This window comes from Phragmites australis, chromosome 12 (assembly GCF_958298935.1).
Source record: "Phragmites australis chromosome 12, lpPhrAust1.1, whole genome shotgun sequence".
Lineage (NCBI taxonomy): Eukaryota > Viridiplantae > Streptophyta > Magnoliopsida > Poales > Poaceae > Phragmites > Phragmites australis.
Genome location: NC_084932.1, coordinates 2,379,347 through 2,451,435, shown reverse-complemented (window position 1 = coordinate 2,451,435; position 72,089 = coordinate 2,379,347). Strand labels below are relative to the sequence as shown.

The 72,089-nt window shown below is 42.2% G+C and overlaps 2 protein-coding genes across 4 annotated transcripts; both read right to left on the bottom strand.

Annotated features, from left to right (window-relative positions):
* Nucleotides 1–12,263: 12,263 nt before the first annotated feature.
* Nucleotides 12,264–14,329, bottom strand: LOC133886163 (B3 domain-containing protein Os11g0156000-like). The gene is made up of 2 exons (XM_062325899.1): nucleotides 13,260–14,329; nucleotides 12,264–13,181 (listed from the first exon to the last, which is right to left on the bottom strand). Exons 1-2 carry the CDS (start codon nucleotides 13,873–13,875, stop codon nucleotides 12,997–12,999), a joined length of 801 nt encoding a protein of 266 aa, XP_062181883.1. The 5' UTR covers nucleotides 13,876–14,329; the 3' UTR covers nucleotides 12,264–12,996.
* A 31,161-nt stretch (nucleotides 14,330–45,490) lies between these two features.
* Nucleotides 45,491–63,175, bottom strand: LOC133887025 (MADS-box transcription factor 23-like). 3 transcript variants are annotated; one of them, XM_062326932.1, is made up of 8 exons: nucleotides 62,802–63,175; nucleotides 62,093–62,168; nucleotides 47,099–47,160; nucleotides 46,320–46,419; nucleotides 46,208–46,249; nucleotides 46,051–46,134; nucleotides 45,825–45,976; nucleotides 45,491–45,717 (listed from the first exon to the last, which is right to left on the bottom strand). In XM_062326932.1, the coding sequence occupies exons 1-8, from the start codon at nucleotides 62,981–62,983 to the stop codon at nucleotides 45,516–45,518; spliced, it is 900 nt and encodes a 299-aa protein (XP_062182916.1). In that variant the 5' UTR covers nucleotides 62,984–63,175; the 3' UTR covers nucleotides 45,491–45,515. The 3 variants fall into 3 exon arrangements, with proteins under 3 accessions (XP_062182916.1, XP_062182918.1, XP_062182917.1); XM_062326934.1 differs by lacking the exons at nucleotides 62,093–62,168; nucleotides 62,802–63,175 and adding an exon at nucleotides 51,504–51,660; XM_062326933.1 differs by having other exon boundaries at nucleotides 45,508–45,976.
* Between the last annotated feature and the right edge of the window lie 8,914 nt (nucleotides 63,176–72,089).

Here is a 72,089-nt window from a genome sequence, read left to right as displayed (position 1 = left end):
AGGCATTTTGATGTGTTGATTTCATTTGGGAAGAGATTCACCTCACCTCCATTGATCCGAAGCGTGGCTATGGATATGCTCCATATATCATGTTTATGATTGAGAAGGTTACCAACCTCACCTTTCACAAGGAAGTGAAGCACACTGGGCTGCAAGTGAGGTTAATTAAGCGTGTCCCTTCCTCAGGAGTGAGGAGTCTCCACCAGCTGACATCTCTTCTTCTTCCACCCTACGGATCTTAAAATCCATCTTTTGCCTGTGTAAGAGCACCTTAGTGAGGGTTCAGAAAGAGAGGGTAGCAAGGAAGAAGCTCACCAGCAAAATCAAAGAGATTCATAGGCACCTTGATATTTAGCCTTCGTGCTCTCCTAACGGCTTTGAGGTTGAGGACAACAAGGAGGACTTCATTGAGGATCATTTCATGAAAATCTCGCTTCTGGGTCCGATGCAGAAGAAGAGGACAGCGACGAGTAGTTGGTTCTCTCAGCTTCTTTCTTCCTTTTTGGTGTCTTGATGCCAAAAGGGGAGAGAAAATCTTAGTCTCATATCTTCGGATATCTTTGTTTCCTTTCTATCATGATCAGTTGGATGTTGGACTTGTTTTATTTGGTTTTTAATTTTTGAACCTTGTTTAATTATTGTAAGAACTCTATTTGTGCTAGTGTAATGTAATGTGCTACCTTTATGTCTTGTGGATGATATGCCATATGTTTATTTACGCTTCATAATGTGTACTGCCATGTCATATGCAATTTTATTTCATATATGTGAGATGACATGCTTTTATGATTCCATATTCATTTATGCCACAATATCGCACATGTTCACACACTTGCAACCTACGAATGTCAAGATATAAAGGGAGCTCTCTCAAAATCTTAATTTCTCACAATGCACACTTTTAGGAGGAGCTCACTATATCTCTTATAAGCATTAATCGTGTTGTCATCAATCACTAAAAAGGGAGAGATTGAAAGTGCATATATGCCTCTAAGTGGGTTTTGATGATTGACGATAAGCGATTAAGGGACTAATATATTCACTGAGTATTTGAATTGGTAAAAGTCCCAATGATGAAAGCTATACGATGTTGGTGACCCCCAAAATTGAAGAAAGAAGACCATGTTTGGTTATTCCTAAAGTTATAGCATTTTATTTTGATTTGAGTGTAGGAATGTTGTACTATTAAGATGGATGCAACGTTGAAAGCTTTGCTATGAACTTAGTACTCAAAAGGTTATCCTTGGAAATGAGAGACACCACTCATAACACGAACACCGGGTTGGAAAAAGTTAGTCGGGTCGAAGTTCCAGTCCAGATATTGGAAGTTCCGATTGGGTCGGAAAGTCTGATATTCCCAATTATGGGGTTCTTGGATTTAATGGGATCGGAAGTTCCGGTCGAGAGGTCGAAAGTTCTGATATAGTTTAGAATGTCCGACTTTCTCATCTATAGAGTTCTTGGGTTCTCTGATTTCCTTTGGATCGGAAGTTCCAATGTTAGTCGGAATGTCCGATTTTCTGATATGTTGGGTTCTAGTGTTGGAGTTATTTTTATCGATAAAAAATTCCGATTGTGAGGTCAGAAGTTCCAATGTGTTGTTTACTTGCAGAGATGAGAACCATGAAAAGCAAGATTTTCAGTTTTGGTTTGGGTGAAGTGGGTCGACGCTATTATTTTACACTAATCGGAAGTTCCAATATAAGCTAAAAAAGGCACATAATAGCTAGTTTTTGGAGGTTCCCTATAAATATCCCTCCACCTTCTCCCAAGCTGGCTGCTGCTTCCATACTCATGTGAAACACATCTTGAGCAACTTTTCACCTCTCCTCTCTCCATTCTTAGTGATTCAATCATAGGTGAGAGATTTGAGAGGAAGATTTGAGTCATAGTGAGAAGCTTTGAAATATTTGAGCACTAGGGTTCATCTCTAAGTATTCTTTGTGTGCATTTGTTACTTTTGAAGATTGAGGTCTCCTAGACGGCTAGGAGTCACTCACGAGCCACCGATTCACTCGTGGTGTGTCGTGAGATGTTTGTGAAGGCCAGATTTTGTCTTTGCAAGAAAAGATATACCAAAGGATGCCGATGAGTTCTTTGTGTAACCTCAAGAGGAAAAGAGTTAAAAGAGACTTTACTCAAGTGTGACCGAGCCTCTTAATGGAGATGTAGGATCCCCTCAAGGATTCTAAACTTCGGGAATAAATTTGGCATGTCTCCACTTTCGGTTATTTCTCCCCTTTATGTGTTTTTGAGCAATTACCTTTCTATCTTGAGTTATACTTTGTGCTAGCTTGTTCTACCTTATATTCAGTAACATCATACCCTCATTCATCTAGCATTTTGCAGTTTAACTCATCATTTCTAGTAGATCTAGCTAAGGTTCAAGTTCAGCAAGATCGGAAGTTCCGATCGTATCCATCGAAATTTTCGGACTCATCGGAATATCCGGCCACCTAGATCGGAACATCCGACCAACTTGTGCAGTTCTGTTTTAATCTTGAAAAACGTATATTCACCCCCTCTATGTTGCTATCTCGATCCTTTAGGGCACTACCATGCAAATGAGTGGAGCCGAACAAGCGCAACCGAAGGACAGGAAGAGGAAGTCACTAGAGTGGAGCTCAAAAAGAAGATAAGCCTAGGGAGAGCAACCGTCGCCGCCATCCTCTATAGAAGCCTCCCGTGAGGGGATAAGGGGTGTCCGAGCCTGGTGGGCTGCTCGGCCACTTGGGCCTTAATGCGGTTCACCGGTCCGAGATCAACCTCTTTTTCTCTTTTTTGCCCCTTTTTCTTCAATTACTGGAATTTTCTTAAATTCAAATTTGACTTCAATTCAAATTCGAATTTTAAAGAGAAACCCCTAAAACTCCAATAGAAACTTCAGATACCTGTCATGACACGCAGTGAGTGTGATGTCCAAAATTGAAAACTGCACGCTTTCTTTTACATCTCTGCAGTGAAGGCTAATTACGCTAAAATGTTGATTAATTCTCGAAGATATTACTTGAGATGTTCACATTTAATTTCTTCGTTACGCATGACAGTTTCTGTAATCAGAAACAGCCAAACAGATACTCGTACGTGTTTGCATCTTCAATGTCAGACAAGCGTCAAGAAAGATCGCCTGAGTGCTCGATCAAACCGAACTCAACATGTCTGTAATCTGCAGATTGCATGCATCGCAAGCAATGGCGTCTGAAGAATGCTGCAGATTACGTACATGCCTAACTCGGTGACCTGCGCTTCAGATCAGTAGATCATCCATCGGCAACATGACCTAACCATGCCGTAGATCAGGTGTTCACGTCGCTGTCAGATGAAAGCGAAGAGCTACGCGTGGATGTACAGCTCTGTGTTTCAGCTCGGTGGCAGCGGCAAAAACCAGAGGCTTCAGCAGCACCCAGGAACGCTGCAACTCCCAAATGGCCATCTCTTTCTGAAAAAGCGCGGCGTGGAAACTGAAAACGCACGCGGGAATCCAAAAGCCGATCGTCTTCGCGGAGTCGAGATGAGCATGAAACGATGCAAGAAAAGGTACTATGATCTTTTCCTAGGGCCGGTTTACATATGAAAATGAAACAAAGAATGAAAGGCACACGCGGAGAAGATGAAGCGAAAAGAGGGGAGCATAGCCATGCATCGGAGCAGGCAGGATTCTCGGCTAACCTTTCTTGGATTTCGATGTGACAGAGGAGCCGGCGGACGACGTGTGCGTATGCGCAGCCGACCGTCGATCCTCACCATCGCGCTGTGGCTCGTCCGGCGTCGTGGTCTTCCGGCGAGTTCCTGGGAAGATCGCAAGCGTGCGAGGGATGGAAGGAGTTGAAGATAGGGCAGCTATGGGAATCTGAGAATGTGAAGGCTACCTGTGTTGTGTTGCTGTCTACTCCTTTTTCAACGAGGAAAAGGGTGTCGAGAAATTTGTCCTGGTGAAGAGAGGATCAGAATGTGAGGACGGCAGGACAACGAGGTCGTATTGGTGGAGATTCCGGGGTTCCGATTGACTCGTGTTTGAAGATTTTATATTCGGCCTGTCATTGTCTTTTCTGTACTCCTAATGCACATACTCCCTGTCTAATAGGGTTTAGAAAAAAATATGTACATTTTAAAAAATAGCATATATATACATATATTAGAAAATAGTATATACATATTAAAAAATAGTGCATACTTAAAAGATAGTATATATTTCAGTTATAATTGGACCAACTATAATCAAACTGGAGTATATACTTACGAAAGTACAAATTAGTTTTCCTATATATATATATATATATATATATAGGAAAACTAGTATGTACTCCTGGGTGTATGTACTCCCACCTCTCATATACCACTTTTACACGTGTGTTATACTTCTTTATCACTTTAAATATACTTCATTAGTAATTATAAGATACCACAATACAAATCCCACGAAATTTTTTATGAAATTCTATGATTTTTATCATAATTTGCGTGTATACTTCTTTTATGTATAAAAAAGAGTATATAGCAAAAATGAAAGGCTAACATTGATTTTTTTTCATACAACTCATATTGGAGTATCTTAGAATTAGTATTAGAGTATACTAAAAATGATAAAAGAGTATAAAGTGTTTGTTTAGGTGGTATATTGCATGTGGGAGTACATACTCCTAGGAGTATAGAAATATATATATATATATATCTTATATCTTATTTGCTGAAAACTTGCATGAACAGTTGATAACGAAAGGTTAGATTGACTGGGTGTACCTGAGTGGAATCTTTCATGTATAATTTTCTTGGAAAAATGATTTAGTCTCAAACTCTTCATGAACTGTCAGTGGAAAATTATGCACGGGGATGCTACCGATAATTAATTTGGGTCCATGATCTATTTTGTTTCATCACTTTCTTAGTCGAAGCATCGTTTTCAACAGGAAAATGGAGTAGTGCCCAAGTGATGCAACGAGTGAGATGAGTATACCCCTAGTCATAAATACATGCTATTTTGAAAAATGTCAAGTCAAACTTTTAAAACTTTGGCTAACAATATATTTCAGAATATTTAGTTTGGAAATCTTAAAATCATGTGTAGATTTGTCTTAAAAATTCTTTAATAATATTATAAATTCAATTGATTATTCTAAATAACTTCTATAGAAAATAGTACTCAAAACTCTGCATTGGTGACCATATCTTATCCAAAACAACATGTATTTATCATTAGAGGAAATATTTTGTATGCGAGTTTTATTTTCCATTTTTATGAGAGAGGAAGTCATGTAACTACTGGGCCTCTGATTTTTCTCAGAGTAGTATTTTGTAGGTGTGTTTTCTTTTCCATTTCTATGTGAAGTATTTTCCTGGATAGAAAATACAGAATCTCGGCCACATCTTAGTCTGACCTAAAGGCCTAAATTCTAGCTGGCCAAGGCCCAAGCTAACCCGCGATCGTCTGTTTCCTCCTCCACGGACTGTAGATGTCGTCCAGCGGGTTCTCACGATGCTGTTGCTTTCTCTAGCTAGAATTCTGAAAATTTGGGAGATTGTAAGTGTAAGGTGAGGATTCGGGCGAGGTAGAAGGAATTTTTTACCTGACAATGGACTGAATTTGGGTTGTAAGGCAACAGGGGTGCTGTCAAAGGAGGGTTCTTCGTGGGGAAGTATTGGTATGAATTTGCTAAATTTTCGTCTCGCTGTGTGTGTATGACTTGTGCTGTGGTGCCTCAACGGCAAGTGAGATGTCTGTGCAGGTGTTGTTTCATCAGTTGGTGCACTGGTGTGTGGCAAATTGTTAAGTGGATGTCTATATGGGTCCAAGCCATCGATGCCTAATAAATCGGAGGAAATTTACTTTGAGCCAAGAAAATTTGCTCACAGGATTAACGCAGATGTGATTTGCAGGATGTAGATGATTGCCTAAAGAAGTATACTTCAGCAGCACAGTGAAAAGTTGGCCCCTTGCTTTTGGTTTAGTCAGCTTGCCTCCTAAGTCCTCATATACCAAGAATCTCATGATCTGTGTAGAATCCATTGCTTCCTGAAGATTGCAACCTAGATTACTGTACACGTGGGGACTTCTGCTGAATGAGGACTGAATGAGGAACAGCAATCACCTTCCAGTGGTACTCTCATCATGTAGCAAATTATTGTCACGTGAGTAGTGACACTGCTGCTCTAAAGATGTATGTCAGGACCTATACTGACAGGTTCGTCATCCAAGTCAATAATGCCATGCTACTGATCCCATTTGGTGTAATATCAGCACTATCATCCGAATTGTGCGTAGCAGATGGAAGCACAGGTGTGGGTCTTAGGGTTTGTTTATTTCAGCTGTAAATTATGAAAAACAGCTTATAAATTATAGATCGTAAAAAACTGAATTATAAAAGTTGAATTGTAAAAGTTTGATTGTACAATCTGCAAAAGCTGATGGAAGATAGATTATTGGATTATTATAATATAAGGATTGAATTATGCAATTCAACTTTTATAATTTTAGCTTGCAGATTGTGATCACGATCTGTAATTTGCAAGTTGAAACAAATTGCCCTTAATCATCTGAATTCTGAACTGATCTCCATAATGTACAGTAGTTGTGTTATTATCATAAGCCTGTGTTTTCTTAGCTATGCAAATTTTGGTTTTGTGGAAGTGCATGTCGAAGTTGGATTTATTTTTTTGGAAAAAAATGCAAAAACCCTCCCAAAAGTCACTTGGATTTTGATTTCCCCCCAGAAGTTGTTTTATTGTAAAAAAAACCGCCAAAAGTTTGACTTTATTGCAAAAAACCCTCCAAAAATTCAAAAAAATAAAAAAAAATCACAAACAAATTCTAAAAGAACTAGTGACAATTCTAAGACCTTCTGAGAAGTTTTTTTGAAAAAAATATCCTTTGCATCATATTTCATGGAGAGGAAGTTTGGAAAAAAGAAAAAGAAAAATGTGCAGCTCATTTATTAACTCATGTTATTTTAACTTTTTCATGTCTACCATTATTTTTCCTACACAAATAATTATTTAAATAAACTAATAAAAGTGGTTTCACTAATTTTGGAGGTGTTATGGATTAGTTATGAATTAATCTATCTGCAACACATTTACTCAATCTTGCACGTTACAATAACTATTTCAAGATTTCATGTATTTTTAGAAGATAGAGGATCATGTAAGAAGAGTAAAAAATTGGTTTCATGATTTTTGGATTAATAAATAATTAACTATACATTTAACTCGAATTAATAAATGAGCTGCATGTTTTTCTTTTTTTTCAAACTTCCTCTCCATTGAATATGATGCAAAGGATATTGTTTTTGAATTTTTTTTTACAAAAGCCTTATAGTTTTTTTAGATCTTTTGTGATTTTTTATTTTTTTTTTGAATTTTTAGGAGTGTTTTTGCAATAAAATCAAACATTTGAAGAGTTTTTTTGCAACAAAACAACTTTTGGGAGGAAAAGTCAAAATAAAAGTGACTTTTGCCCGGGGGGGGGGGGGATTTGCATTTTCCCTTATTTTTTCCCTCTGCTTTTGTTTATTTGAGAGCCTCAAGAGGGATTCAATGCGACTCACTGGATACTGTTACTGAACTGCACCAATCGATGCACACATTGGATATATAGCTCCCTTGTGATTTTATCCTCCTCATTTTTGTTTCTACTCCAAAAATGACGAGCTTTGGAAATTGCTGTTACGTTCTCCTTTGCTCAGGTGCATGCTCTTCCTTTTTATTTAAATTTTATGTGAGCAAAATTTATGTCCTCCACAGTTCCTTAAATTTAGAACTTAATTAAATTTTTATATTGCGCTTCGTTATCTTTGTTGGACATCATTTTTATTGGGAAAGTGTTGCATTGGCACTAAACATGCTCATCTAGGTTTTATATCCGTATTGCCTTTAGCTTGATTTCTGGCTTAAGCTATTGTCAACGAAGTGTCCCTGAAACTCTTATCTTATGGACTGTACATTTTTTTTATTTAACTTCAATTTTGCATCAATAATTGTCTACCTTTCTGTGGCTTAGCGCCAGCATGGTAAGGAGTAAAGAATATACTGGAAATAATGCCAAACACTTTTAGCTCTGCTTTCCATTATCTAGTAACATGTAGCTGTTTCCATTTTCCAAACACACGTTTTTTTTAAAAAAAAAAGAACTATGTCATTCAATACGCCTTTTTTCCTTTTGGAAAACCTTGTCATACTTTCATTGCTCACAATTAAATATGATTGTGATTTCCTTACTGCCATATCCTCTCTGTCATGATTACCAATTAGTCTATTTTGAGGGCTTGAGGCATTTCTTATTAAAAAAAAATCAAAGATCTGTTGACGTTCTTGTTCATGACGCTGATGAAGGTAGTGGTGTTAGGGTAAACATTAGCCGGGAAGATAGCTAGGTAACGTCGGCTGTTAAAATAGGAATTAGACTATAGATTTTAAAGACTTAGAATATTAGAGTAGACATAGGACAAGAGGACTAAGAACTAAATTGATTCATCTTTGTTTCTTGATTTCTTAATCACGGCTGGTGCCGTGTACAAATAGTCGCCCTACAAAGTTCTAATTTAAATTCAATTCTAATTTATCTCTAACTGAATCTAATTTAAAATACTAACTTATCTCTAATTAATCTAAAATGATGTGTGCTACAGTAACACCACAGCTACAATGCTAATAGTTCTTATCTATTCCATCCGCCCATAACATTACTCCCTCCCTCGGCAAACAACTCATCCTCGAGCTGAAACACAGGGTAGGCAAGCTTGAATTCCATCGTCAGCCAACGTCATATGGCTCACCGTCGTTGTTGTAGTTAGTCGTCCTCATGGTGGCGTTGTCGGTGACTTGTAGCTTCTCAAACTCCTGGAACTGACGCTTGAACTTGGTGGGGACGTTCACCCTCACCGTTGGAGGATCGCCCGTTGGGTCCTTAACCTTCACTGCTGGGGAAGACACGAAGCCATTATCGAGGTCAAGTCAGTAGTCGGGGCCCATCAGCGCAAGCACCATTGGAGGCTGAGGCATTGGAGCTTGCATCATTGCCGATGGTGGCTGTTGTTGCACAAACACCATCTCTTGCTTCGCCAGCAACAACTGATGCACAAAACTACCTCACGCGTCTATTGCAGCTGTGATTGTTGCACGGATGATGTGTTGTTGTATAGCGCAACCACCTGATTAGCAGTTACCAACGAGCGCTTCTCCACCTCCGCGAGCCTCTTGTCAACCACGACCTGATGCGAAGACATGGCGCCCTACTGTGAAGATATGGCAGCCACCTACTACGCCAATTTGCAAATTTGTTGTTGCACGCTCTTCCGCAGATTAGCCACTACCTTGGCCAGGACGTCCATGACTTGATAGCTAGCACTCTCGTCGAATTCGAAATCTAGTATCTCTGATACCAAATGTTAGGATCAACACCTATCGGGAGGACAACCGGTTGGCTGCTAGGATAGAGATTAGACTATGGATTTGGGAGATTAAGAATATTAGGGGAGGCATAGGAGAAGATGATTGGAAACTAAATGATTTCTCTTTGTTGATTGATTTCTTAATCATGGATGGCAAGAACTGAGCCTAGCTCAGCTCAGTTGGTTGAAGGTTTAGATGTACGCCTAGATCACTCATATTCGAGTTCTCTTCAACGTAAATTTAAGTTCTTATTTATTTTTATTTATAATGCTACCTAATTCCTCTTAGGTTTGTCAAAAAAAAATTATAATCATAACTGGTGCCATGTATATATAGTCAGACAACCAGTATAGAGAGTCCTAATTCAAATCCAACTTAACTTATTTTTAATGTTATCTCTAACTAAATATAATTACACTACTAACTTATCTCTAACTAATAGTTCTTATCTATTCCAACCGCCCAAAACACTGGCTTCTTAGAAAACAAGGAAATTGATGGTTGATGCCCGATGGATGTATCATGGCTAGCATTTTGTTGGTCCAGTCTGAGTTGGCCCCCTATGCCCAAGTTTGTGGATCGGGCCTCTGCTACCCATTTGCTCATGGGGACCATCTCTTATATCTCTGATGCATCCTTATCTTGGGTGGCTGTTAAATCTTGTGATGGTTACTTCTAGTGCCCCACCATCATGGTAGTGCATATGTATTCTTTCTTTGGTAGGCCCATGTTTTGCATCTAAGGCAGTGAGTATGCAATGAAACTGCTAGGTTGAAAATCAAAATGTAAATGTTGAAGATTTCTAAGCATATTTTACATGGATGACGTGGTTAGATTGTACTTTATAGTTGCACCCCTCTCATATTTTTTCTTTTCCTCGGCATGTGTTAAGTAGGGTGAATCTACTTTGTCGTTATGGCACATGCCCCATTTGCGCGCAAATGTTAAGATAAACTATTTGGTGTTCAAAAGTCTTAATCATGTAACCCTAGGATAAGGTTCATCTTCTGCCACTAAGGAAAGCTAACCCCTGCACATGGCTTGTGCTCTAGACTTCTTAGTAAGGAGACAGGAAATCTTGTTGTCAATACGGTTGTTAACCTACTTGTTTAACCATCATTACCACAGTTGCTGCAACTCCTATTCAGATGAATCTGAAACCTGAATAGTCACTGTTCCATTAATCAATTCAATTCTCTAGGGCTTTGTTTAGTAGTTATGTCTCTGTTTCTGTATCCATATATAGCAAATACTGACCTCTCAGGCTACTTGCAGTATTGCAAGGAAGGTCTTTACACAAGAACTAAGTGCCACCGAATTTTGTGACCTATTTATTAGTTTTGTAATCTAGATTCTACATGTATTTGTTTTTAGCTTTGATCTGTTTCACAAGCAGACACTACAGTAAATTTTATATAGCTAACTGCAGCTCGCCCTCGGTTAAGAGTAGCTAGGTAGGCAGTTTAGTTAGGTCGTACGTCTCTAGGTATCTACTTTGTTCTATTGACTGCCCTAAATAATAACATGTTGTTAGCCTCGTAAAGCCTTTTTTTTTTCCTTCTCTTTACATAGGCAATAAAAGCAGGAGACAGTTCTCTGTTTTTCTTTTGATACAGGCTGTAAGGAATCTTGATGCTTATTGGAGTTTTGTGTTATTTTATGTCTAAACTTTGCCTCTTAAAAAAACTCGATTAGGAGAGAGACGCCCACTCTAGCATTAATATGTTAAAGGTGAGAATCAAATTTTGATTGACTGTGTGATAACCACCTCCACTAGCCAAGGTATCTCGGAGAGATTCTCAAACTTTGCCTCTTAGACCGTCAACTTAGCTGGTCTTTTCTTAAGGCCTGTTTATTCGAGTTTCTACAAGATGCTGCTTCTTCAGAAACTTGCTGCTAGTAGAAGTCAGCAAAAGATTGCTTCTAACTTTTATAGTTTTTGTAGTAGTAAAGACTGATTTTGTTTTTCAGAAACTATAGCTAGAAAAAAAAACTATTTATTTGAACTTTAGACTTATAAAAAACAAATACCCAAACAAACTACCCTTATTATGCAAATTGAACCAACTTGCACGCTTAAACTTTTGTTGAGCCTTTCCTTCCCGAGGGAACAAAAAGGTGGAGACCGGACTTAAAAATTAGGACATGGAAATCCCCAGGTGTCGGCATCGCTTATGCCCCATCATTTCTTTAACATCGGAGGTTTGCAATTTTTTCTTCGTAATTACCACTATGGATCCCATATTTGCCACTATTTTGAGTGTCATTCGCTTGTCTATCATCAATTCTGCTCATCTTCTCTCTCTGAGCTACTAGAAATTTACATGAGTCTGTTTAGTAGGGTTCTTCCTGATTCAAATCTTTAAAGAAAATAATTCTCTGGGAAAAGTAATTCTGTAGCTGAAAATGATTCTTTAGAGTGAACTCTATAGAGAAAATGATTCTCTGAGTGAAATGAATAATTTTTTTAGCTTCTAATATCTAATTCATTTTATAGATCACTCTCGTATAATCATCCTGAGAGCTAAAAATTGTAAACTATTATTTAATAAAATTTCTCTGATTCCACTCTAGAAGTTAGTCTGTAAGCTCTGCCAAGCAATTCCTCTTATTCCACTTTAAAAACTAGTCTGTAAGCTCTGCCAAACAGTTCGTAAAACCTGCCTTCCATGCAATTCTGTTACGTCCATTAGCCAAACTAACCATTGACTGTTACTTTGTTGTTTGACCTATTTATTTTTCTAATAAATGGGCCAAAGTACCCTTCGAGAACTGTTAGATTCAAGAGAAAGCCCACTTGAACAGTTCAACTCCTCGAGTCTCATGTCGCCAACAACACAAATTTCTGCATGCTTGCAACAACAATTGCAATTGTGGGTGAGGAAACAACACAAATTTGGGCATAACTCTGAAAGGGCAAATTTCTCCTATAACATTTTCCAAAGCAACATTCCTACACTAATGTTGTTTCTTAAGAAAAGGTGGAATACATTGCTTTCGCACTCCCTGCTTACCCTTTTATGTGAAGCTATGGATTGCGTGAAGTGAAAGCAGTGCACCACCAATCGATTGCTTGAACTCTAGAACAGTAGAAGAGAGGAGAAGGGGGAGAGAGCAAAATCCCCATGGGGATATTGCTTTGTTTCTTCAAGAGGCAGGTCTGGATACATCAACTTCACAGTTTGTTCTTGGACCCACGCAGGTACAGATGACACATACATACACATCTCTGCCTGTCTCCCCCTCCTCTCCTTTTCAACTTGATGCTTCCTGAAACCTCCCACGCATGTCTGCTGCCAGATCCCGCACAGTAAGTAGGGTTTCTGAAGCCAAGGAAAAAGAGAAATAAAACAGCAAAAGGAGTCTGGGGATGGAAGGAAGATTGCCCAGGAAACAAGAAATCTCTCCACTTCCTTCCTTTTCCTCCACAGGTCAATTCAGACCTGTCACTTAGTGCAAGTAATACCAGGCTGCTAGCAACCACTTGGCTGTTTGGATTCTTCAAGCATGACCTCAGATCTCCTCATCATGTTATGGACTGCCTCTGTCATATCGAGTTCTAACTCGTTATTAGCTAGAGGAATGTTTATGATGCGTTGTTTTGCAGTACTATCAGTTATTGGGCAGTGGAGATGTTGCAGCGTAGGCTCTCTGGTGCATGTAGCTGTACATTGCCGTTGCTGTCTCCAGCTCTGGCTCCGGTCCGCAGTCGAGGTTCACGCCAAACAGCCGGAGCTGCCTCGACGGTGCTGATGCCGCACTGCAACTCCTGTTGTCTCTGTCCCACTGGGATTCTCCTGCGATCGTTCAACAGAAACGGTGTAAGAGGGCAGTGCTTTTTTCTTTCCTTTACTTTTCAGTTTTCATTCTTTTACCTGCATGGTGCATGTTGCTGCGATCATGGTCCACTGAGTGACGGTAGTAGGCATAGGAATTGGCCGGGCTGGTTGGGTACGAGCCTGATGTGCTGTAGCACATTGGGCTCCATGGCTGCTGCTCTCCGGCGCTCTGCGCGGCCGCCGCTATGCGCACAGCGGGTGGTGATGCCGCTGCCGCCGTTGCACTCTCACCGCGGCGCCTGTAACCAATGAACAGACGGTCGCCCATGCCAAGAACACGCATCCCCTCAAAGTGCACAACGTCGCCGGCATCAAGGCGCTTCTCCTTGACGTACCGGCTCCAGCCCTTGGTGAGCACGTAGCTCTGGCTGCTCGTCCAGTACGAGTACCGGAACCGCCATGGCTTGCCAGCCTCATCCTCGAAAGACAGGATCAGGCCCTTGTCGCCAGAGTCGCCGCCGAGGGGGAAGTACCTCTCGGCATGCTGCTTGGGGATCACCAGCCTGTTGAGCTTCCCCACATCACTTGGTGTGAGGAGCTTCTCGAACAGGTGCTCCCTCTCGTAGCAGCAGTGGTAGTGTAGGTTCGTGTACATGGCTACGCCCCAGGGCCAGGCCTGGGGGTGCTCCTGGGAGAGATGATTCACGGCCATTCTGCTGGAGGAAAGCGAGAGTTAGAGCGAGCAAGTGTGTTAGGTTCTTGACTGCAGCAGAAGTTTGCCGGTGGAGAGGAGTAGCAGCGATGGTGTGTCGTGTAGAGAAACCATGCAGGTGCCATGGCCAGGCATTTATAGCCTACCGAGGAGAAGAACTTTGGCGGCTGGGTGTCTGTGTGATGTATATTAACATTTCCCTGGTACATGAGGACTTGGTGTATTTGATCTTGGAGAGGGCAGGGTTTGTAATCTTGGGTAGACAGGAAGAATCAAAGTGAAGGGCATCAGAGAGCGAGGTGCTAAGGTTAGAATACGTAGTCTGAGTGTAGCTGATGAGGAACGATCAGGTAGTGGTACTTCAAAGTTGGTGCCTGGCCATTGTGGCCTAACCACAGCCATCCAGGGAGGTGGAGAGGAGCAGGCCCTACCATTGCTTTCCATGTGCTTTGGTGGTTGGAGCCTATGTGAGACCATTGTCACCAGCTCCCCATTTTAACCTGCAGAGGCCAGGGTCCTCTGGTGTTGCATTGGGGTTCAGTTGTATTTGCCTCTAGGCCGGTGAATGGAAGTGCTGGTTAGGAACTGAAGCTTGAGTGCCCTGGGATAGATTAGGTGAAAAGATGTATCGATAGATTTGTAGCAGTTTATACCTGTGGTCCGTTTGGCATAGCTGGTAGGCAATTACTTGTTCAGGGTACTGATCTCGCAGGATGCGACGCTTGGGGTGTATGGACTGCGTGCTCTAACTATCACGCGCTATTATTATGCACTAGTACCAGTCATTTTCTGATCTCAGATTCAATACTATCAAGGGTTATGTCAGGCCTGTCTCATTGGATTGGTGGCTGACCACCTAATAGGGCAGCAAGAGTTACAGGTAACAAGCTGGTTCTGGTTGGATTCATACACAATTGATTGAATTGTCTGTAAGATATTATTTTTCATTCAAACCATCGTTGTAGACAACCTGCCTCTGTTGAGGACACTGGGGGTAGTGAAGAGAGAAAAGCCATCGGGTATTAATCTATTTCCTGTGCTAGCTGACCTTTTTGTGGATTGGTGCTCTCTGAACATGCATTGGGCATTTGGAGATCGGAGTACCTCTTGTTGCTGGAGGATTGCGATGCTGAACATTATTTGATCTGTTCATTACAATTTTTAATGACATATCTGTATCAAACAATGTAAAATATTAAGGAAAAATCAGCGATGTCGCTATGCTTGGTACTTTGGAGACAAGTATTCCATCACATGGTAATGAACGGAGTAGTACATGGTTAGATACGTTGTATGCTGACTAATATAATATATGCTTTTGATAAGTGTTTTTATTCAGTTTGTCAACATTTGGGAAACCAGACAGGCCATTAGGGCCTGTTGTACTGTTAGTAGGTATGGTCCAGGGTCCAGCCATATCAGTGACGGACTGGACGGATCTTCAAAGATAATCGCTCCATTATTCCTTTGATTGGTTCTTTCTAACATTTGGATCACGTACCCATATACGTGAAAATCACAAATATATTTTCGTGTGACCTAGCTTTTCCTTTAATCTAACAGGACCAGAAATGGGAATATGATTATTATCTCACGGTAGCATTAGCCTAATCTGTCCTGCTTTCTGTTCCTGGGGCTTCAAGTTCTCAAGCGCCAAAATATTTTTACATTGGAATGGGAGATAGGACCGAGATTGGACCTGCACAAAGATCTGCCTTCTCCAATTTCCAATAGCTTTATGAATCAGATGGTAAGATTTTTGTCTCCTTTTGCTTTCTCCATTTATGCGTGTACAGCTCGTAGCCCTCACAGTTCCTCCTGTTTGATGCAAATCCCCATAAGTTACTCTTTGTTGACGCGAAAAAGCGTCGTACCAAATACTGAGCACCTTGTGTGCAAAACGAATCAAAACTTCCAACCCAAACCGGATCTTCTGATTAGGAAGATCGGAAGTTCCAATCAACCGCACCTAGCGAGCAGCGTCTGGATTGTCCTTGGTCATTAAGATCAAGAACGGAGAGTAATGAAAATTGGAAAAGATAACTAGTGCAAAAAGTAAATTGTATTTGTTTGATTGGATGTTGAATGATCTCAATCGGTCATGGCCCTTTATATTTAAAGAGAGGATTGGTCTTGCCCTATTTTGAATCAAAATCCATCAAAAAACATCTTCAAATCTGACTCTATATCTTTCTAAATATCCTGATCTGATTCGAATTGGAAGTTTCAATTCCCCCGATCGGAAGTTCTGATCATGTCAGAATATTTGATTTTCCTAAACATGGGGTTCTCGGTTTGGATGAAAAATATTTAATTGAAAGTTCCGACCCTCTGATCGGATGTTCCGATCTAATCGGAAGGTCCGATTTTTCAAAGTATGGACCTCTTAGTTTGGGCTAAAATATTTAACCAGATGTTCTGATGATAGCATTAGATGTTCCGATATGGTCAGAAGGTCCAATTTTTCTAGGTACAAGGCTCTCATTTGGCCAAAAATATTTAATCGGATATTCCAATCCAAATATCAGATGTTCTGATCCGTTAGGTGAGAACAAAACTCTAAACAACTGAACATCTAACCGGATTCCATTCCAAACATAGGATTTTTCGATATGTTAAAACTTCCGGCTCCGAGACTAAACACCGGATGATCCGACGAAAATATAACTCTGAACACCGAACATCCAGTGAGTTCAACCATACTGAAACCCAAAATTCTTTGTAAGGCTCGACTTAAACTCGCCGGATGATCCGGCGATGACCCGACATAAATATCAGAACATCCAGCGTTCATAAAAAAATCTTAGCCATACCATTTTCTGTTATCAACGCTCTTTTATTGTTTTATGTGTGCATGAACATAGAGATATGCAGCAAGGGGAACTGAGAATCTCTTGCCCCATGTGCAAATGCACCGGACTGAGTACTATACTTGATGGCATAAATAAACCTGATTAAACTGTAAGTCTATGACTCTATGTTTGGCATCTCTTGGAGTATGAGACATGGACGATTAAGTTCAGTTTGTTTGCGGAATCTTTTCAATAAAAGTCGTGAAGGGTACTCCATTGCAGCTCCATGCAAATGATGAGCTCTTGTTTGCAAAAGTTGGATTGGTTTATAGAGGTGCACATATCTGTTTTCTGTTGGGATGATAGATTTATAAAAATAAGTTCCAATTATGTAGTTTTATATGATCATATTGAACTTAATGAAAGGACTTCGTGGAAATTTTAAAACATAGACAAACACAATCTAAACGCGGTCACGTTTGCCGCCCATGCGAATGTCGCAGTCGTCCGATTCGCTTCGAGGGAAAGGAGTAGAAAAATGATTTGAACAGATGGTTTAAAAATCTGTATGGGACATTTTTTTAATCGTATATAGAAAAAAGTTATTAAAAATCAGATTTATATAGATAATTTTTGAATTATCTGTACAAATTATTTATACAAACGATTTATTATTGAAACTATTTGTACTAAGTTTTCTAAAACTAAAAAATCAAAAAATATATTTTTCCTACCAACACCAATCCCCTATATTATTATGTAGACGTGGTTGTAAGTCACATAATTTTTCATGCGAAATATCACGAATGTGTTTTTTAAGTCGAACCCGCAACCTCTAATCTCGCACGAACTTTCCTTACTGTCTCACCTATCGTACCTATCGTTTATTGCTAACCATTATATAAAAATAATATATATAATATATACACTCAAAACGAGTAGGATGCTAACAGTACAGACGGTTCTAGTTTAGAATCATTTATACTAAAAATATTCTACTCGTTTTAACGCATATTTTATATAGATTATTTTAATATAATGATTAGCAAATGGACGGATCTAGTTCAGAACTATATGTTAGAATAATTTGTATTGTTTCTTTTTTATAGACAGATTTAGTAAATAGTATAAATAATTTTAAATTAGAACCGTCTATAAAAAAAATAATACAGATGATTTAAAATAGAAACATTCTATAATCGTCTGTAATATAGCGTATCGCTTTGTTGCAATTACTTACTATTATTTTTAAAACATTTCTAATTTGTTACTGTCTATGATACATTAATATAAAAGATTCTATAAATCTATCTATACGTGAACGTGCTCCGTAACAATACGGTGGCTCCTCCCCACCTCAATTCTCCGCGACGCGCTGTCTTCTGGATCCCCGTTCTCGATCCTCCACGAGCGCTCTCATCACCGATTCGGATCCCAGTACTTTGACCACCACTAGCCGCCCTCGTGGTGATCGCCGCCACCACTTGGGTACTCAGTACTCACTTTGCAACATTGGAATAGTGCAAGCACCGGCTATGAATTTTGATCAAGTACATACTATTTAAACATGACCATGAGTACTATTACCTTATTCTTTTTTAATATCATTTTAGCTTTGATATACAAAAAAAGGTTGTAATAATTTTTTTTATAAATGATTTATTTACTCCTCTCAATCTCTCTCGTATTCAATTAATGACACAAAAGCCACCAAACCACAATACTTATTGAATTGAAATTTCGCTTTCTAATAACCTTTAAGATGAGCTAAAACATCATGTTGAAAACGTAAAATAACATCTATTTGAGGACACAATTAAATTTTAAAATGATATCTATTTGAGATCGGAGGTGTTAGTAGGGAACCACAGGCAGCATGCCCTTTTCTTAATTCAATCATGCAGCTCACCTGCCCAAGCTTTTGATAATGTAGGTATGGTTTTCCCATGCACAAGAATGAGTTGGTATCTTATGCAATTGAGCACAAGTTCACTCAAGATAAGGGCACACATGCTATTGCTCCTGGTTTTGTTTATTCTCATGACATCAGTTCCTCTTCGTACGGTCATGTTTGTTTTGCCAAGTTCATGCAGATACTGGACTAAAACCTTGAGTGCCATGTTACTCTCCTCTGTTCACAAATACTGCTATGGAAATGTGCAATTATGCTTTTCAAATTTTGACCTTTCATATATCAAATTATCAGAAAATTATATGTATTAGCTTTATGGAAATGATACAGGTAGATGTGTAGTTGAAAATAAATGTTGTCGCAACATTTGGCATATTATCACAGAACTGATGAGCAAAGTGCTTATTAATTAATGACATCTATTTTTGAACTTTGTTAGGATGTACTTCATCTGATTGTAAATATAGGTCGTTTTAGCCTCCTCAACCATTCTTTAAATATAAATCATCCTCAAACTTCTATGCATTTTTTCTCTTTTGTTTCCTTCTTGTCTTTTTTATTAAATGCTATCACTCTCACAAATAAATGAGTTATCTTTTCCAATACAGAATAAATAAAGAGCAATACGGTCATTTAATCTACTTTCTTAATCCTGGTGTATAAGTCTAAAACGACCTATATTTACATTCGAATGGAGTATACTCTAAGATGCATGAACTTCAAAGCGTTATTAATTTTTAATGGTTCCTGTATGCATCGAGAATGGTCGGTATTATATGTCTATCCTGACAAATGCTCACATGCCAATGTGCCATGAAAGGTCTAAACTGCTACAGTGATATATGCTTGTTCCAGTGTTTCTTGTAATTATATGAAAAAAAAACTCACTATGGATTCTCTTGCATAATTGTCATGCTTTGCTTGTCTTTTGGAATGCTAGGGAGCTCATTCTGTGATATTTCGCTGGTTAAACTTTCTGGTAGCTGGGACCATTTGTCCATTGTCCAACTTGTGTCATTTCTGCGGTTGCTGTGGCATGCGAGGTGCCTAAATTTTTGTACCAAGTGCAAGGCCGCAAGTGTGCATCTCCATCTGCTATCTCTTGAACGTATATTTTGTGCGTGCTGTTGGAATCCGTAAAGCAGAGGTGCAGATGATCCTGCGCAGTACTGAAGACTGACGTGATAGAGAAGAAGGTGAGGAGGAGATGATGGGTGAGGAACTGGTATGTTTCTCAGGCGCCTTTTTACCATCGCAGGGCCTGAATGCCGTACGGCTACCCTATTTTCTGACGTGATAAAGTGCATGCAGTGAGAAATTAGTGAAGAATCATAGTTAACTTATCATTACTAATGACTTATTAATGATAAGCCATGCTATGCCAGTTATAGGTAACAAGTTACGGTTATAATCTATTATCTATGATAACTTGTTAATAACGGGTCAACCTAACTAATTATTAGTGACGGATTAAGTTGTGATCCGTCATTAATAGATTAGCTATATATGACGGATTAAATTGTGACGAGTTACTATTGATGATATTTTTTTTTCTCGTGCAACACCAATGATTTGGGTGATAAACCAGTATTATGATCCGTCACTAATGACTTATGATATAAATATTTTTTATTTTTCTCTTATTTATTCTCACTTTAGCAGCATTAGAATAGAATTGTTATACATTTTTGCTCAATTGTCATGTAAGGGGCAATGACTATGAACACAAACACGCGTTCCGAAAACGGTACAGAAACTTCAGAGGGCCAGAACTCAATCTTCCAAGTCAAATTTGGTCTAAAAAAATTACCGGAACCAACAACATTCGTTAGCAACGGATGTAACTTTTTCTATAGATGTCCATAGAGTCAAAAAAAATATTAAAATCAGAGTCTGTATGCAAAAATTATACTCATTTTACTGAAGACACTTCGGTTCACCTATCAAATTACGATAGTTGTTATGAGATATTCAGAAATTTATAAAATATTTATACAACTTTGGATAAAAAAGTTATATGTAAATCAACAATTCACTGAAATCAGTATCAAACAATTCAGTACTCAACAATTCAGAAAAAAATATTTTTTTGACTTTTTTATATTAAAAATACAGAAAAACATTCATCAGTCATAAATGGCAGATCACTGTTAAGATCAGTCGTTGATGTTTATTTATAGTTAATGAGTCACTGTTACAACCAGTCACCTAAGACCTTTATCAGTGACAGATCAAGTTGTGATCTGTCACCTCTAACCTCATGGCCTGTTACTAATGATGACTCATCAGTGACGTGTTTAGATGACAGATATAAAATTTATTACTAATAACGATTATCACCTATTACCTATGATTTTTTCAAGTAGTGCAGATATTTTTGATAAGCGTTAGTGACAGTGTGAATATTGTCCATATGCATCAATGCAAGACACTGTAATGGCTGTTGGAAAGTGATCCCGAAGCCAAAGGGTTTCACTATACGCAAAGGGTTGGCTGGTACCGTATTGGCTCTGATCTGAGCTTTCATACGGTTAGTGCTAGTTATTAGTAAATTTTGGATTCATATCGGTTTTCTTGGCACATATGCTTACCTTGTTTCCCTATTCATCAGTTTATAACTGGTTTATCGTTGCGATGTTGTGCAGATAACAAACAGTTGGTGCCTATCAGCACATCAAAGCTCAGGGCCCCGTGCGTGACTGTAGCAGGCCAGGGAGAGTCACCCGGTCTCCAGAGAACCTGGTGAAGAGGCCGGACATTTGTTGAGATCACACTTCACAGCTGAGCGCCCGCAGTACAGTTTATCATCACCATCTCGCAGACACAGGAGCGATTCCATCCGGCAGTGACCAAGCCAGGCGTAACCGGTAACGTGCGGCAGGTGCCATGCCATGCTATGCCAGCCCGGTGCATCTGCTGTTGATCTGCATGCTGCACGCCATGATCAGCGTCCAGCACCACCAGCAGCAGCAGCAGGAACAGGAGCGAGCTGGTCCTTCCTTGTCCCCCACAGCCACTCGGCTAGCTCGGCGCAGCTCTTGCCCATCCTAGCCTGGCCCCCCACGGACGCGCGCTGCCATTGTTAGGCGCTGTTCCTGCTGCCGCCGGTGAAGGACGTGTCCTTGCGCCCCGGGGGCAGGGGCAGGGTCCCCCTCCTCCCCCCCCCCCTCCCCTCCCCCCCTCCGGGGCCGATGGTCCATGCATGGGACGTTGATGGCCGATTAACACGTGAGCCCGGCTCTGTGACTGATCATCATCAGTTCACTCGCTGGCCCCTCCATGCCGATGAGTCAGTCGATCACAGGAATAGAAAGACGCCATGAAGTTAATCTCGGACGTAGAATCACAGAGATGAACAGTGCCTGGCAAAAAAGGGAACATCAGCGCAGGGACCGGAATGGTGAGTGAGGGTAGCATAGTTGTGCAAGCCTGAAGTTGCAAGCAAGGTGAATCGGAGATTGCTTGCGACTGTGTGCAGTATGCCTGTGTTTGCTACTTGTGTGAGGGACTTTATATATTTCGTTAATATTTTCTATCCAATATTTATTTATTTATTTATATTTTATAATTTTTTTACATATCTATCTAACGTAAATAAATGGTACTAATAAATCATGTATCCGTATTCCTATGATTGATAACTGGTGTGGGTCTCTGATACATCCTTGGAACTTTGCTATAGAATGTGGAGACGCACCGAGACATAGCAGTTTTTCTGACGGAGTGGTTGCAAAGCTACATTCATTTCTCAGCTACTTGGACGAGTTTTTTTTATCAGGACGTGCTGCGTGATGTGTATCATCTCTCAGCAACTTGGGACGGTATAGTACTGTGTGTGACGGGCCTATCTGAACTGATCTGATCTGGGGCAGTGAGACGTGACTGCGGGATCAACCATCGGCTCTTCTCCATCGGTGGAGTGATCAGGGAGGGGGTGACGCAGACGGTGTGCCACATGCATGCATGCCTGCCATGCTGATGATTTCTCCCACTTGTTGGGGCTGCTCCAATCAGGTGAAACCCTGAACCTCGTGTGCCATGCGATGATGCGAGCCGAGCCCTGGTGGCAGCGGTGTCGTCAGAGGGTTTCCGGCGGCTTGGGCTCGCATGCCATGGCCCATGGTACCTCCCTGACCCATTCCATGCTCTCTCTCTCTCTCTCTCTCTCTCATAGACATACACGTCATGCGTGCGTGTACGCATGCATGTCTAGAAAGCAGACGCAATTGGACAGACGAAAAGGAACATTGAAACCAACCTTGTTAGATCCGGTGATGATTGATTCAAGAGCTAGTGGACCTAGTTATTGCGTTGCATCTGCTGGAGGATCGATATTCGATAACGTGCGCTGGTTGTGGTTGTGAGAAAAATGCAAAGTTTCATGCATAGGCGTACTGTTGCTGTATTGGAAATGCTGTGGAGGATTGAAGAACGCTTTTCATCTTCTTTTCCTCGTGAAATCACTCCCATGCGCCGCCACTTGTTTCACATGATAAGGCCACTTTCAATATTTTATTTCTGAGATGACATTTAAGAGGAGAGAAACTAAAAAAATTAATAGTAAGAAATAAATTTTTAATGTATGCATATCTGTTGCTTGTTTTTTAATATTCTAAAGTAATTTATTAACTCACAATCATCTTAGATTGTGTAAAGAGCTAGTTTATTATATATCCTTTTCTCTTTAAATAGCTTATGACATCATATTTTTTTAGGCGAACACCTAATTAATATAAAAAAACTAACCTTGCAAGTAGCCTAAAAGGTCTAGACTTTTTTTCTTCCCATCTTCATTGCAGTTGCAGATCTCCACGACGAAGTGATTGCTTTCCGCAAAATATGGTTGGTGCTCGCACGTTTCAAAACAGGACATCCTCCGTTTTTGTTTTGGCGTATTTTCAGAATACAAATGAAGCTGATCATGCGAGAGGCATCAGATGTACTATTTGCTTCGTCTACTGCCAGTTTGCCACTATCTTTCCTTCTTCTTTTTCTATATTTCGGTACCCAAGTTACCCCTGTTGGATCAAAGCACAGTGGGTATGGACCACGATATCTCTTTTTTTCTTCTTTTTGAAACAACGGTTGGATCCGCTATCTATTATTTATGAGAAATACTAGGTGCTTAAAAGTCACAGTAGTTGTTCGTTTGTTCAGATCTAATGGTCCAAAATAAAAGATACCTATTGGAAGGTATTTTTAAGTTGTGGACCGCGTACTTCAAAATGGTGGCTAGTACTAATATAAAATGATAGATTAGTAATTTTCTTTCCTCCATCAAATTAGAGAGGAGGGTAATCTAGTACATTCAGATCTGTGGTCAACGGTACATCTTTTCTTTTTCCTTTTCTTTTTGTTGATGGGAACGTTCATCCTTCTCTGCCATAGATGCCGGTGGTTAAGTTCGATGTTCGTCCATCAAATTAGACCCAACGTTCATCCATCAAATTGAATCCATTTGGTGTTTCTGCTCCTATTGAACCAGAGTTGATCTCTCGATCATTCTCTACACTCTGTCGATGCCTCTCATGAAGTTGTAAACCAAATGTTAATCCAATCCCTAACCCTAGCCTAGCAAGGGAGGCTGCCGCCGAAGCGCCATGGCAGCGAGTAGTGGCTAATGATTCCATTTTGTCCGCATGTACTCCAAACTCTTACCACTCTCTGGTTTCGATCGCAGCATTGTCCACTGAGCATCGAAGCCAAGGGAGGAAGAAGGAGCCCGTAGCATTATTTGGGCCATGGGCCAATTCATTTTGCGAAGGCCGTAGTGGTAACATGCATCCGAGCGAGCCCATCATATCAGCTCAGGTGCCTAACATGTCATGAGATCGAAGACCAACAATAGCTCCCTCTCTTAAAAACAAAAAGAAAAGTAGGTAGGAGTGAACGTAATGAGTAGCAGCGGTGGGCAGAGCAACGTCGCGGGCTAGCCAACCAGATGAGTGATGAGCTCACTCCGGTAGCAAGCAGTTTGTTGGGCAGCGAGAGCTTAATCTAGGTAGCAGGGAGCTAGATTTAGGCAGTGGGGAGCTCGATGGCGGCAGCAGGGAGCTCGATCGAACATGATGCGGGATTGATTTTCAAAGTGATTAAGGCATTATAGATGAGAGGCCCAGTCCAACAGATCATAACAGAGCAACATACGTGAATAGACCAGGTCTTCTCGTCCCCATCGTGACTTCAGCAAGTTGGTGCTTTCGAACAAGGAAGATAGGAGGAAGACATATCGGTTTGGGCAACTTTGGAGGTGCGCTTTGGGATAAGAGGTGAGATGACTCCAACCACCTCCTCCCCTCTCAATTGGATCCACGCTATGTCACTGCATAGCAGTACGGCTTGAGTTCTTGATCTCGCACCCTTTATCTGATATGTAATGGGATTTGGGGCGAGTTTACCATGACGCAATTAGTGGGTTGATTTTCATGAGTATATACACGTAAATGACAATTTAGGTCTTAGCTAATGGTAATTGGTATGCATGTTGTGATAAACTTGCCTCCATCTGTTATGCACACTTGGTTTTTGTGGTATTGGCAAGGCGCCGTTCTACAATTGTTCACTTGATTTTTGGCTTCTACCATAGCCATTGTTATATATGTGGAAAAGACATGTTTGTCGCAATGCTCGGTATAGGTCCTTACCAGTTATCACTTTTGTATATACATGCACTAAGATATTAGTAACAAAATGATGTGTATTTTCACTTAGCAATCCTCATGTAACAAAATAATGTTCACATACATTCCAAAAGATAAAATATAAGGCCTTATTCAATCCTCATGCAAAAAAATAATGTTCACATACATTCCAAAAGATTAAATATAAGGCCTTATTCAATCCTCATGCAGGTGCTAATTTTTTTCTGATTGCTAAATTACACTGACAATTTGATCAGCTGGGCAATCCAATGCAGGAGTTCATGACGGACTTCAACTCCCGCACCGAGTACTTCTGGTTGCATGGCCTCATCTTCGAGGGCACCTCCGCGTCTTCACCTCCTTCTGCAGCTACTCACGATGTGTCTCCGAGTAATACGATAGCTTGCTGTCGTAGCTCTACACCAGGGTCATGAACCAGGTTCAGTATGAATGTGAAATCTGATAAGTAAATCACTATCTTTGTTCTTTCCTATCTAAAGTTTATGCTCAAAATAAGAGCACCCGTGGGATAAGAGAAAGTTAATTGACAATTATATACAATAAAGCATACCAGAATTACAAGACCAATAACAAGTTAACAAATAAATGTAAAAGCAGATATAACCTTCATAGCAAGACAGAGATCGAAAGACATAAACATCCATGTACCAACTGAATAAAATTAAAGTGTATGAAATTTTAGGAGATTAACTCCTTAACCATTGCAATAATGAAATAAGTCACAATTTTTCATGATTGTTTAATGCGCTGATAAGGGCTCAACTGGTATGGGCTTGGATTGGACACCTTGTGATTTGTACCGTGCACACATTCAGCAATTGTCTTTACAATTTCTGGGCTAACTTGTTGTGTGGCAACCTTACTATTCTTTCCATTTTTTTTTGGCCATCCACGGGCTAACATGTTGTCCTTGTTGCATTTGTTTGTATCTTTTCTCGAGCTTAATATTCTGACATTGTCATCTAAAGTATTCCCTTGGTCCACTGTGCAATCCTCCAGATTGTTGGCCAAGTACTCACCATGCTCGGTCCAATGCGTCGATTGCGAGAACAAGAAGCGGTTTTCCACCACTTAGCAGATACATTCCCACTTGATGCCAAGGGGCTTTATGACTGGCTATACTCATTAGACCAGGCACGGTGAAGCTAAGGTCGTATAGGAAGGGCAATACATTGGCAGAGAAGACAAAGACTTGTGCACTGATATACCGACTGACGAATACGTTGGTCGATGATGATCTAGAGGAGATGTTGGTCGACGCTGACTCCGACGCCAATGCCGATGATCTGGAGCAGATGTTGCACGATAGGGAGGGAAACTTCACCAATGAAAGAGAGTTTCAAAAGTTCTAGTACATGGTAGAGGACTCTAAAACACCATTGTTCCTGGGCTACAGGAAGGAGCATACAAAGTTACGTACCACGCTTTCACTGCTGCAATTGAAGGTAAGCAACGGGTGGTCTGATACAAACTTCATAGAGTTGTTACTGTTCTTGCAGAAATTGCTTCCAAAGAGAAATGTGTTGACAGAAAACATGTACCAGGCCAAGTAAGTTGTGTACCCATTGTGGTTGGAAGTGCAGAAAATACATGTATGTCCAAACGATTGCATGTTGTATCACAGAGAGCATGCAGACTTGAAAGTGTGTCTTGTCTGTGGTTCATCACAATACAAGTGTGACCGTGATGATATCGATGGTGAAGGAAAGAATAAAAGGCCTCCCATCAAGATGATATGGTATTTTCCTATAGTCCCCGTTTGGAGCATTTATTCGCGAACAAAAGGCATGCCGAATTGATGCAATGACACACAAAGGAGCGCAAGGATGATAAAATGTTGAGACACCCTACCGATTCTACATAGTGGAGAAACATCGATAGGAAATACAAGGAGCCCTTTGTAGAAGATGTGAGGAATATAAGATTTAGGTTGAGTACAGATAAGATGAATCCATTCGGCAACATGAGCAATAGTCATAACACTTGGCCTGTGACTCTATGTACCTACAACATTCCTCCTTTGTTATGTATGAAGTGGAAGTACATTATGATACTGGTGTTGATACCATGGCTGAGGCAACCTGGGAACAACATTGATGTCTACCTGAAACCACTAATGGAAGATCCTGTAATACTGTGAAACAATGGTGTGCATGTGTGGGATGCATACAAACGAGACAACTTCACCCTACACGTAATGCTGTTCATAACAATTCAGGATTGATAAGCCCTTGGCAACCTATCAGGCTAGACTATCAAAGGCTACTGTACATGCGTGCATTATTTGGATGAAACAGAGAGCTTGTGGTTGAAGAATGCCTAAAAATGGTGTACCTAGGTCATCGTAAATTTCTTCGCAAGGATCACCTTTACCGCAGCAAAAGGAGAGTTTTTGATGGGAAAGTTGAGACTCGATCACCTCCTAAGCCTTGCATTGGGAGATAGGTATATGAGATGGTAAAGGGACTTAGGGTTATCTTTGGAAAGGGATGTGGGAGTACATTAGTTCCGAAATCTAATCTTAGAGATCCTATGTTCAAAGAAATTTGTTTTTTATGACTTAGCTTATTGGCCAGATTTGATGGTTCGACACGCAATCGTTGTCATGCACATTGAGAAGAACACGTGTATTAGTTTGATTGGTACGTTGCTCGACATGCCTGGTAAAACAAAGGATACACTCCAAGCATGGAAGGACTTGAAATATTTGAAACTCAGATAGGTTCTGCACCCCAAAGATATGGAAGATGGCGACAATTATCTTGGTCCTACTAGCTATAGTCTGAGCAAGACGGAGAAAATTGCAATGTGAAAGTATTTGCATAGAATCAAAGTTCCATCTGGTTACTCCACCAACATAATGAGACTAGTAAACAAGAAAGATTTGAAATTAACTGGCATGAAGTCTCATGATTGTGATGTGATGATGACACAGATGCTTCCAATTGCAATGAGAGGTATTTTGCCGCTGAAGGTCCGAAACCCAATCATAAAGCTGTGTTTATTCTCCAACGTGATTTCACAGAAGACCATCGATCCAACCAAGCTAGATAAGTTGTAGGAAGACGTGGCTGAGACTCTATCCCAGCTTGAGTCATTGTTCCCTCCATCATTTTTTGATATCATAGTGCATCTCATTGTTCACATTGTAAAATAGATACGAAATATTGGTCCCATGTTTCTGCATCAGATGTACCATTTCGAGAGGTTCATGGGAGTTCTGAAGAAATGTGTTCGTAACTGAAATAGGCTGGAAGGCTGCATGGCTGAGGGCTGGGGAACCGAGGAGGTCATTGATTTCTACGTCGACTACATGAATCTCAAATCAATTGGTGTGCCTGTATCTCACCATGAGGGAGGTTACAGGGAAAGGGACAATAGGTGCAAACTCATTCCGCACTAACAACCTTGTTTCATTTACGCAAGCACATTTCGCAGTTCTGCAACAATTAGTTGTAGTGGACCCATATATCGAAGAACACCAAAAGATGCTACGCACCAGAAACCCAGAGAAGAATGATGTTTAGATCACGCCAGAGCACCGGATCAGTTTGGAGCCTAGTTATGTATATAGGTGATGTATAAGCAGATAGAGTGTGCTCAGTTGACTATGTTGTCTCATTAACCGTCAACTACAATCCTCATATTCCAAGGATATGACATAAATGGCTATACATTTTATACAAGAGCTCAGGATAATAAGAGCGCCAACCAAAATAGCGGTGTCTATATAAATACCTATGACTGCAATGGAAATAGGGAGACCTACTACGGATTTGTAGAGGAGATATGGGAGCTCGACTATAGAGTGTTAAAGGTTCTTCTTTTCTGATGCCAATGGGTCATACTCCCAAGGGTGTGAAGATCAACAAGTACGGTATTACTACAGTGGACCAAAAACTCATTGGATATAGAGAAGAACAATTTGTACTTGCGAATGATGTTATGCAAGTCTTCTATGTAAAGGACACGGACCCAGCTAATAAGGAGGAGCGCCACATGATTCTTCAACGAAAAAGAAAGATTATCAAAGTGCAGAATGTTGTTGATGAGTAAGACTACAATCAATTCGACACGCTACCTCCTTTCAGAGAGGACGTTGACCTAGGTCCCATGGAAGACACCGACGAACCTCCGTATATACACCATGATCATAATGAAGGGCGAATTGTTAAGATAAAATAGCTAAATTATATTAATTACTATGTATGCATTGTTTTAGATGTAATTATACCTCACTTTTATTATGGAAGTTTCAATTTGTAGTTTATGGTGGAAGATGTCTTTATTATTGAGCATATTGAATTTTGATTTTTAATAATAAATTAGCAATAGCACAAGCTAGCACCATTACTATGTATTAATATTTTTTATTTTTAATGAATTACCTATAGCTATGAGCATATTTATTTTCAATTTTTAATGATTTAAGATATTTATCGATGAAATTAAGATATATAGGTAGTTCAAATTATATATTTTTAATTAATTAGCAACCTCCAATATAGAAACTTAGGTATGAACATATTTATTTTAATTTTTTATTAAATTAGAAAATTGAACCAGGAAATTTAGGTACATACAAAACTTAATTTTGGTATATAGCAAGTTCAAATTTAGTAAATATGTATTAGGATTTTAGGTCAACAGAATGTTAATTAATATAGATTGTATAAACTCAATCGAAATCACTTGAGTAGCGCAACGTTTTGTTCAGTCTTACTTAGTGCAGGTTGTGGGTTCGAGTCTACGTGCGCAAAGCTAAAACAATTTTTTGCATTTCACGGCACCAACAGTGAAAGGGATTTCACTGCCGGTGGACATATTGGGCCGACAGTGAAACTAATTTCACTATCGGTGGACTTATTGGGCCAACAATGAAAGTAGTTTCGTTGCCGATAGTCCTCTTGAACTGGCAGTGATGGTACCATTTCACTGCTGGTGGTCATATTGAGCCGGCAATGGAAGTCCTCCCATATAAAATGGCTCGACGCCCTATGCCCTTTGACACTTAGAAAATTTTTCTCCTTCCCTGTGTCTTCTGCCAAAACGCCTTCTGACATTGAGGAGCCCACGCCACCGGAGACCACTTGCCTGCATCGCGGAGCCTGTGCCCGTTGTACCTGTCCTCCTCGACACCATCTTCCTCCTCCCCGGCATCATCGCTGTCCTCCTCCCAGGTGCCATTCCCGTCCTCCTTGACGACTAGCCCGTTCTCCCTGCTGCTCTGACCCTTGCCGTCTTGCAGGTATTGATCATTCTGAGCTTTAATTGTGTGCTGCATTTGACCAATTTGAGCTCCGAGGGGGTTCCAGTGGTGATTGCTGGGGTAACTGAACTATCTTTCTTATTTTAAAGTTTGTTGATGTGCTATGAAATGGTATAGCATCGGTACATCATTGACATACTCAAAGAGAGAAATAATGTGTGGATATTGCTAGCTAGATAGAGAGATTGATTTATTTAGTTGTAAAGAGAGTTCATGTGTTTAATAGAATCAATCATATGGTAATGTAAATCAATATTGCAATGTATTTACACATGCATATCACCAATGCGATATATTGGTTGATTTAGTCCAAAAGAGAATTCAACATGTATGGATATAGCCGACTTAAAAGAATGTGTTTTTAATATAGACTCATGGTTGTCAGCATTGTTTCATGTTTTCTATGGGTGGAACATACACACGACTTGTTAGTTTCATGTTCTTCAATAGCAAATGGTTTTACCTATGCTAACACTCTGTTTGATTAGGTTGTGGATAGGGTGCAGTTTTTTCAAGGTTGTTTTAGAATTAGAATTTCTGGCTCATGAATTCTGTATGCATGGTTTTTGTTTCGCAGTGGTAATACTGTATGTTGTCAAAGTATGTAGATTTTGATGATTCATTTTCTAGTAGATTGATCTTTTCTGTAGTTTTTTTTAATGTTATAGCACTTTGATGCCAATTCGAGCTGAGAACATTAGGCCTTGTATAAGGGAGATTATGATCCTACTGCTGGAGCCTATTCTATACATTTTTGTTAGCTTTTGTTGTTCGTTGTTAGATGTGCAAATGATGAAAGGAGATACTTATCTCCATAATCTAATGTAAATACTACTAGGCTTTTAGATTTTACATTAATATTAAGTTGTTATACACTATTTTAGGTAAATGCTCTCTACGAAGAAGCAAACATTTTTTTTTTCAAATATAATAAAATAGTGGCGATGATGATATGGCTCGAGGCCATATTTCTTTATTACTTCTAGGACTTTAGTACTGATTACCTGTTCGGAGAGGAAGCATTCTTCTCAAGTCAGTATTTATGTGCCAATCCTACTAGTTCAGAGAGCAGCTTTTCTCAAGACGAGCTGGAGACCCTATCTGAGGTTGACCTCAAGAGTTCTCTTTTAACCCAAGCTAAAAGAAAACTTTTGAGGTAAACATAGATAGGACGTCCAGCTCATCTTGAGAGAACCTGCTCTCTGAACTAGTAGGACTGTCATATAAATACTGATTTGAGAAGAATACTTTCTCTCTGAACAGGTAATCAGTACTGAAGTTCTAATAAGATCATTTGCTAGAGCCACTGTGCCTAATAATTTTTTTGTAAGAACATTTCTTTGGTGTTAGTGTGGTTTGTAGTATATCATTTTTGTATATTCTCTGAAGTTTAGGACTGCTATGACATGGTATGTTGTTCATTATGATCGGCAAAGTGGAGTGTTCTCCAGTTGGGAGGAATACCATGCACAAGTTAATGGATTCAAATGAGCATGTTATAAAGGATACAAGTCCAAACATGAGTCTATTGCGGCATACAACAGCCGAGTCATCTAAGCCAAGCTAAAAAGAATTAAACAGTAAGGCATATTTCTTTGAATTTCATTTTATCCTCAAGTTGCCTCTTATCCAAGCAAAGTGTTGCACGACTGGGTATGACAAATACCTTGAGGCCTCAAGACAACTATATTGGATCACATTTTAGCACAAGAGACTTGATTTTTCATGATTATTCGATTCACACAAGTTATCAAGATGGTCACAATATCAAGTTAAGTAGTGCCTTTGCGACATAAGGAACACATGTTCCCCCAAAGTTCTATCATGAGCTAAATATTTAACAAAGATAGCAAATATAGTTTAATATTCCCCAATCCACTGTCTTGAACCAAGAAGATCTAGAGCAAGATACTCGCCAAACTAGCCTTTAACACAAGCATTGACTAAGACTAAGCAATTATGAACATGGTGATAAAAAATATAGTATTTCATAGCCTATATGATTCATAAAATTGCCAAAATTCATCTTAAGTAAAGAAAGCTTGCTTGAAATGTATCATGTCAAAAAATCAAGAAGAGCCTAAGATTAAAAGATTGCTCCACACAACTACTCAACTTAGTCCAAATTCAAGTTTAGCAATCGAAAGTGCTAAAGACATACAAGTAAAAACTCAACTACTATGATTATCTTACATAATGAAATGTAATGCAAATACAACAAAAGTAAGGGAGAGTGTACAAAAGGACAACTCCCCCTTACACAATGCCATAGGGATGGTACACACCAAGCTCTCCTCTCAAATAGGAAAATCTTGTAGCATCTAGAGACTTAGTGGATATATCGGCTAGCTGGTGTTGGGTATCTATATAGCTTAACTCAATATCTCTCTTCTCATTATGGTCTCTTAGAAAGTGGAATCTTACATCTATGTGTTTGGTTCTGGAGTGTTGAATTGGGTTTTTGGCTAAGCTTATGGCACTTGTGTTATCACATAAAAGTGGAACACTCCTGAAATTCAACCCAAAATCTCTTAAAGTAGCAATCATTCACAAAATCTGTGAGTAATAGCTAGCAGCAGCTACATATTTAGCTTCAGCAGTAGACTGCATAATGCTAGACTGTTTGCGAGAATACCAACACATAAGAAAAGTACCCAAGAAGTGACAAGTACTAGAGGTACTTTTCCTGTCAATTTTACAACCAGCAAAATCTGCATCCCAAAAACCTCGAAGAGAAAGCGAAGAGGGAGTAGAAAACCAAAGCCCATACTCGGGAGTGTGCTTGAGGTACCTCAGAATGCATGTCACCACTTGGTGGTGAGACGTTCTTGGTGAAGCCTGAAAGTGAACTTGTGAGCAGACGGCGAAGTAGATATCGGGTCTTATCACTGTCAAGTACAGGAGAGAGTTGATCATGCTCCTGTACTCCCGCTGGTCCACCTTCTCACCATCCTTGCTTGTATTGCTTGATTTGCAGCCCAAGGAAGAAGTTGAGCTCACCCATCATCGACATCTCGAACTCCTTACTCATAGTTTCTGCAAACTTGGTCACAAGTGTATGAGAAGAGTTAAAAAAAATGATGTCATCCACATATATCTGAACAAGTAAGAAATCCATACCTGAGAGTTAACAAAGTTTATCAGCTGACCCTATTACATACCCCATATTCTAGCAAGCAAGAAAAACTTAAGCCTATCATACCAACCTCTAGGTGCATGCTTAAGCCCATACAAAACCTTTCTAAACTTGTAAACTATAGAAGTGTATTTAGGGTACTCAAAGTCTGAGGGTTGCCTAATATAGACCTCTTCCTAAATGAAACCATTTAGGAAAATACTCTTGACATCCATTGATATGACTTGAAACCCTTGAATGCCGCAAATGCAAGAAGGATCTTAATAGCTTCTAGCCTAGCTACGGGTGCAAAGGTCTCTCTAAACTTTATCCTCTCAACCTGAGTGAAACCTTGAGCCACTAGTCTAACCTTATTTCTCACTACAAACCCATCCTCCCTCTGTTTATTTTTGAAAACCCATTTTATTCCTATGATGTGCACATTAGAGCGTGGCTCTACAAGGACCCAAATTTAGTTTCTCTAAAAAATTTTAAGCTCTTCATGCATGGCATTGACCCAACTTGAATCAGATAAAGCATGTCCAACATCATGCAGTTCAAAAGAAGCAATGAATGTAGAATCAGTAAAATGAGCATGAGAAGCGATCTTGGACCTCATTACCCTCTCATCGAGATCTTCAATCATCATGTGTGCAGAGTGTCACTGTTGAATGTGTTGAGGAGCTTCATGCCTAGAGGTGAACTCCCCCTCAACTTGTGCTAGTGTAGGCTTGAGAGCAGCTAAAGTGAAAGTAGACATTGCAGGATCCTCTGCTAGAGTAGAAGAAGCATGAGCTAGCTCTAGAGTAGGTGTGGTAAAGGGAAGTAGTAGATCATCCTCATCATCACCAAGAGCTGAAAGGTTACTACAAATATGCTCTCGCTTATCTCCTGATCACCTACACACTCACAAATAGAACTAGCATAGGGGGTTAACTCATCAAAAGTCACATCACAAGATTCTACGATTGTGTTAGTGTCAAGATTGAAGACCCTGTAAGAATGACCATGAAGAGAATACCCTAAGAAAATGCTATCGGAAGAACACGAGTACTCAAACTTGTCAAAGTTGCCACACTTTAGGATGAAGTAACGACAACTGAAAACTCCTAAATGTGAAACCTTCGATTTTCTCCCAAAGCGCAACTCATAAGAAGTCAAATTCAAGATCGAACATAAGAAAATCCGATTTGAGATGTAGCATGCACTGCTAATGGCCTCAGCCTAAATCCTCCTAAGAGTCCTATGCTCATCGAGCATCGTCCTAGCCATCTCTACCAAAGTACGATTCTTCATCTCAACCACACCATTCGGCTGAGGAACACGTGGGGCAGAAAATTGATGCTCAATGCCATAATCAAGACAGAAAGCATTAAAGAGATAGTTCTTGAACTCGGTGCCATTATCACTATAAATTTCTTTTAATGCACCAGGGAGTTCCTTGATCAATCTCAAAGCTAAGCTCCGAAAGTGTGAGAACACTTCATCATTTATCACAAGAAAGAAGACCCAAAAGTAGCGAGAGAAATCACCAACAATGATAAGAACATACCACTTCCCACCCGCTGGACGAACTCAAGAAGGATCAATAGTGTCTATATGGAGAAGTTCTCCCGGTCGTTTAGTCATCACCAGATTGACTGGTGGATGAGAGGCACCAACCACCTTGCCATGCCAACAAGGAGCACAAACAAGATTATTCTCAAATTTGAGCTTGGGCAATCCTCAGATTAAGCCTAGGGCACTCAAACGAGTAAGAAAATCAAAGCTCGTGTGCCCTAGTCTCCTATGCCACATCCAAAGCTCAGAAGAAGGTTGAGCAATCAAGCAACAAGAAGAACTAAGAGGCTCAAAAAAATCAGCTCCAAAAACTCTCCCAACTCGAGAAATCTTGCAAATCAAAATGCCAGAAGACTCGAGAACTCGAGAAGTATTGCGTTTGAAATGCAATTCCAAGTTTTCATCCAACAACTAAGATACAGAGAGAAAGTTGTATCCCAGATGCTCCACCAAAGCTACATCCTTGATAGTGAAACTCTCATTCACCTTTACCATACCTTTGGATTTTACCCTTTCTTTCCGATCATCCATGAATGTGATGTACTCGTGTCGCTTCGTGGGAGTGAGGCTGGAGGACTATGATGAATCTCCGATCATGTGGCGCGAACAACCGGAGTCAATGAGCCACTTACTCTCCAGGCCTATGTCTTCTACCTACATATGAGAAGAATAATAAATGGATGACTCAGTACTGGGGTTAGTCAAAAACCTCTTGGAAATCTAGTACTGAGTCATCCGCCCTGAAGTGGTAAAAGCAGGTATAGGTAAAACAGGTCTAGTACATTGAGGGTGAGTACCACGATGAGGAAAACATGGTTCAGCAAAGCGGTGAGACTCAAAACATCTTACACGTGGACCAAAACCATATGAGTCATGGCAAAATCCACGTCGGACAACACCTCTAGGAAGAGACTGAAAAGCGTTAGGGACTCATGAGTGGAAGCGAGAAAAAGGCTTATGTACACCAACAGAGGGGCAGTACATGTCCCGGGTGCTCCACTCCCACTCACGTCGTTCATCTCTCCTATGGCAAAAGCAAAACCCAACCAAGCGACCCTCTCTCTGGCAGTAGGTGCAGTGGTAGCATCTCTCAGGAACTCGACTACCAGTCACTCAGGGCTCACTCATCTTAGGCTGTGGAGCTCTCTTAGATTGTGGTGCGGGTTTCTTCTTTGTGGGTTGAGGAATTAGTCTCTTGATGGGTTGTGTTGTAGCACTGATTTTGATCTTCTCAGCTTCTAGGTAGTATGTGTGGTAAATATAGTCTTACTCTCCACATTTAAGCCACTCTCTCAAAACTTAACCCAAGAGCCAAACCCGCCTTGTCACCACACATCTTAATCTTGACCAAGATCAAATTCATTTTTCCTTTGCCCTCTGAGCACTTCTCCACTAGAAAAAGGAGATACTCATTCTCAGTCAAAAGCTTTTGAACTTAACCTCTAACCCAGCTGAGTTTGTGCTAAAAGATGGTGCAGGTGAACAATTTAGCTGCACATCCTTAGAACTCTAGCTCCTTCAAGCGCTTGTCTTTCAATTCAACATCTTTTACAAGCAAAGTGCAATTCTTACGAGCACCTAAACGAGTAAACCTAGACTCCTCCTCAAGGAGCTTCTTGGCAGTCTCAAGTCGACCGACAACTTGAGCACGAACATTACGATGTGCGGAAAGTTCAGCCATGATAATCAGGCAGCACTCACACTCCTCAACATCGGGCCTAGATCTAAGCAATGCAAGTTCAGTAGAGATAGACTCATACTTAGGCCTAAGATCCTTCAACTTACACACAACTTTCTTAAGTAACCTATCTAGGCTAACGAGAGCATCATTCAAGGTATCGACGACTTGGATGGAAAGCTAGTCGTAGGAAGGCAATACCTCGGAAGGATCCAGCTTGGAGTCGCTGTCATCGTTGTTGTTGTCCGCCATGAAGTAGTGGCCTGTGAAGTCTTTGGCCTTCTTCTTGTTCTTTGCTTGCAGTTCATCCTCCTCCGAGCTCTCCTCATCGTTGGATGAAGTGTCGATGTCGCTGAGAACCGTCACGAACACCCTAGAAGCCGCCTTGACCGCCTTCTTAGACATCTTATTGCGGTTCTTCTTGAAGGAGGACTTCTTGTTCTTCTTCTTGTGCTTGTTGTAGTCGTGGTCACCGTCGTCCCTCTTCTTGAGCTTGGGGCAGTCCGCCTTGAAGTAGGTAGTGTCACTACACTCAAAGCAGACACGAGAACCATCCCTCCTCCGGTCTCGGTGATTGTTGTAGAAACGAGTGAACTTCTTCAGAATCAGAGCAATGTCCTCATCATCTAGTGCGCTCACCTACTCCTCTGTGATAGAAAGCAAGGAAGACAAAGTAAATCTACTAGATGAAGTGTTAGCACAAGAAAAGCCAGCTGCAAACTGATCATCACCACTAGATCTAAAAACCAACGCCATGTTCTGGGATAGAGGATTTTTGAGACCGATCCAAGCTACCTTGGCTAGCTCGGTGGATTTGAGCTTGTTGAAAAGCTCATCGCAAGTCAACATGTTGTAACTTGGAGACTCTTCAATGCTCGAGATCTTCACTCTCCATATGCTACGGTCAAGAGCATAGAGAAGTTTGATCGCTTTCTCGTGGTTAGAGTAGGGCAAAACACCAGTTGATCAAAAATTGCTAACAATCCCATAAAAGCAAGCAAACATCGCATTCAAAGACTATCCGGGGCCATGCACAAACATTTAGTATTCTTGGTTGTATATGCTTTGGCATCTTGTTTTAATCTGATTAGCGCCTTAATCAAAGACACTCAGAGTATTCTAGATCTCACAGGCAGTACAAAGGTGTTAGACTCTATCAAACTCATTACGACTCAGGCTAATGAACAAAATATTTCTAGTCTTGTTGTTGGTCTCATACTGTTCGATTTAAACCTGAGTCATGCGAGTAACAGTGATTTCGTAGTTGGAATCAACTACTTCCTATATTGTACTTTCTTGTCTTAGAAGATAAGCTTTCATACGCACCTTCTAGTATGACAATCATAGCCATCAAACAATAGAATTTTCCCATTTCTCTCCATGTCGTCTACGGATTACAAAGCCGGCTAAGGTCAACAAGTGATCAAACCAGCTCTGATACCAACTGTAGGAACGAGATTGACGACTAGAGAGAGATGAATAGGTACCTCAACAAATTTATTATGAAATCGATGGCCTTCTCCTATTTGGATCACCCAATGCACTCAAAACTCGAGTGAAAGTAAAAATCGAGAGAAGTTTTAATAAGAAAAAATCGAGGTAACACAACACTACGGATGGTATATAAACCATAGGTTATATTTAAGATCAATTCATATGTCTTAGCACTCGAAAGATCACAACTAGCAAAGAAACAAGAAAAGATGAATACCAAGCAACGAAACTTTCTAAGTTGATTGTCTAGAGGCAAGGAAATTCAAGACCCTATCATATAAGTATGTGTATGCTAATTTATGCCTCTAGAAACTAGAAGAATCACCTCATAAGGTGCTGAAATTTTAACCCAAAAACAAAAACCAAAATTGGAAAGGAAAAACTTGCACACAAGGCAAGGGAACCAAGAGAGGAAAACTAAAATGGGGAGAATTCAAGCATATGAAATATAATAAACTTTATTACTCAAATAGGTCAGCCCTATTTTAGACGGATTACAAATATTTTCCTCTCAAAATCTCACCTATTACATAGGCTAAGCACTCATCCTCCTCTTCACTAAAACCCTAGCACATAAGGGGCTCAAATGACTAGTTTTCCCTCTTCCATAGCACTACTCCTCTATTTATAGGCATAGGAAAGTTGACCCTAAGTTTCCTATCTTTTTCCTAAAATATCTCTCTTGTAATATACTTATACCTACACCAAGGACATTTTAGTCCATTTTCTTCTCCATTCATTGCCTTTATGACTTAGCTTCCCCTCGACACAAGCTTCGTGATGGTACCACATACTCCTCCATTCTTCCTATGGTTTTGAGGCCAAACCGTGAAACCCTAGCACGCCTCTCAGAGCGTGACTAGCCGCCACTTGCTTCCACCTGAAGCTAGCGCTCCTATGATGATGTGTGTCCTCCGTCTTGCGATCTTGACCGCCAGCAAGTCTCCTGCTACAGAACCCTCGGGCCGCCTGGTCAGTTGCACTGGCATCCTCTTCGCTTGACTTTGAAAACACACCATCTTCATTCTTCGTTTCATGCTTTGCTTGACCTTCATGTGTACAGCTAGGATCACCCTTGACTTCGCCCGACCCTCCTTGATCGTTCGGCACCAATCACCCGCTTAGCCCCGATCACTCACTGTCGATCGCAAAGTTGCATTCGTCACCTGCACACCTTAAAACAAGTAAACACATTTCTCCACACTCCAAAACATCTCTAGTTAGCATTAAATCAAAAACTTCAACTCAGAGCACATCCTGTAGAAAAACGTGAACACTAGATGTTCCGGTGTGTTTTGTTCCTGAACACCGGACCATCCGATGAGTGTAACACTATCTGTTATAGGAAAATTTTGCTTTCTACAAGAAAAGGTCTGGTGAAAGCTTCTGGTGATCTCATGTCCATCATCCGGTGTGTGCTAATCCATCAAACCACCCTTCTGCAATCTCTCTGCAGCAAAAGGTCTGGTGCATTCTCCGGTGTTCACAATTATAGCATTGTACTATCCGGCGTACATAATCAAACTTGGCACCAAAAATCTCCTCTTTGCAGAAAATACTCTAGCGCTCTCAAAGTCCATCATCGAACCATCTGGTATTTGCTTTCATTTCTACTTTAGCACTGAAAATGCTCTAGTGTAGCCACCACACTCACCGAACCTTCTGGTACATTGATCTCCAATTTCGCCCGAAAAATTGCTCTCTGCAAGAAATAGTCCGACAAGTACACACTGCCCACACTAGAACTTCCAGTGAATACCGAAACATCCGATGTTCACACTGAAACTTCCGGTGTATGTAATTTTCTGCGTACAGAGAAGAATTCGCCAATTCCAAACTTCGCCAATTCGAGTTAGACAAGAACAAGAACAATCATCCACAAACATATACTAACTAAGTTCAAGACACATTAACTGTTGTCAATGCCTTAGCACATGCAAACCAAGGTACTTCTCCACTTAATTTCTCAATTCAAAAATTTGTATCTAGATATTGATGAAAACATGTGATTTTCAAAGCTTGACCATACTCTTTTTTCCTTTCTAGGGTTTTCTCATATTGAGCTTTTACCTAGAAAGGTTTTTAATGAGGTAGCCCAAATATCAATAAAGTTCAATATTTAATTCCAATTATGTGTCCATGATTTTTTATTTTTCTAGATTTTTTTTAAAATTTCAAAGATATGATGCATTCTTTATTTTTGATTTTTCACCAGGCCAGTCATGCTTGCTTGACGAGGATATATAATAATTTATTATATATTCTATAAATACGGTATATCTATAATGAGTATCCACGTTGCACGTGTTCTTTACTCTTTTTGGTATGGCTCGTAGCTACCATAAAGTAATCAAGGCGCGTAAATAAATATTGGGTATGTAATCGTATCCGGTAAGGAAACTATCCCCATATTTAGTAAACTCTCCTAGATATCAAGATCTACAATTCAAGAAGATTACACTCGAAGGATTTTGAGTAGGGTACACCTACCTCGCCCCAACTATAAAAGGAGAAGGGGGTATGTCCAAGAAAATGCTCTTCTACGCCAACATAAGCCTATATTACAAGCCAATTCAAGCCTTAAAAAAACTCCAAAGTTATGAAACCTGAGACAAAGCCTAGTTAGGTATGAACCAAAGACACCTAGTTAGGTTATGTGGATCTCACATAGGCCCTAGGGCCATCGTGTCGAAGGCATTTTGGTAGGGTTTCTACTGTCCTACGACATCTTTGGACATGGAGGTCATGGTTCGGACGTGCCTAGGGTGCCAGTGGATGAGAAGACATACGCGCATTCATCCAACTCCGCTACATTCCTCCGATGTGGCCATTGGTGAGGTGGGGCATCAACATTATTGGTCCTTTTTCCTGAGCCCTCAGAGACTTCTGATACATGGCAGTAGTTTAATATTTCTCAATGTGGGTCGAGGTCATCCCCCTTTCCCACATCACATCAACAAACATCCAATGTTTCTTCTAGAAGTCAATCGTGTGCCAGTTCGGAGTACCATGCGAAGTCACATTGGATAATGGAACGTAGTTTGACTCTTCGTTGTTCAGGAGGTTCTACGAAGCCATAGGGATGAAGATGTGCTTTGCATCAATCGACCATCCATAGTCCAATGAAGCAGTTGAGAGAGCCAATGGAGGTATTTCCACCATATGCTGAAGGGCAAATGGGTAGAAGAGTTGCCGAAGGTTCTATGGTCCATGCAGACAATAGCCATTTGGCCAACGGGATTCACCCCTTTTCGCCTGCTATGTGGAGACGAAGCAGTGACTCCGGAGGAAGCGAAAGTCCAATCCATGTGAATCCTATCCGATGCTTCTGGCGACAAGCACCTATCAAAGGACCTTATGGAAGAGTTTCGTCTTCTAGCGGTGGAGAACCTCGTGAAGTATCAGCAGGAAGCCAAGCGATGGATGGACAAGAAGGTCAATAACAAGACATATCAGTCTAGAGCCTGATCCTTCACGTGGTGGCTAAACCAAGAGACGGTGGGCAAGTTGCAGACCAAATGGGATGGCCCTTTCCTACTGATGCTCTTCGTAGGTTTTGGGTCTGACGAAGGGCCCCGGCTGAAGGTAATAGTGGATTCATAGTTACCTAGGAAGAGTAGATAGGATTTCTATTCATCAATTTTTATTTTTAGTACTGTAATTTTCTATTAAGACTTTCAGAGCTATTTTCCTTGCAAGGGAAATCCAACTTCGGGCATAAGGCAGTCTCCTTGTGTAATCCCTCATAAATGAAGAAGAGATATTTCCCCAAAGAAGTGAACTGGAGTCATAGTCTAAGAACTCCCTCATGATCGAGGCCTAAGGACTCGCCATCATGAAGACTGGGGATGCCAAAGGGCATCTAAAGGTCTAATCCAGTTTATGAAAGTGCGAGTAGGGTAAACATCCCGGAGCGTTGCCTTCGTATATAAGTGCATTACTCGACAAAACAGTGTTGCGATGTCTACATTTTGATTGTATATGTGCTACATGTGTGCTTTGGAGTATTTACTTTCCTTCATGCATACGTTATGTAAATGTGACAAAGTATAAATTTTTCTGATACCCATGTCATAATGTATCGACGCATTTACTTCTTGCGCAAGCATATTAAGGCCACAATCTAAGGACCTGTCGATGAAGACGGGTCAACTGTAGCGAAAATGACCTTATTATGTCATTATTGTGATTTTGGTGATTAATGACAACATAGTCATTGAGACTAACATGTTTGTCAAGAATATATGCTAGTAGGTCTCATAGATGCAATACATAAAGATGTCATCGAAGACAGGATAAAGTTTGGACTGAATTGGACAAATCCCAAGAAAAATAACCTTACTGGATGGTCCGGTGCTCAGGACTTCGTACACACCGGAGTATTCCTTCCGGGTGTGTTATACTCACTGGATGGTCCAATGATGGGAGCAGAAGCACAATGGAGTATTTAACAGAAGGGTTGATCTTTGAAGGAAACTGAAGTTATGTACATCGGATGATCTAGTGTTAGAAGAGTAAGTATACCAGAGCATTTAACAGAAGCTGTGCAAATAAGGGAATGAAAGATTTCAACACACCGGGTGGTTAAGTGATGAAGAAGCCAACACATCAAAGTGTTTTCTAGGAAGATGTCAAAATAGATGAATGTCAACACACCGAAAGGTCCGATGATCAGAGAGTTTACACATTGGACTAATTACACAGAGAAGAAGTGGCTCGTCTTAGCACAAGACAACACACCAAATAGTCTGTTGATGGAAGTAAAGGATACACCGGATAATCTGGTGTTTAAAATGTATTTGAGTGGGGTTACAATGGCTAGTATCCACTGATGTACACACTGGATGGTCTGGCACTTGTACTACTATTGTCACCACATCATCCGGTGTTCACAATAAAGTTAAGTTGTTGGAGCAAACACTAATTGATGGATTTGAGGCTATATATACCCACCCACTCGGCCATTTAAGGTGTTGAAGTCTAGAGAACCTCATACAACCTAAGAAGACATACGTGCCATCCAAGTGCTTAAAGTGTTCATCTAAGGCAATTAAGCACAATATTAGAGAGTGATTAATGTTTATAGGCCTAGAGCGAAGTGTTGCTAGGTGCTACGATCTAGATAGTGGATCAAGGAGTGATCCAACTATATACCAAGAGGTACGTTGGTGCCTTAGAGTCTTGGTGACTCACTGGTAACTTGTTGACCCTCCGATGGTGTGGAGCAAAGGCAAGAAGATTATGTAGGGATACAGAGGCCCTTGTCTTGTGACTAAAACTCCAAAGTGAAGACGACGCACAAGTAACCAGAGTAGAGGTTAGTGGTAAGACCTCGTCTTGGTGGCTTAGTGACTCATCATTCTTAAGACCTTATCTTGGTGACTTGGTATCTCAAGAGCCGTGATCGAAAGAGACTTGATGACATGGAGCATATTCTTTGTAGAGCTCCAACATGGACTAGTGGTGACTTGTGTGCCACCGATATCACATGATAAAAATCCCTTGTGCTGAGTTTCTCTCTACCCTATTTACATTTTCATATTTATATAGCAATTTAACTTGCTAGAGTAGGTTGCAATCCTCTTAAGCAATAGAGTAGACACATTAGATAAACTTAGAGCACATTTAAATAAAAATTGAGATAAGTTTATGTTGTGAAGTTGTTGGAGCTATTAGTTTCTAAGTTTCTTGATTCACTCCATCTTAGGATGTCACCGTTCCTCATAATTGATATCAGAGCCTCGTGCTCTTAATAGATTTAACCATCTAGAGTTGTGACGTCTTGGGTTAGAATGGATACCCATGGCGCTTCATATTTTGACAACACTAATTTTCCCGATGAAAAATTCTAATGACTTGTTATTTGTAAGATAAATGTTTAGATGTTTAGAGTCACCGAAGAATAGATAAAATCACGTGTCACTAACAAGGAGAAGCAATTAGATGCATTGGCAAAGAATATTATTTTATCATCTTTATGTGTTGATACATTTAATCATGTTTATTCTCTCACCAATGCATATGATATTTAAATTAATCTCATTGAAATACAAGAAGTCACAAAAGATGTGCACAATAAAAAATATCATATGCTAGTCACTAAGCCTAATGACATCAAACAATTATCCCATAAAAATGTTAATGATATATATTCTGATTTGAATATTCTTGTCAATAAGATCAATGAGCTAGGTTTGACGTAAATTAGAGATGAACAAATGGTGAAAAAAAATTCTAAGCTCTTCTTCTAAAGTACAAACTAATTGTCACCATCACCTACGACAATCATGACATGAGCAAGATGACTCCAAGCTAAGTTCTCGACAAGATCACCCTCCATAAGATGACTATGAACATAAATGTTGAAACTTCTACCTCATCCGACGCTAAGAATTTTGCCCTCACAAGCAAACAAGCTCAATACCAATACTTGAAGGCAAGGATAAGGAGATAAAAGCAAAAAAAACAAACTCAAATAAAGATGTTGATGAGAAAGAAGAGTGCGATGAAAAGGATGATCAAAGCACATCAAATGATGAAGAGATTGATCATAAGATGATCTATCTCTTCTCCCAAGTAGAGAAGAATATTAAAAGAATTAATACCAAGATTGATTATCTAATCTTCTTGAAAGATTTAGTCAAAATAATTGATCATATAAATAAAAAAAAAAGAAGACAAAAAACAAGGAGACAAGACGAAAAACCAAAACATTCGCAAACATAAGAAGATGGGTGAACGAAGATGAAGAGTCAAGCTTAAATTCCCTAGAGGCTCTTCCTCAATATCATTATCACACAAATCGTCAAGCAAATCATCACGAGGTCGTAGCATGCCATGCTGGAACAACCCGACCTGGCTAAGCGCCACCCTAGCCTCCACCGTGCCTCGCCCCCACTACGCTGCCACAACGCCCTGCCACCCGACACGACGTGCCCAGGCTAGCCCGGTACAGCCTCACAGGCCATATTGTGAGCTGAGCCTCCAACACACAAGCCAACGTGATACAATCCAATTAGTTAGCTATACCTGATGGACCGTGCATAGCTAGGCCCGTGCGAGGCTAGCCCGAGAGGCCCAGTTGGCCAGGTCTAGCACCTAATTCAGGCAAAGGGCTCATTACATTTGGAGCATTTCACTTGAATGCATCTTTCAACTTTAACTCGAGATATGACATTTATAATATGCTTTCACTGCAAATACATAATGTATGTGAAAGAATGATACAGATACATTACTAAGGTATTCAGAGAGAAATGGACTACAGTTCATGCAATTGTTTACACATAATTCGCACTTAAACAGTAGCAGGTGGGCTGATAGTGCTTCTAGTATGCTTCTAAGTCTCCTGGTGGTTCTTCTAATCAATGCAGTCGAAGTATGATGAAAATTTAGTGAACAGACATTATTTTATTATGCATTTAGATCAAAACAGAGTAGTATATCAGGTTAACATAGAGCATTCACCCCGAGGCTGTTGCTTCCGGTTTCTCTTTGGCTACGTGCTGTGCTTGGCTAAGTCCAAGACGAACTGGAGTCATATCCTCCTCTGGGACAGCAATATTGTAGTCAATGGCAGAACTATTCTGCCCCCCATCTACTCCTATCTGTCCATGTACCTAAGAAGAATAAACAAAATGAGGGCTTCCAGAAGATAGTTTAGAATTTTGCTATGTTTGTAATAATGGCTCACCTTTTTCTGCAAATTCACGTTCTCCTGGCGAATGCTGTTCAATTTATGACGTAGTTCCTTGTTTTCTTCATGCAAAATGCTTTCCTGAAATTGAAATAGGGTGAATCATATTCTGTTGAACGAAATGGTTATAGCAAATGCGAATTTATGAACCAACCTTCTTGTTTAGCTCTTGAATTTGGTCAATCATAAGTTGATCCTGAAAAGACCAATGTTAGTGACACACTACTGATACTTGATCTTCACACATGGAAATTGCTGTCACATACCTTCTTTAGCCGAATGCTATGGAGGCTCATTTCCAGCTGGTTCTCTAAACACTTTAAGTCTTTAACTCCTAGGCCAGAAAGATTTTGTCCCACCAACTGCCTGCAGTAGCTTATTCTCATTGAAATTTTTTCATAGCATGAAAATTGTTGACTATTTTTCCAGTATATCTGTGTGCCTTTGACTCATGTATTTTTTTTATATTGAAATTGTGTAGTTCTTCACTTTTGATTTTAACTTTCTATTTTATTTTTCTGTGTTCTTTCCAGTTTCTTTTGTTTTACAATCTTCTTGCCATTTCATTAGTCGAAAATATTCCTTTGTTTTTTCAAAAGTACTAGTCTATATACTTCATTAAGATACACTACATAACCTGAGCAGATCATTCCCTGTTTGTTTTTCATGACAGAGAAGGGCCTATAGCATTTCTGACCCAGAAATAATTAAATAAGCTGCCATGATGTGATCTAGTTTCTTTTCTTCTGGGCAAATGAGTACAGCATAGATGCTTGGTGTCTAGAGCATAGATATAGCTGTATAGAGTAAATTTTATTAGCATATTCAATTTGCATGGAGTTGTTTTCTCATATCAGTTCCGTGTTAGAATATTGCACCATGTCCTTTTCTACATATTCTTACTAAGTCATGTTACTTTCATTTTTTCTGGATCATGCATACTGTAAATTATAGACTTCTAATTGCACATCCAATATGTTTGTTTTACAATATTATTCATTCATTTAATTCAACAGTTTTGTTATTGTTTGAAGGACAATCATACCTATGATCTTCTTGCAAGTTATGTAGTTGCTGCCTCAATCGTGCTGCCTCCGCTTGCCAAAACTGTCAGTATGAACAGTTCAATAGTCAGGTGGCAAATAGATGAAGTTTGAAGGCGGTAATTTGTGCATTAGCATTAAAAAAACTGCAAAACGGAATCTAACTTCCAGAAATATTTAATACTACTCTTTCGGTGAGACTGGCTCTAACACTTCATCTGCAAGAATTTATAAAAAAGGCAACAAATAGCCTTTATTACTCTCTGAGCTAGTAGTTTATTGAAGATTAGACTGTGTACAATGTTTGAGTATTCTTTTTAACTCGCAATTAGACCATGTACCTCTATATATATGTCTTGTGCTATTAAACAACTGATACTTGGAGCTATGTGGTAATATTGAACCATTTATTAGAATCTGGTTACTTCTATCAACTTGGGGCTACTAGCTAGTGCAATGGTTTGGAATGGTTTGACACTTGTCTAATGGCCAAGGTTTTGAGTCCAACTATCTACACGATGGGTGGGTTCGTCCAGAATTTTTTATAATTTGATCCCGAAATGTCTATGTGGTGCCTTGTGAGCCATTAAAGATGACTATAGTAACAAACTGCACCTGGCCGACACAAGGAAAAAAAAGAAAGAATCTTGCTATTGTATGTGATACCTCTTGTTGTCTTATTTGCATAGCTATACTACATGTCCTATGTCCTACCTGTGAACACCCTTGCCACGTTTCTGGTATTTTTTTTCTTTATATACTATAACGGCATAATTCATTTAGCTTACCTTATATAGAATATAATTATAAAAGAAAATGAAGTTCAGAGGGCATCATAACTACCCAAGTTGTTAAAAGTTAAGCTTACTGTACTCTTTCCATAATTTGCTAAAGGCCTACTGGAGCAATTTGTATCACGTCGATACGTAGGGCACTATGTACCATAAGTGATTTCCATGGCACTTTTATTGGGTTTTGAGCACAATATTATTTTTGTTGGAATATACCCCTCATGGCAACACACGGCCAGCCAAGCCAAGCTAGCCCAACCGCACCAGAGCCCAGCGCGTCCAGACCGGTGGCTGGTGCTCTAGTCCGAGTTTGTTTGTACAGATAAATATAATTGATTTAAAGTACATATAGACTTGACTTAAGATAGAATTAACTTAGAGATAGACTTGGAGTTAGAGATAAATTCTCTCTGTACATTGTACTATATATAGCACCCAGAGCTCCCTGAATAATCCAAGCCTAAGATTATGCCCCTACTTTCAGTCTTTTATGGCATCTAACTAAACCGATCCCCCCACCCTATTTGCAGCCACCCCTGCGCCCCTTGCTGCATGCCCGCGTACCAGCATACTGCTAATTCCCGCATACCCGTCTGCTATGCGCGTATTATTGCAGCCATGGCCGCTAACTACACCGCATCTGCGCTCTCCACCATCAATGTGTTTACGCATATCCCTTTCTCTCTCGAGCTTCAGCCGCCGAACTACTCCCGCTGGCGCGAGCTATTCCACATGCTCGTCGGTAAGTTCGGTGCCAGGGCCATATTGATGGCTCCTCCCCAAGCCAGACGCCAAGTCGAAGAACAGTGACGCCATCTCCGCCTGGGAGTCAACGGACTATGTTGTCCTCTCCCTCCTTTACGTGTCCATCTCTGAGGATATCCTCACCATGGTCCCCGTGCCTGGCGCCTTGGCTCGTGCTGTCTAGACTAGTCTGGAGGGGTTGTTCCGCGACAACAAGATGGCATGCACCCTCTCTCTCTCGAGGCTGAGTTCCGCAACTTGGCTCAAGGCGATCAAACCATCCCCACCTCCTCCCAGCGTCTGAAGGCCTTCGCTGACGCTCTCGCCGACCTCGGGCATCTGGTGTCCTCGGTGTCTGAGGACACTCTTGTCGGCACCATGTTGTGTGGCCTGTCTGAGCCATTTCGCAACATCACAACCATTATCAAGACCAAGAGTCGTTCCCAGGGTTCCTCGACGCTCGCTCCCTCGAGGAGGCTAACCTCAAAATCACAGCACCTGGCTCCTCTACAGCTCCAGTGGCCACCATCAGCACCAAGCCAGCCAGCAACAGCTCCTCCGACCATTCGACTGGCTACGACAATGGCACCAGGACCTCCACCATCGCCCCCTCCGACGGCAACAACAGCAAGAAGAACAAGGGCGAGAAGAATCGTCACGACGGCGACGACGGCGGCACTGGCGGCTCCGCACCTCCCCCTCCCCCTCCCCCCTGGCCCTAGGGCGCCATGCCACTAGTCTAGCCCAACACTAGGCAGGGGATCCTCAATCCACGGCCACCGGCATCTAGTGTTTAGTACGCCTTCGCTGCTGCGTACGGCATCCCGACCGCTCCACCTGCGTCATGGGATCAAGCCTCCCTCATCTAGGTCATAAACGCCATGTCGATGAAACAACATGCACCTTGGTTCATGGACTCAGGTGCACCTTCCCATTTGCCCGCCGACCCAGGTAACCTCTCCCACTTCTCTCCACCCCCCCAAAACCAGAACACAAGTAATCATCAGTGACGGCTATGTTCTTCCTATCACGGCTTTCAGGCGAGCTGATTTTCGCACTGCCAGGCCTCTTACTCTCACTAATGTTATGATTTCCCACAACCTTATTACCAATTTTATTTATATTCGTAAATTCGCCACTGATAATCTTTGTTCTGCCGAGTTTGACCTGTTTGGTCCCTGTGTGGGATCTCTGCACCAGGAACGTGATTCTTGGGTTCAATAGCTCTAGCGACATGTACTCATTTTTTGCGCAGCCTGTCAGCCGTCATCACGTCCTCATCGCTCCTTCCACCACCATTTGGCACCAGCGCTTGGGTCATCTCGGCATCCAGCCCCTCTCCAATTTACGCGCTAGCAATGCCATCTCTGTCACCACAAATAAATCGACACCATCCCTTTGTCATGCATGCCAACTCGGGTGGCATGTTCGCCTCCCATTTTTTATTTCCGTTTCTAGCACTAGTCGCCCTTTTGAGTTTCTTCATTGTGATCTGTGAATGTCTGTTGCCCAGTATTTCTAGCTACAAGTATTATTTAATGACGCTTGATGATTTTACGCACTATTATTGGGTTTTTCCTCTCAAGCTAAAATCTGATACTCTGCTTGCTACGCAATTTTCATACTTATGTCACTAACCAATTCCACAGCACAATTCAGAGCGTCCAGTGCGACGATGGTCAAGAGTTCGACAACCATATAGCTCGCGCTTTCTTCCTCGCCTATGGCATCCACCTGCATTCTCGTGCCCCTATACATCCCAGTAGAATGGTAAAGCCTCTCGTGTCCCTATACCTACGCCTCTCGCGCCATCCGCACCATCAATGACGTTTTTTGCTCGTTGCTTTTCCAAGCCTCCATGCCGCCGGCCTACTGGGTCAAGGCACTCCATACCGCCACCAACCTTCTCAATCGATGTCACACCAAAGCCCTTCCCTCACACCACACCAAGCTTTGTTCAGTCGTCCCGCCACATACAACCATCTCTGTGTCTTCAGCTTCCTTTTTTATCCCAACCTCTCCGCCACCATGACACACAAACTAGCTCCTCACTCTGCTTTATGTCTTTCTCGGTTACCCAGAGAACCATAAAGACTACCGCTGTCTCGACCTAGCTACTAATCTCATCATCATATCATGGCATACGATTTTTGACGAACTGACTTTTCAATTTGCATCACGCATGCCGGCCTCGCCTGGAACATATAACATATTTGCTGCAGATGACGAACCAACAGCAGTCAGCACCAGTCCATCATCAGTCTGCACGCCATCTCCTTCCTCGTATGACTGCACGGCAGCTGCCGGCCACGGCACGGCGCCCGACGCGCCGCCCCTCCGCCCGCGTGTACAGCCGCCGGTCGCGCCCGTCGGCTGCAGCTACGGAAGCAGCGCCCATGGCGGCTGTCACAGCCATGTTTTGGGAAAAAAAGGAAGGGAAGAAAGAAAACAAGGAAACAGCAAATCTTGGAAATCTCTCTCTCTCTTTCCTTCTCTGTCCCCGGCCCTTCCCCGCCGCCGCCGGGCGCTGCACAGTGCCGCGCCGCCCGATCCCGTCGCCGCCTCCCGTCCCTGTGCGCCGCTCGCCTCACGCCCCGCGCAATCCCCCGTGCCTCGCGCCATTGCTTCGCACGTCGCCGCCCACCCGCGCACAGTGCGCGCCACCCGCGAATCCCGGCCACAGTGGCCGCCGCCTCCCGCTCGCCCTCGGCCACCTATAAAAGGGGCCGAGCTCTCCGCTCCTCTCCGCACCCCGAGCAGAAGCACCCCCTCCTCCTCTTAATCTAACCGAGCACCACCACCACCGGCCGCCGCCATCAGCGGAGCTCGCCGCCGGTAAGCACTACCGAATCCCCAAACCCGATCCACATACCTGATCCTCATCCTTCGCTAATCGCCTCCACCATGGTGTAGATCCGGCCATCCCCACTCCGTTTTGCCCATCGCCGTAGCCCCCCGCCGCCGCCGCCGGCCATTTCTTTCCTCCTCCCTGTTCCTCTCTCAATTCGTTTCTGAGCCAACCGAAAGCCACCGCATCCCGCTCCCTTACCCTGCCACCATGCTGACATGTGGTCCCCGGCAGAGACACCCTCCCACTTAAATAAGCCGAGTCACGAGCCATTCAAATGAGCCGAGTTCCAAAGAAATAGAGCCAAGCCACGAAATAAATCGAGCCGAGTCGCCCTATCCAACTTAAGTTGAGCTGAGCCGAGCCGGAAATATTCCAAAAATATTCTTCTTTTTCCTAATTTTCCGAATGAACCTCCTGGGAGATATTCCGGAGCCGGTTTTTTCCCTGTCCTAACTTCGTTTTTAGTGATTCTTCCATTAAAATTAATATAAAATCAAAATCTATCCAGCCATATAATTTTCATAACTTTTTTACGTTAATTAACGTTTTTAGTTTAATTTAGTTGTTTTACTTGTGTCATCGCATGCGTAGGTTTATCTTTCACTAGCTTGTAACTAGTTTTTGTTGTAGATAAAAATTTGGCAACCATGACCTACGCTTTATATGAAATCTAAGTAACTAGTTTATGCTAGTTTTTTGTAGTAAATAAATAAAAATAGTTTTACATTAGGTTAAAGATTGGTTTAATTAGGATAATTAATATTTAACACTTGTTAATCTAGGAAAAATATTAGATACATATGACTTAGGAATATGACACACATATGCACTCCTAGATTTAATTGTAGATCCAAGAGTATAGTTGACCACTTAATCTTCGTACTTAGATTCACATAGTGTAACTAATGCAGTGTTTGATTTCTTGTACGAGTGTGAGTCTACATGGGACGGTCTAGGACGAGACCTCATCCCCATGTTTGGATGCTTGAATCATCCATAGTCCTGGATGAGGCCTCGTACAGATTCTAAGCAAGTTCTCCCAAGATCCCGAACCAGTCAGTACGTCAAAATCGGTCTCACCATAAAACCGTCCTGTCGGAGGATGAACTCCGCAAGCGGGGATCCGGAGGGACTCCCTTTGAGATTCGGCCGGGGGATGATTCTGAATCTACCTCGTATGTGAAATAAATGGGAGTAAATGAGATGCAGGTGGAATGGATGATCGGATGCAGGAGGAAGTAAATGCTCAGGGGATTTAGACAGGTTCGGGCCGCACGGAGCGTAATACCCTACTCCTGTGTGTATGCTATAAATACTCAGGGAATGCCTCTCTGAGGATCTCTTGTGTTACAAGGATGTTTGTCTAAGTCTAGAGCTTCGTGAGCTTGTCTCGGTCTTGAAGAAGCTGTTGCCTTCTGTGTGTCTCGATCATCTCCGTTCGGTCTATTGATCCAGAGTTCTCTGTTGTTCTTCTCCGGGGTGCTCGCCCCTCTTTTATACCCTTCGGGGTGAGTAGCGTGCCCAAAAAGGATGGCACGAGTTCCGAGGTACCATAAATGGAAAGCAACCATCATGGGCTGCAGCTTAATGTTACGGGGAGGGTTGAAAACGCGCCCCCGTCCGTCCTGTCGTCATCATCCCGCTTTTCGGCAGGTGCTGCGGGGAGGGCCCACCAGGCAACCGCCGAGCACCCCGCGTGTCCGTCCGGTCAGAGCGAGCCTAACACAACAGAGCGGCAAGCGATATGCCTCGAGCCCTGCGACGTTATCCCGAGGCGCGCCGGATGACGCGCGATAGGACTCACCGCATAAAATGACCCCATGCCTCCCTACCAAGGAGTGGCAGGGACTGACAGCAGGCGTGGGGGAATGGTTGGAAGTGACAGGCCACGCGCCCTCTTAAATGCAGCATCGGGCCTCTCTCCAATTGAGACCTCACCGCTGAGCCCTTGTGGGGACCACTAGCGAAGGACTTCTCAGGCCCTCGGGGAACTGTGAGTGCTCGGGGACTACTGTTCATAGCCCTGAGCACTCTCTCCTGGATATGCCCTTTCTTGGTCCTCGGGGAACTCAGGTACTCGGGGACCACTGTTTATGGCCCCGAGCGCCTTCTCCCGGAACTGTGACTGCTCTGGTCCTCGAGGAACTCGAATACTCGGGGACCACTGTTCATGGTCCCGAGCACCACCTCCCGAAACTTGGGTCATCGGGGAACTCGGGTACTCGGGGACCACTATTTATGGCCCCAAGCACCACCTCCCGAAACTTGGGTCATCGGGGAACTCGGGTACTCGGGGACCACTATTCATGGCCCCGAGCACCCTCTCCCGGAACTTGGTCTTCTCGGACCTCGGGGAGATAATCCCCGAGTGAGGGCACCACGTGGCACTCTGCTGTCCTGACCTCGGGACTCGGGGACCCCCGGTTCTCATGTCACCGACAGCAGCCCCCGGGTCCATTGGTAGGCGATGGCTCAGAAACTACGGATGGGGCCCTCGTTTTCTTCGACGAGGGCGGCGCCGGCGCGGCAGCCGTCGGGGACCCCGAGCGCCTCTGCAGAGAGGGCTCGCAGGGGACCAAGCCCCTGGCCACCTTCTGGCTAGGCCCCGGAACCCCTCCTGAAGGTGCTGGGAAGCGCCCGGGAGGTCATCGGGCGGCTCAAAGTGGCCGTGGCGGCGGAGCGGGCCGAGCTCAACAAGGATCGCGCCGCCCTGGTTGAAGAGAGGGGGCGGCTGGAAGAGGTCGGCAAACTTTTGAAAACCCGTATCGCCACGGCCCCCGCGTCTTACGAGAAATCAATGCGCGAGGTGGCAGAGGAGCGGGAAGCGTTGGAGGAGACACACGACGAGGCAGCCACCGCGCAGGAGAAGGCCACCCGCATGGAGCGGCTCGCGACCGAGCGCGACCAGGCTTCCCGGAGGCGGGCCGCGGAGCTGCTTGCTCGGGAGCGGCTGCTGCTATCTCGGGAGGAGGGGGCCGACAAACAGGAGGAGGCTGTGCGGTCTACCCAGGCGGACATAGCCCGCCAGAACGATGATTTTGAGCGTGGTCGCACTGAAGTCCTTCGTCGAGAGGAGGAGGTCGTGGTACGCGAGCCCGACGTCGTGATAACGGCGGTGGCTCTTGATGCCTGGGAGGAGCAGATCGCGCAGCACGAGCTGACTGCCAAGCGGGAGGCCGACCCGGCCGCCGGAGAGAAGGTCGTCGCGACATGGGCCGAGCAGCTGCAGCGAGCTCAAGCCGATTCCCCGTCCACCAGGGGCGTCTCTACCAGCGCAGCCGACGGTACCAGCCTCGAGGACCGATTACAGATCACAAAGGACGAGCTCGAGACCGTCATCGCCAAGTGGACCAACGTGAAGCTGATGATGTGGGACATCCTCCAGCAGGCACGGAAATCCGTGAAGGTGGCCGAGCTCGGGCACGTGCATGTGGGTGAGCAGGGGCTGGACAAGGAGACGATCGGCCACGTCGCCCTCGGCTTTGCGGAGATCGCCCAGCGCCTCGAGGCTCTTTCGAACGCTGTGTAGGAGCTGGCATCCCGGGAGGGGCGTGCTCTGGCCCAAGCGTGGTCGAGCATGTTCTCGCCTGCTACCGCAGCCGAGACCCCACCTTCCCACTGGAGCCAGTCTAGCAGGGAGTGGTCGAGGCCGAGGAAGCTGCTGCCCGGGAAGCCGTCCGCGACATCGCCGCCGAGGTGGCAGCGTGTTTTACACATGAGCCGGCGCCGGAGCCAAAACCGTGCAGCGGCATCAGCGATGTGTCATCGCCTCCGTCGGAGCCTATGGATTAGTTAGATTTTTTGTTTTTTGAATGTTGTAAATATGGGAGTGATCCCCTACAGAATGATTCCTTTGAAATATAATAGAAGCCTTTCTTTGGGATCGAAACTCCATTGTGCTTTTCTTTATATTGTTTTCTTTTTGCTTGATGTCCTGAGAGGTACTAGCCGGACCGAGCCCAGCCTTCTTCCCCCGAGAGTTAAGTTGCCCCGACCACTCATCGTACGAGTAGTGGGACCACCCGAGCGTCCAGCCCTCGAGCCCTCGCAAGTCCGCAGCTGCTAAGTCAAGAGACACAGACACGAACTTCCTTGCTCGGGAGATAAGTCCATCTAGCACGGAGCACGCCACGACCAGTGAACACTTTCCACTCTGTGACCTCTCAAACAAGCAGACCGGAAACACGTGCAGGCGGAAATGCGACCAAGAGTCCCCACAGTTTGGTGGTGTCCAGGGTAGGACTGACCAGACCGAGCACCGACAGCCCGCCCCTGGGGTCTAGGCGGTCCCGACCACTCTTTGCTCAAGCGGTAGGATTACCCGAGAACCCTAGAGACTCGGTAGTGCCCAAGGTACTGCCAAGTCGGCCAAACACCACGGCCACCATAAACGACCTCGGTCAGCAATCACCGCCTGTACGGTACTCCAACTACTGTCTGTTTTTGTCGTTCCAAAAAAGCAAGCACGTGGGCAGGGTTTTGTGCGCGAGGAGACCGTCTTGCCGAACAAATTAGAATGCGAGGGTCCCGAGGATAACTCAGGAACAATAGTTTATTTTATATGTATGAAAGGAAATTCATATAACTTTAGCTACTCACCGGACAACTGTCAGCCTTTCGACCAACCGATCCAGGAGGGGTAGATGCCTCGAGCTCGGGGCGCCTGGGAACGTTGGATCCCTCGTATGGAGCGACCGAGCACTGGAAAGCAGGTGAGAGAACCAGGGGCTAGGCGGTCCCGACCACTCATGTTCGAGTGGTAGGATTACCCGAGGACCCCGTAGGCTTGAGCAGTGCCCTGGGCACTGAGGCCCTTTTCGGTCGGGTTGCTTTGTTCTTGATCATTGATCTGTAAACTTAAGAAAATAGGAAAATACTCTTTGTTTGGTGCGCTCTGTTAGTGCGGTACTCATTATAGACTGCTGTCGTTTTTGACCCGAGACCTCTCGAATACCCGACCGGCGGAGTGTACGGACGGAGGCATAACCAAGAGGTCCAATGGTTCGGTGGCGCCCGGGGTAGGACTGGCCAGACCGAGCACTGACAGCCCGCCCCTGGGGTCTAGGCGGTCCCGACCACTCTTTGCTCAAGCGGTAGGATTACCCGAGAACCCCAGAGACTCGGTGGTGCTCGGGGCACTGCCATGCAGCCGGACACCACAGCCTACCACAACAGACTTAAGTCAGCGGCTACTGCCTGCGCGCATACCAACCGGGATTCGTTTTTATCAACGGGAAAAATGATAGAGCGCGTTTTCTCGCACAAATTGAGCATCTCACCAAACAGATTAAACAAATGGATTTCAGAGAGAAAGCTCGGAATAAGAGCGTATATTGACAATTTTGTACAGGAGTGATAACTTACATGGTTGGTGGCAGCCCCCGGCCAACTTGGGCAGGGGGAACCCCTGGCCTGGTTGGTCCGAGAACGAACATGTCCACCTAGGGGTAAAATTTGTGCAGATGCTCGATGTTCCACGCGTTTGGGAGCAGCTGCCCATCCTCTGTGGCCAGGCGAATTGAGCCTTGTCGCAGGACGTCGGCCACGATGAAGGGGCCTTCCCACATAGGGGACAATTTATTCTTTCCTTCGCGCGTTTAGGCGCGTTGGAGAACTAGATCCCCAACCTCAAGTGACCGGGCCCGGATGTGACGCTGATGATAACGCCGCAGGCTCTGCTGATATCTGGCTGCTCGGATGGCGGCTCGTCACCGGCGCTCCTCCAAGTGGTCGACATCGTCGTGTCTTCGCTGTTCCTGTTCGCCTTCGGAGTAGGCATTCACCCGAGGGGAGCCGAGAGTGAGCTCGGAGGGGAGGACCGCCTAACCCTGCAGCCAACGACCTTCTGGGGTTTCCCCCGCTACCTGGACAGGCGGGTGCCTGAGGAGTGCTTGCGCCGCTAGCAACGCACTCCCAGGACTGTCGTCACCGAAGGTGAGCCTGCGCCGTAACGGTGCCTGGCGCTGTCTGGACGTAGATCTCATGGCAGGAGTGCCTGCCGCTTGCTGAGGGTTAGGCGGCCCGCCTGCGACGACGGCGGCAGCCCTGCTGGGCCCAGTGCCATTGTCCCCATGGGAGGGGAGCGCCGTACGAGCGGACCGTTGCTGTTGTTGCTGAGGAGCAGTAGAAACTGGGGCCTCCTGAGCGATGGGCTCCACTTCTTCGCTGGAGTTGAAACCGGTGTGTTGGAGATGATGTCCACCTGTCATCTTTTCTGTAGAAAACAAAGCGGATTCAGGGATGCAACCCCCCTACCTGGCGCGCCAGCTGTCAGAGGATGAACTCCGCAAGCGGGGATCCGGAGGGACCCCCTTTGAGATTCGGCCGGGGGGGGGGGATGATTCTAAATCTACCTCATACGTGAAATAAATGGGAGTAAATGAGATACAGGTGGAATGGATGATCGGATGCAGGAGGAAGTAAATGCTCAGGGGATTTAGATAGGTTTGGGCCGCACGGAGCATAATACCCTACTCCTGTGTGTATGCTATAAATGCTCAGGGAATGTCTCTCTAAGGATCTCTTGTGTTACAAGGATGTTTGTCTAAGTCTAGAGCTTCGTGAGCTTGTCTCGGTCTTGAAGAAGTCGTTGCCTTCCGTATGTCTTGATCTTCTCCGTTCGGTCTATCGATCCAGAGTTCTCTGTTGTTCTTCTCTGGGGAGCCCGCCCCTCTTTTATACCCCGTCGGGGCGAGTAGCGTGCCCAAAAAGGATGGCGCAAGTTCCGAGATGCCATAAATGGAAAGCAACCATCATGGGCTGCAGCTTGATGTTACGGGGAGGGTTGAAAATGCGCCCCCATCCGGTCCTGTCGTTATCATCCCGCTTTTCGGCGGGTGCTGCAGGGAGAGCCCACCGGGCAGCCACCAAGCACCCCGCGTGCCCGCCCGGTCAGAGCGAGCCTGACACAATAGAGCGGCAGGCGATATGCCTCGAGCCCTGCAACGTTACCTCGAGGCATGCCGGATGACGTGCGATGGGACCCGCCGCATTAAATGACCCCACGCCTCCCTGCCAGGGAGTGGCAGGGACTGACAGCAGGCGTGGGGGGAGTGGTTGGAAGTGACAGGCCACGCACCCTCTTAAATGCAGCATCGGGGCTCTCTCCAATTGACATCTCACCGCTGAGCCCTTGTGGGGACCACCGACGAAGGACTTCTCAGGCCCTCGGGGAACTGTGAGTGCTCGGGGACTACTGTTCATAGCCACGAGCACTCTCTCCCGTATATGCCCTTTCTTGGTCCTTGGGGAACTGCGAGTGCTTGAGGACTACTGTTCATAGCCCCGAGCACTCTGTCCCGTATATGCCCTTTCTTGGTCCTCGGGGAACTCGGGTACTCAGGGACCACTGTTCATGGCCCCAAGCGCCCTCTCCCGGAACTGTGAGTGCTCTGATCCTCGGGGAACTCGGATAGTCGGGGACCACTGTTTATAGCCCCGAGCACCACCTCCCGGAACTTGGGTCATCGGGGAACTCGGGTACTCGGGGACCACTGTTCATGGCCCCCAGCATCCTCTCCTGGAACTTGGTCTTCTCGGACCTCGGGGAGATAATCCCCGAGGGAGGGCGCCACGTGGCACTCTATTGTCCTGGCCTCGGGACTCGGGGACCCTCCGTTCCCATGTCACCGACACGTCCAGGACCGAGTCGCCCTTTGTGAACGGTACTCAAAATTTCACTCAATTCCAAACAGTAGTCTTTTGTTGCCCTAAAAAGTTTAAATTTTTTTCATGTGTTTTATAATTTATGTGTAACCCATTTTAAGTAGATTCACCTAAAAATTTTGTGTAGAATTGAACGTAAAATTCTCAAAAAAACTACTTTTATAAATTATAATAATTATTAGGGCTTCAAATAAATTCTCAAAAATCTGAAAAAATTACTAATATTATTTGTATGTAATGGAATAATTTCTAAAATTATTTTCAGCCCTAGGCTGTATAGTGAAAATGTGAGTTCCTTTGTAATACTCTTTATATGCATTTTATTATTTCATGCGATAATAACAAATATAAACATTATTATTTATGTAAAATAATTAAGTTATATGTGGATATAATATATGGTTTTTAAGTAACTAAAAATGTTCCCATATCATCCTATACCTCCAACTAAATACATTATTGTACCATCCCAAACATCCAATATAATATTCCCGTACCATCCTATAAATCTAACTAAATAACATATTTGTATCATCTCATTCAGGACCATCCCATCCAGGACCACTCCATCTAGAACGATCTTATCCCATTCAACTTCGTTTAACCAACCAAACACTATCTAAGTCAGTTTCTCTAGTATCAGTTCTTGCTTAGTTTTGCTTGATTGTTTGTTTGAGTGCTTATTGTCGATTCGTTTATGTACGCTAGAAGAAGGAGCATTCGAGGAGGACCCAAAAGACCCGGAGTTTGAAAAGGAAGCCTACGAGAACTTTAACGAAGGCAAGTCCTACACCTTAACCATATTGTACCTATGATTTCAAACACAACCAGCAGAGTCGAGTTTAAACTATAGTAATATGCATGCTTAGGTTATTAACTCTAATTTAAAATGTCGAGGTAGTAACGAGCTAGCTTGTATATGTCATGTCTTGTTATTATTTACCTAAATTCCATTGAAACCCTAGAAGTGTAGTAGATGTACGTGAGAACATTGAACGCGGCTGCAACATCGACAACGTGGGCGCAGAACACATCGACCATGAGCACGGTGATAGAGAGCAGCTAGCGGAGGAGCATGCACACGAAGTGGTTCGGATCAGGGTCGGGGTAGGGCGGGGGAGGGAGGAGGTGGAAGGAGACTAAGGGGTTGGCAGCTGTGAGGCTTGTGACGGTGGGGGCACATGAGAACGTGGCAGCAAGCCAGGCCTAGTCGGGACGGTGATGGTGACAACGAGGCTGTGGCGCAAGAAGAGCTTAGCGAGCTCCACCATGGGGTCAGGTGGCCCATGCCAAAGCTGGCATACAACACAACGCAGCGGTCAGGTTCCATTGGCCTCTCGCTTTCTTGCTACGGTCGTGCTATTTTGTGGAATCGCATTAGAAAAAAGAAAAAGAAATGATGAAAGTACTAAATTACCCTTTTGTCTAATTTAATGGAGGGAAGGAAATTATCAATTTACCCTTTCATAATAATACGTAATCCACCATTTTAAGATACCGCAACTTGAAGTATCTTTCAATAAGTACCTTTCATTTTAGACCATTACATCTTAACAAACCAACTGCTATCGCCACGTCCAAGCACGGTAACATCTCTCTCGATGTAAAGGTAGAGGGCAGTAAGCCAGGTGTTTGTCGAAACAAAATGTTGTTTTTGCAATTTGATAATTGAGATTTTGGCAGTGTGTTTCCTGAATGCTGCATAGCTAATTCTTGACTTTGTACTTCGGAATCCTAAAACTTTGTTTATCTATCCCATAACTGTTGATGTTATCATCTTTGGATGTTGTAACTTCTTTTTTATTGTGAGAAACGGACTCTGGAAGATAACTTCTCAATGTTGCAAGTGTTGTGATGATGGAGTGTCTGGTTCGCTTGTTGCACACCATTTTTTTTTTGTTGCACTAATTGAATATGTTGTTGAGTTTTGATTTGGCTTGTTGCGCTTTAAGAGAGGAAGCAAAACTAGGGATTTGGTTACTTTTGTTTCAAAGGGCATCTAATTTGTTGCACAAATGTTTTCCTTTTGTTAGGCCTGAGTTGAAGGAAGCCAACGATCCATATTTGCGGATGTTATGATCGAATGGACAGAACATGGTCCAAAGCTAGCACAAAGTTAGCACCCAGATTGGACATCTCGGTGCTATTCAACCCCTTGTCATGCTTCCAAGTATTTTCTTTTCTTAGCTATAGAATACCGATATGTGATCCAAATTTCTATACCTAATACTTTATGGACAGGCATAAATATACTTATAAAGAGATAACATCACAGAGGTTATATTGCTCATACTAAGGATGTCACCGCAGTGAAAGTGCTTGCTTGGTCTTCTCTCCATTCATTTAATACTTCTGATCTTTCAACATAGGTTTGAATTAGAACTCATCGTATGATAAACATTTTGTTAGAGTATATGACTTGTATGGCAAGATTGTTAGAGATAGGATAGAAAATCGGTTTAAATTTGTGTCCGATATGGTTCCATATATACGAAAATTCTTGTTCTTCGTAGCGGGTCATCCACCTTATGTTTAATCTAAAAATTCATAGTGTGAACCTTAGAATTCTCCTCTCTCACCAGCATACAAGTTGTTCCAAAAAAGAAAAAAACCAGCATAGAAGTGCATGCTCGTGGAGGGAGAGATCTCGGGTGAAGGGAAGGGTTCCATATGTCGATTTCAGCCATTTAGTGGGAGTTTTTCCAAACCATGTGTGGCTTCCCGAAATGCAATACTAATTGCGCAACATTATTAGTCCGTTAAATCTACCCAAATCACTGGTCGGTCAATCAAGCTTTTGCCTTAACCAATTGGCGAGAATAACCACGTAAAAAGTATTTACCAGCAGTACCTACTAGATTAACATTGAAGCCATGTAACCGTACAAACAAAATAGTGAAAATTCCTGAAAATCGTCATAATGTTATGTACGTATTGAATCAAACCTTGGACTCGGTACTCGCACTCATGAGTTGATGACCCTCCTTCGTCTGGTTGTATCTTTCGATCATAGATTTCATGCTGGTCGACAAGGTACAGCCTCATGTCATTATTGTCAAAGAAAAACTGTAAGTTTACATAGAAGGGACATGATAAAAAAAATAATTTATTAGCAATGTAACCCATGTCTCTCTGGTGACAAGTTCTTGACGGTTTTACTTTACGCATGGTCTAAACATGAGATGCACCATGGACTGCTAATATCATGTAAGATGCAACAAAGGTGGAAGATGCAGGACGTTAAGTATTCTTGAAGTATTCCAAAAAGGCCCTAGCGTCAAGTATTCTTCACTGGAAGGAGTAATTTTTATGCAGTAATTAACATTTGGAAATATGTTTTGAGATCAAAATCGTTTGACCCAAGCCACTCCAAGTGACAAGAGTTATAAATCACCAATATGTATTATTAGGAATTTTAGCACGTCTATCAAGTGGATGGCCTATAAATTCTTGGAGTCCATGAGGACCATATCACGGACATATATTAATTATTTAGAAAGAAAGACATATCACGGACAACATAGAAACGGCAGTTCTATTTCTATCATCAAAGAAATTTCAATCAAGACAACCATACATCTAGCCAATTAACGATAGCAAAATCAACCAGGAAAAGGAGCAAGAGCAACAGGAACAAGAAGAACTGTACATCACCTGGTGCTGGAGAAGTCATAGAGGCGGCCGGTGCTAGAGAAGAGGAGCACGCCAACCTGAGCATCGCAGAGGATGGCCAGCTCATTGGCTTTCTTGAACAGTCCGCTCCTTCTCTTGGAGAAGGTCACCTGCCGGCTCGTCGTGTCCTCGATCCGCTTGATCACGGTCTTCCCGCGAACCATGACGGCACACACGTTCAGCAGAGCTTGCACCCACACGACGGCTAGCCGGAGCTGAAGATTTATCTATGATGTGCGAGCTATCTAGGAAGGTGGATCTAGAGAGAGAGAGAGAGAGAGAGAGATCTCAGGGAGGCAGAGGAGACAGTATGGAGACTTTGTTATAGTTGGGCGTTTCAACACAAGCTACTATACCTTTTGGAGATTGTTTATCGGTTAGGTTTGGAACTACTGTCCTCCTTTTAAAACTTGTATGCGGCATCCACTTTGCCTTGGGCTTCGTCATTCCTTCCAATTGGGGGCCGACACGTGCAGAGCACTTCTGCCTGATGAGAAGCATCCGAAATCAAACTGTCTCTTGTACAAGATATTTCTTGAGAACACAAGAACATCGGATGAAAAGACAACCAAGAACCTTTCAAAAAAAAAAGACAACCAAGAATGCATTGTAGTGACACCTAGTCTGCGACTTACATTTCCATAGAGAAGTGAGGAAGAAAATATGGTAAAAGTAATAGGAAAAAAGGTGGAATGTAAAGTGTGCCAGGAGAGAAGTTAGAGAAGACTGCTAGATAGTATCTTTTATGATGTCTCTAAATCATTTTAATACTTTAGAGATAGTACATTGCACATGCTCTTAGCTTGTAAAATGCAGATCCTCCCAGGTCAGTCGGAGCTTAAGTTACCTTCATGCAAATCTTTACATCCCAGAAATACAGACCACTGTTTGATATTGCCCCCGACTAGCCCCAAACTCACTGACTCAAATGATTTTTATTTAAAACTAACGCGGGGCCGTGAGTTGTGTGACTAGTTCAGCTATAGACAAGGTGCATGTGGCCCCATGGTTTTGCCACGAATTGATTCAATCAGGAACAAGCCTGCCCATCATAATCTTTGCGTATCCATTATACTTAATTTTATCAAACTTAAATCATTTTTTCAATAAAAGAAACTTTAATTGACTCTCAATATCACATAAAAAAGATACAACCGTAAAAGAGTACACTTCTACTCTCTGTATATAACTAAGATGTACCCGACCAAACCAAAATAAAAACAAAAATATAAACAGTCACAACTAAAAAAAGATAACCCAAGCGAGCAGGTCTATAGTGGTCTAGCATCGATACATAGCCTAGATTGCCACGTAAAACGGGTAAAAAGTACATGACCACTCCCTTATGTGGATGCTAACATCTCTTGACGCTCCCGTCGCTGCAGAATAGACCATGTACGAATCTAGCGTGTATAAGAATAATAACTTGCAAAGAGAGAAAGTTTTCTTCTTGTAACAACAAAATCATTTCTGCATAGACATATAAACCAATAAAAAGCAACAGCCGCAACTATTATATCAACGTGGTGGGTATATATTCGAAGCCACATAGACTACGAACCATACAGATTGGGCAAAGTGACAATAAAATAAAGAATTGTTTAATCATCTCATCTTTATGATAAAAGCAACACTTCTAGCTACCATACTAATGTCTTTTGGATTAATTATCTTTGGTAAGTGAACTCCTTTAGGTAAGTACCATAGAAATATTTTAATCTTTAGGAGTACCTACAATTTCATAATTGCTTAGTCATTATTGATGTGTCATCACTACAGCAGAACACGATATTAGTGGCGGTTTAAAATCGTCATCAGTGATGAATTTTTAACCGTCGCTGGTATCAGTGCCGAGTCTGAAACCGGTACTGAAAACCATATCAGTGCCGATTGGTGACTCCAACCAACACTGATAGTTGACTATCAGTGCTGCGCGAGCTCCATGACCGGTGCCAGCAGCCATATCACCATCTTGTTCGCCTCCGCTGTATCGCATCCTTCCAGAATATCCTTTCGTGAGCCACGCCAAGGAGTCGCCTTCAGAGCGGCGGGGTTGATCGGGGAGAGGGACCAAATGCAGGAGCGGAGGCACGCGGAGATGACAGCAAGAGAGATGAAGGAAAGGAGGAAGAGATAAGATAGAGAGGAAGGGGATCGATGAGAGCTGTGCATGTGCATGTGCTCCCTTGAAGAGATAAGGTAGAGAGAGAGGTGGGCTCGAGCCAAACTAGCCAAAACTCCTGTGAAGAAATATTTCGGTTCTGATTCTTATTAGTGCCAGTTATAGATGGAACCGGCACTGAAACAAGACTATTAGTGCCGGTTGATGGCTGAAACCAACACTAAAAGCCGGTATTGATAGTCCTTTTCAGTGCAGGTTCTACTGCATAGAAACATATAAGAATAGTTAATCTGTGCATCCATGCCAACTAAAAAACAGGCACAACTATGACCGGCCTGGTGCGCCATGTTCACATCCGTGCCATGTCCATTGGACATGTTATTCATTTTTGGCCTGGGGTCCGTACAATTATCTAAAAAGACTTGTCAAGCTACACCTTAGTTTACATGTCGCTTTGACAACTAAGTTACAAATTTAAATTGGTGATGTATCCAGTTTATGTAATAAGCTAAGCACTAATTTGGAAACCATTTTTGATCAAACACAAAACCAGATTGAAAAAATGCTACTTTAATAAATGGGAGAACTTTTTAGTATAGTATCTAGGCTTCTTGTCCCTGGAAAAGTTCTCTAAGGGCTTGTTAGCGTAGAAACTATTGGATATATGTTAAATAATTATATGAAGTTAGTTATATATAGGATTTGAAATTATATTAACAATACAAGGTAGAATTAGAATACGACTCTATAACCTGGCCTCCTAATAAATATGATAGGAGGGGTTACAATTATAACTATGATAGTATTACGACATGTTCGCAGAAGGGTGTCGGCGGTTCTATTGGAACTTGTGAAGTGACCGATATGACTAGTTGGGGAGGAGCTAGCATCTATAGTCATGTCTTCGGATGTAGGTTTCGACTAAATCTTATTAATAAATATTATGTCTCTAATATCATATGTGATCATGTAATGATCAATCTGTTGTTTTTATTGGTGGCTAATTTTCTAACAGAAACCACGGGAGTGTGCGAGGTGTCGACGTCCTCTTTCTACGATGTATGACTATTGGAAGCCATAAGATGTAATAAGGATATGCAAATAAGTCAGAAACTGGCCATATATGTTGGAGTAGTTATGTGACTTATCAACCTATCTCCTCACCCCATCTCTCCCTTATAACTAATATAATTCCGATCGAAACAGATGGCGTCATCATCTTCATCGAGAAGCTATATTCCTTTTAGACTTTTCGTCCACAGCCCTCCCAAACTATATTCTTGGAGTGGCTTAAACAAGACGAAAATAGAGGCCGTTCAGAAAAAAATAGAAGCAACTTGTCCAATTTTATAATGCTATATTTTTCAACATCTTGATGATAGCAAATTGCCGCACGGTGGCTAGATTATTATGTACTCATAGGTTGTCGGTTTCTCGATCATTATTATTACTTTATTTGTTGCATAATATACATTTGAACATATTATAGTTTTGAATTAAGAACCCAGAATGCTAGACGTAGACAACTATGCAAGGGTTGCTACGGAAGATAATTGTGTGTACGGCAGCATGGTTACCTTTGGACACGTAATGTAAAGGCTTATTATTTTTTGTCTATCACGTCAGTCATGCTTAATTTGAGACACCCACGGTTTGGTGGAAGTCGACCGTACCAAAGGATGAATGCTATATAGCTCAAAGTATTATAGTTGATTTAATTTAGTTTCATCTGATAAAATTAAGAGACATCCAACCCTTAACATGCATCATGTATGTGTCATGCATTGAATTCCAATAGTTCCACTCCTTGGTCCTTTCCTAGCTAATTAACTTCTAAATAGGTAGCATAGTTCGTTAATTAGTGGTTGGTAGCTATTGAACATGTAACTACTGTTTTTGCACTAAGGTAACATTCAGAGAACTTTTACGGAACACTCAAATGAATATGGGCCTTCTATTTCTTGGGTTCAATTGCTCAGATAAGTGAGAATACTACCCATTTTACACCAGTAGTATGAGTAGTATATGGGCAATTGTGTAAAAATGATGCATGTCAGTTTAGTAGTTTTGTGCATTTCTTGCATCAAATATGTCTAGAGAAACGATTGTATAAACGATTCGGAAATTTCGTGTGGTACATCTTTTTCCGAACCATCTTAAAGGGTATGTATAAATCAAGTTTGTATAGATAGTTCTTAAAAATATTATGTTATTATATGTAGGCATTATTGTAACTCGCACAATTTTTCACAAGCAATACCACGCATGCGCACTTCCATAGAAACACTCATCAGTATCGGTTCAAAATCACTATCAATGGCGGGTTTTGAACCGACGCTGATTTTTCGGCATTGATAGTAACTAACTATCAATACCGGGTATATAACCGGCATTGAAAATTATTATCAGTGCCGGTGTGTGGATCCAACCGGCACTGATAGTATATATATCAGCACCTGTTGGTATTACCAACCAGTACTGATAGGTATTTCCCGTCCTTTTCATCAGATTAAAGCAACCCCAATCAAAAATAAATCACAAAAATTAAAGCACATCAAAGGGCAGAAGATTAGACAGATTTTGGACAACAAAATATGTCATAAGATAAATAGAAAATTTCTTATGATATTTCATGTGGTTTTCCATGATAACTGGCATCACAAAAATTGATGAGAAAACCTAATTCTATTGCCACCATGCTGAAGCAGACATCCAATACACGAGCATACATCCATCCATCCATATATGAGCATCCATCCACATATATGAGCATCAAAATCTCTCAAGCTTGCATACGATTTGACCTAAACCTAACATACTGGCGTCGACAGGAGGCGACGGACAGGGAGGAGGTGGCACGTCGAGGTGCGGTCGAGGAGGAGGAGGTGGCCGGGGAGGATGTGGTGGTCGGGAGGAGACGGTGGCCAGGGAGGAGGCGGCGGCCGGGGAGGAAGTGGGGGTCAGGGAGGAGGCGGTGGCCAGGGAGGATGCGGCGGTCGGGGAGGAGGTGGCCCGTCGGGGACGAGGCAGCGACTGGGGAGGAAGCGGTAGTCAAGGAGGAAGTGGCGACTGGGGAGGAGGAGGCGGTCGGGGAGGAGCGACATGTCGAGGAGGAGCAGCTTGTCAGGAGCAGGAGGGGCGTCAAGCTAAATGGAGGAATGGAGCGAACGAGGAGAGCGGCTAAGTGTTGGATAAATATATAGCATATGCATCAGAACCGGTTTTAGTTTATAACCGGCATTGATATATAGAGTATCAATACCGGTTGCTACTTAGAACCGGCAATGATAAGTTTTTCCTTGGAAATATTCTTCTATTGTTAAATTCGGCGGAAAATTTGAAAAATTCATATAAAAATGATTAGAGTTGAGAAAAATATGAAACCAAATTTGTTGAGTTTGTATTACTGTCGCCAACATGATAAAAATACTTGCATGCATGAAATTTGCATTGAATTATATTTATTTCATTAATTAGTCTGTAATTTGTTAATTCTGTAATAAAATTATGAAATATCCATAAAAAACATGGGAAACCAGTTATGTTAATCTTAATTTTTCATATTCTTTTCAAGAAAATCAATGTTAACCACTAATTCTTGGTTAACTTTGTGATTTTTAGCTCTATCTTCATTTGATTTTTTTCTTTGAATCCAATTTGGATTCTAACCAATTCAAACATGCACAAACTTAATAATATAGTTTTCCAACCAGAAAAAAGAGTGGTGTCACATAATTCCGGTTGCATAGTGCGACACTCAAATCAAAACTTTCAAAAAGTTACTCTTCACCATATATGTCCTCGACACAAATTAAAGTTTATCCTAAATTTGTACAAATTTCATCAAATACATGAAAGCTGCTTTCATTAAACGATTAATGCTTCGTTATGGTCACTTCATATGTATGTAGCTTCCTCAATGTCATCAATGAGAGGAAATTCGACATTCTCTCCAAAAGAAGGCAGGTCATCAAATTTGTCGCTATCTTCTTCGTCGACAACATACTTAACAATGACAATCTTTCTATTTCCTTGAAGAATCATGTGACACACTTAATAGTTGGGTCCGGATCCTTTATGTAGAAGACTTGTGCAACATTCTTGGCAAGCATGAAAGATTGTTCTCTATATCCGATGAGTTTGAGGTCCACGGTAGTTATACCGTACTTGTCGATCTTGACCCCCTTGGAAGTCTGACCCATTGGCACCGAAACAGAGGGACCATCAACTCACCATATTCAAGCTCCCAAATCTCCTCTATAAATCCATAGTAGATCTCCTTGTTTCCAGAGCAGTCATAGGTATCAATACGGACACAACTATTTTGGTTAGTGCTTTTATTATCTTGTGCTCTTGTATAAAATATATAGTCGTTAATCTTGTATGTTTGGAATGTGTGAATCATAGTTGACGGGCCATTAGTCAGCAGTTCCAACAAAGTATCGTCGGTATCTTTACCCATCATGTATTGATGTAACCAATTACCGATATGTCACTTATGATTATTTTTGCTAAATTGTTGATTACTGAATTGTTTGATACTGAATTCAGTGAATTGTTGATCACCAAGTTGTTGATTTACATATATTTTTTTCATCCAAAGTTGTACAAATATTTTATGAATTTCAGAATATCTCATGCCAACTATCGCAATTTGATAAATGAATCGGAGTGACTTTGGTAAAAACAAGTATAACATTTGCATACGGATTTCGATTTCGACATTTTTTTTACTCTACGGATATCTACAGAAAAAGTTACAGCCGTTTCTCCCCCATTCTGTTGGGTTCGATGAGTTTTTTAGGCAAAAAATAGCCTAGAAGATTGAGTTCTCATCTCTTAAAGTTTCTGCACCGTTTTCAGAACGCATATTTGTGTCCATAGCCACCATCCCTTACATCAAACTTGGAAAAAAAAAATATACAGTAGTTTCTATTCTAATGCTGCTGAGGTGAGAAAAAAATAAGAGAAAAATAAAAAATATTCATATTAGATGTCATTGGTGATGACCCGTCACCGATAAAGTCATTGGTGCTACATGAAAAATAGAAAAAAATACCGCCATTAGTGATGAGTTATAATTTGACCTATGACTGATCTAGGACGATCCGTCACTGATGAGTTTATATTATTGATAGGTCAAAACTTGACCCATCACAAATACTAGCTAGGATGACCCGTCACTGATGAGTCATCATAGTTGACGGGTCATAACTGTGACCCGTCACTTATGACTGACCTAGAATGACCCGCCACCTATAACAGATCATAGGTGATAGGTTATAACTACGACCCGTCATTATTATCATAAGTGATAAATTATGTTATAATTGTCACCGACTTCTTATTTTCTTTGTCTGTTTTTCACGTAGTGCTTTAGACCCCCGCCATCCTCCTCCGGTAGCCTCTACCCATGTCGGGCCACCTCCCTGATGCCCTAGAGCAGACGCCTCTGCCTTCCTCCGCCTACGCAGAACCTCGGCTCCGCGGCACAGACGCCGGCCTGCCTCCTGCCGCCGGACTTCCACTGCAGAGTTCTCCGATGCTCCACCCGATGTGAACTGATATGCACTGCCTGACTTGGACGCGTGTTGTATACTAGTGTTTGTGTTCTATAACGTGATGTACGATTGACACTTCTGCCCTTTGCTTTTGCCATGCCTTCCTTCGACGGTAGATCGGTGCAGAATTGCATTTTGACCGCCGATGACAGCTTTCCTATGGATCTGTTTTTTCTTTCCTTTAGTTCTCTGTTGTCGTTCTTTACTCAATCTGTGAATCAGTAGATTGAAAACAAGTGTCTGATTGGTGAATTTGTTCAGATGTAACTTGTTCAAATTTTTGGAAATTTTTCAGAGGTTGCAATGGGTAATGGCCCAGTGAATGTGCATATTCAGAGATTGTTACAGTGAGTTGTAATGTTCAGAGATTGTACACGCTTAAATTTCTGAAAATGTTCAGAGGTTGCAATTTCTGTACGACGGGAGATTGTTCAGACTTCAGAGATGTAACAGTGAGTTTCGAGTGTTGGCAGCTAATTATGGCATAATATATTACTACTCCGTACAAAGTACAAATTAACTCTCAAGAGCAAAATCTGTAAATATTTTTTTAAATGTAACAATTCGGCTCTTTTTTATGCTTAGGTGTGATAGGAATCTTTTTTTAAATTTGATGTTACATGATAGTTTTCTTTTAGAAAAAAAAACATATTTAAGTTTTCCCAAAGGGTCCCAACCACATATATAGTATGTGCGTACAATGGCAAAAGGACACGGCATTAATTACTAGGGTATATATGAGGTGGGTATTATATTGTACATGCCATGATTAGCTTCATACGGTAGTGTTAACTTCGTAATATTTGAGAAGATATTTTCCCTGCTAATTTGGATAGCTTGACTACAAGTGGAGTTCTCACATGCTAACGCTGAGAGGTGTGTTTACATAAGTCATCCGTACCCTAAAGCAATGCCTTGCTTCTTGTACATTGAACTAACGATTTGAATCCAGGTTCCACTAATTTATTAAGAATAGACAACTGGTATAATAAATACATGAAATAGCACTCAACTTTGGTACTATGCGTTAAGCCCGATGCCCTAATATTGTTTGCGGGCACATGATACTGAATATTATTTACATTCGTGCCGGGACATCTCTACTGGCAGTACGTATATTATAGTTAGCACTGCTTATCTTGTCGCAACGACTTGTTGCTTGCACATATAATGGTCTCAACCACTTATACCGACTACAAGCAAAGTATGGACAACATGAACAAAGGAAAGATGCCCCCTCTCAAAACAAGTGCTCGGTTTTTTTTTTCATTCTCTAGGCGCATAATTAAATTATTCAGAATATGGTGGGCGCCGAAACTGCTGGCATGTGTTTGCACGGAAACAAATGTACGGATACGTGACATCACATGTCACCTGCTATCTACGAATTAACAAGTATCTGGCACATCACAGCCCATAATCGAAATGGTCAATTAGGGTTTTGCACATGGCATGTGACAACACCAGGTTGACATGTCTTTGCAGTTTGCATGCACGAGGCATGCATGTGAATACGTGATCTCGAGTCTGCATTCCTTATATACCTAAACAAAATTAAATTTAGTTATGCCACGATAGATAGGTCTT

What these genes read in the sequence shown, in the direction of transcription:
- LOC133887025 (XM_062326932.1), bottom strand. Translation starts at nt 62,983, where the DNA reads ATGGTTCGCGGGAAGACCGTGATCAAGCGGATCGAGGACACGACGAGC. An exon ending in AACTTGCAAGAAGATCATAG is followed by an intron (nt 46,420 to 47,098) that starts GTATGATTGTCC and finishes AAGCTACTGCAG; the next exon opens with GCAGTTGGTGGGACAAAATC. An exon ending in ACGTGAATTTGCAGAAAAAG is followed by an intron (nt 45,977 to 46,050) that starts GTGAGCCATTAT and finishes TATTCTTCTTAG; the next exon opens with GTACATGGACAGATAGGAGT.
- LOC133886163 (XM_062325899.1), bottom strand. Translation starts at nt 13,875, where the DNA reads ATGGCCGTGAATCATCTCTCCCAGGAGCACCCCCAGGCCTGGCCCTGG. An exon ending in CAGCAACATGCACCATGCAG is followed by an intron (nt 13,182 to 13,259) that starts GTAAAAGAATGA and finishes GAACGATCGCAG; the next exon opens with GAGAATCCCAGTGGGACAGA.